Source organism: Gordionus sp. m RMFG-2023, chromosome 5 (genome assembly GCF_954871325.1).
Source record: "Gordionus sp. m RMFG-2023 chromosome 5, tfGorSpeb1-WG-v2, whole genome shotgun sequence".
Lineage (NCBI taxonomy): Eukaryota > Metazoa > Nematomorpha > Gordioida > Chordodea > Parachordodidae > Gordionus > Gordionus sp. m RMFG-2023.
This window is the reverse complement of record NC_088779.1, coordinates 15,333,279-15,405,367: the sequence shown is the minus strand read 5'-3', so window position 1 is coordinate 15,405,367 and position 72,089 is coordinate 15,333,279. Positions and strand designations below refer to the sequence as shown.

Here is a 72,089-nt window from a genome sequence, read left to right as displayed (position 1 = left end):
AATTTACCGTTCTAAATCGTAAAAATTGTGAATCTCGCTTATATCACATGTAATATTTTTGAAGTAAATTTGAAATTAATATTAATAGATACTAGAAAAGTTAACACTTGTATTTATATTGAGTTTTTAAAAAAATTATTAAAAATAAAGGAAATATTATCATTGCACGCAATTTAATCCCAAGGCGTTAAGTCTCTACGCAATAAAAGTTTTCTGTAAAATTCGAAGAACTGTAATTTAGTGATATTTATTCCAAACTGTAAAATTTGATTATACTAATTATTTAGATCCAGAATTGAAGATGACAAATCAATTTATTAAAATAATAGTTAATCAAAATCATTCTAAAATAAATAAAATATAAAATCAAAATATAAAGTAAAATTATAAAACTTTCCCTATTATTTTTTTTCATTATTACATTTACGATCTCACTTTTATACTATTAAATTTACATTCCATCAATAATTATTTCATATAATTGTCATTTTTGCTTACAATTTAAACCTTTCAATTACCTTTACAATTTAAACATTTCAATCATCTTTAAAAATTTATTAAAATTAACTGTTTATCTTTAAAATTATAATTAACTTTTCTTTTTTAATACACGTATTTGATAGTTACTTGTATAAATTCGCGAAATTGGTTTCGCGATATCTTTGCTTTATAATTTCTTCGCGATCAAAGAATTGACATATGAAAAAATTAGACATGTGCGCCGAAGCTTCAATTAACGGCGGGAATTTTTTAATTTTTTTTACCGGCGTTCGGCTGTTGTCGCGGCGAGCTATTTTTTAAAATAAATTATTTATAATTTAAAATATTGGTAATATAGTTTAATTCATTTTTTAAATTATTTTCTGTCTCACTCCTATTTATATTTGTGCATTTTCTCATTCTCAGAAATAGATTAAGGAATTGTATTTTCTGAGTTAAATAAACAATACATAATAGTCATAGGCGTAGCCGGGGGGAGGCAAGGGTAAATCCCCCCCCCCTTCAGAAATTTATTACCTTTTGTGAATATCATTTTAAGCTAATAAAAAATATCCCCCTTAGTCATCCCCCCATCCTTGACACCCAAAAATGTATGCATATATCTTAAACAATAATTTGAAAGAAAGAATGTAAAAGTTGATATTTTTTTATAAAACTATTCATCATAATTTATACATTTTTGGAAAAAACATTTATATATAAAAAAAGTGAACCAAAAATATTTTTTAAGAAATTAAATATAAGCCAAAGATAAGTCTTAAGACAAAGGTGAAATGTATTATAATTATTAATAATAGATCCATAAAAATACTAAATAATATAATGTATCAAATATAATTTTTTATAAAGTGAGTAATTTTAATTTATTTATCTTAATAAAAGTAAAATATAATTATAAAACTATTGATAAAATTAAATCATAAATTTAAAAAAAATTAAAGCACAATACAAACAGTGAAATGTCGTAGATTTACAATATATCTAGTTTTATCAATTATCATAAGATAATCAAGTAATTTTTACCAATATAGCGAATTATAAATTTTACAGAAAACTATAAAATATTGATAAGGACATCAGAAAATATCTTAAAGACATTGTGGGATGAATAATATGAAGATTAATTTTTAACATTTTTTATTTAAAATAAATAGTTGGCGTTAAATGAATGCAAATTGTTGCTATATTTATTATCAAGAGCCTTGATTAGTAAATTTTGATAAAATACTAACTATTATTTAACTGTCCAATATGTGTAAAAGTGGAATTTTACCTAGATGTACTTTTTATAAATAAATTTCTTATACTTGTTTGGAATAAATTATTACCATGCTTTTATATATGTATATACAAGTGATTTATTATATTTTATATAAACTAATAAAAATATATTTCATATTTGTTCCAAACTTATTTTTTTTTATTAAAATTAAGCTCCTATCTTGTAAAAATATTTTATTAATGTATATAGACTAAGGTAACCCGGCCGATGGTCAAGCAAAAGCGGGCCGAAGGCCCGCCCAAATTGGGGTCTGGGGGCGAAGCCCCAAGTAATTTTTTAATTCCCCCCCCCTTAGAAAAATCTTGGCTACGCCTATGATAATAGTAATTTTTTATCGATATTTATTAAAATAAAATAAATTAAAATATAAATTTGGAATGTAACAAAATATAAAATAAGAAATATAGTAAATTAGAAATCAAACTTAGTAAAATTATAATTTTCATGAATAAATAGAGAGGCGTGGCTAGCCTTAACAATCTCAGGGGGCTCAATTAGAGAAATTTTTTTTTGGGGGGGGGGGGATTTGCCCCCATACCCTTCAATTCGGGACTTCGGCCTGCTTTTTGACCGGCCTTTAGCCGGGTTTTATATTAATATATTATATTTTTTTTAAATTTGTTTACCCTGAACAATTATTCTGAATTTCATATTTTGTATTTTATGCATACAAAATAAACTGGCATAATAATTAATATAATACAAGATATTTCTAAAAATAATATTTTTTAATAAAAAATCTATTTATTATAGTATATGCTGTTATAAAATTTGCGTATAAAGAATTACAAGTGATAAAAAAGATTAATTAATTCATACATATGCCTCAATTGATAATGGTTTTTAAAAACCACATAATAATATAATTCTTAGCAACTTACATCGACAAAAGGTTATCAAACAAATATAACTCTCTGTTATCATTTTAGACAATGTTTTATAGAATGGACTAATAAGGAAAAATTTATAGGCCTAAACCAAATCAACAATTTTTGAAGAATATATAAACGACCAATCCAAATCATAAAACTATATGGAGGTTATCCTTTTAGATGACATGATGGAAGCTAGATAAGTAATCGAGAAAATTATTGTGAGATATTAAATTTCTAAAAGATTATCTTCCATTTCAAATGATATATAAACGACTACACAGTTGACCCTTCTTGTTTATCTAAAATATGCAATCATATGCTCTCAGCTGTTGTAGTAATAATGTTATATTACATAGTGAAGTGTTTTATTAAATAAAAAGTAAGTTAAAGTAAAAGTAAATTTAATACAAAATATCACGTATATATATATATCATGAATTCAATCCTTCAGGTTATATAATTTACAAACGAAAAGTTAATATTATATTCAATTTAAATTCAATTTATATTACAGTTCTCCCCACTATAAATTGAATTCATCGTGATAACGTAATGGGGGTTTCGAAACTCTTTTTTCAAGAGTTGTATTCTCATGTTCTGCCTTTTCCACTTCTTCGGTCAACGTAACGGGTATTTCCTTCTCTTGTGTATGTGCATCCCTCAATTGATCTGCATGCTTGTTTTTAACGATCCCCTCTGATTCCACATCGTACAATATTGCTTTTTTTCGTTGTAACACTTTTCCTTCATGCCACCCTGCTGTCCTTTCGTTTGCTATCCAAACTTTTTGCTGCTCTACAAACTCCCGAGGTTCAACACTTCTATCTTTGTAGTACTTTTGTTTCCATAGAGCGTTTTCCGTCCTTTCTCTCGTTGATAATTTCCACTGATCCAATGTCGTCCTAAGCGACCTTCCAAACATCATCTCGGCAGGAGATTTACCAGTAGTTGCATTGGGAGTATTACGGTGAGTAATTAAAACATTTGCTAAATTTAACTGGTCCGGAGTCCCACATCTCCTTCCAGCATAGAAACGCGTCTTTATCGTCCGTATATATCGTTCAGCCAAACCATTCGATTTGGGGCTATAAGGGGCCGATCTAAAATGTTTTATATTGTTTTTAAAAAGAAACGTTTTGAATTCAGATCCAGTAAACTGAGTACCGTTATCTGAGACAATGTAGCTAGGTAACCCAAATCTAGCGAAATAATTACGCAGATTATTTATTACACTCGCCGAATTAATATGTGTTAAAATTGCAACTTTAACCCATTTGGTAAAAGCGTCTACGCAAATTAACCAATATTTTCCAGATACGGGGCCTGTCAAATCAATGTGTAATCGTTCCCACGGTCGGGTAGGAATGTTCCAATTGTATAATGGCACTTCTTTAGCTCCGGCCTTCCTTCTTGACAACTCTTACAACATTTAACAAAGTCTTCAACATCAGTATCGAGATTTGTCCAAAACACGTAATATCTAGACAATGATTTCATCCCCACTATCCCAGGATGTCCTCGATGAATCACATATAAAACCTCATTTTTTAAAATATCTGGAATAATAATTCTATCATTATAAAATAATAATCCTTTTTCGAACGAAATATTATCTTTAATCGAAATATATTTTTTTACAATCTCCGAATAATTATTTATATTATCAATATACCAATGATTAATAATCTCTTTTAGGTTTATATCATTGCTCGTTTCACTTACAACTATACTGCGTGTGAAAGATAAATCCTCTATTAAATTAATTTTTAATCCTCTGATTTCTTCTTCGAATTTTTTTGTAACTTCATTGGTTTTGCTTTCTCTACCCCCAAACGGGACAGAGCATCGGCACATTTATTTTGATTACCTGGTCTATATATTATCTCATAATCATAATTTAATAGTTTCGTCGCCCACCGTATTAAACGGTTATTTGTTATTTTGTTAAGATCTCTTTTATCACCTAAAACATATTGTAATGGTTTATGATCAGTAACCAAGATAAAATGTCTTCCAAAAATATATTGATGAAACTTCTCGATAGCGAACATGATCGCCGAAGCCTCCCGATCAATTGTGGCATAATTCTTTTCAGCCGCCGAAAGTGTCCTCGATGCATAAGCAATCGGTTTCTCCTGGCCAGTAAGAAATCGGTGTGCAGTAACAGCTCCTAGACCATCTTCGGAAGCGTCACAAGAAATCACGACAGGGATATCGGCTGAATAAGGAATTATTGTATCTTCTTTTGACAATATATTTTTAACTTTAGTAAATATTTCATTTTCTTTAGCTGACCAAAACCAACCAACATTTTTACTCGTTAGTCGGTGTAAAGGGGCACAAATAGAATGCAAATTTTTAATAAATGCCTCATGATAATTCACTATTCCAAGAAATGAACGTAGTTCTTTAACATTGGAAGGTGTTTTAAAATTTTTTATAGCGCGTAGGGTGAATTCCGAAACTGTCAATAACATGACCTAAATAAGTGACTGACTTTTCTCCGATTTTAATTTTATCGGTCGTCGTGGTCAGTCCAGCCTTCTCAAATCTTCTTAATACTTCTTCCAAATTAACTATATGATCGGAATTATTCTCACCTGCAATAATTATGTCGTCTAAAAATACACTAACCATAGGAATTCCCTTTAATAGGTTTTTCATAAAGCGTTGGAATATTATCGGAGCGCTAGTCAAACTAAATGGAATTCTTTGGTATCGGTAATAACCGACATGTGTCGAAATTACTAAAAGGTCCCTACATTCTGGACTAACTCCGAATTGTAAAAATGCACTTAAATCTATTGTTGAAAATATTTTACTTTGAAAGTTGGTAGTAAATCGTTATCGATCGCTAGATATTTGTTGATTGTTAAACGAAAATCTCCGCATATCCGTACGGCACCGGATTTCTTTAAGATATTAACCGTTGGCGTAGCCCAAGTGATTGGAGTTATTGTTGGATCCACCTTCTCGATAACGCCTTCGTCTAAAAGTCTGTCCAACTCAGCTTCAATGGTTCGACGCAACGGAAAAGGAACTCTTCTTGCTGGTAATGCAATCGGTAACGTGTTCGGTTCTATTCGATGACTGCCTTTTGCAGTTTGATTTCACCTAATTTTTTTTTAAAAACTTGAGGGAATTTCGAAACAATCGTATTTAAAGAGGGAATATTCATATTCATATTTATTTTATTAATACGAACTTCTTCCGGTAGTTTTATATCAAATTCTCTAATGAAAGGCATCCCAAAAATAAGGGAATTCTCCCCTTTAACTACCCAAATAAGTAAAAATTTCGAAAAATTTTTTACTTTGACTTCTACGGTACATTTACCTAGTACTTCGATTTGGATATGATTATATCCCACTAATTTATAAGCCGGTGATAGTTGTGGTCTGCCAATACGATTCCAGGTGACCTCATCAATCACACTACACGCGGCACCGGTATCAAACTCCATAGCTAGCTGCAACCCATTTATCTTAGCATCGATGGTAGCTTTATTTGAAAATGACAGGCGAGGTGTCCGTGGCAGAATCATTTGTATGGCATGGGTTCTACAATCTTTCGCTATGTGGTTTGCCTTACCGCAACGAAAGCATATCACTTTCTTTTGAATAGAGTTAGGTTTGATACTAGGTCTATAATTATTATTAGGAATATAATTGTTACTAAAGTGTTTATTATTATTGAATCTATTGACGTTAGTATAATTATTATTTCTAAAATAATTATTTTTCGAACCCTGTGTTGGCTTATTTTTAATTATTTTATTAATTTCAGTCTGGGTTTCATTTTCCAACGAAGACAGCGCGATCGCTAAACGCACGGTCTCTTCAAAAGTAATATTGCCTTCTATATACTTTGACCGAAGTTCTTTGTCCAACTCAGGTAAGCCTACTCCTAGGATAAATATATCTCTTAAAAGTTCATCAAAAGGCGGTTTAAAATTACAAAGAGAACAGACAGTTTTAACCCTAATTGAAAAGTCAATAATCGTCTCATTACATCTTTTTAGCGTAAAAAAAATTTTCTTTACGAAAATGCTCGAACTATCCTTGAACACCAAATTTAAGCTTTTTATTAAAGTATCATAATTTATCATCTCTAAATTTATTGGAAAGTGAAAGTTCTTAATTTTGATAAGATTGTCTGTTCCGATATAGGCTAAAAGCAGGTCTTTTTTTGTATTTAAATCTATAATATTTCTTACTTTATAAATTAACTCCAAGTTAAATAAGTAGTCCTGAATATTTGCTTTTTCTTTGACGAATTCTGGAATATGGAATTTAATAGGAACTACTTCCATTGAGTCTTTAACTTTAATAGGGACTACTTCCATTGAATCTTCAACTTTAATAGGAGCTACTTCCATTGAGTCTTTTACTTTAAATTTAATAAATCAAATAAATCTTCTCCAAAAATATCGTCGCCAATGAAGTGTTTTATTAAATAAAAAGTAAGTTAAAGTAAAAGTAAATTTAATACAAAATATCACGTATATATATATCATGAATTCAATCCTTCAGGTTATATAATTTACAAACGAAAAGTTAATATTATATTCAATTTAAATTCAATTTATATTACACATAGCAACACAAATAATAGATGCTAGTTAATTTGCAGTAATAACCATGACACTCAAGATGTAAACTAATATCAGAATTTATTATGTTGGATAAATTGATAAAATAAAAACACTAAAAATCTTTGGAAGAAATAATTATGTAAATATATTGTAGCCTGGAGTTATTTACACGGCAATGCCATATTAGAAATGAAACATTTTCTAACTATAAAATAAGGACCAGAATGATATGATGAAACAATTAAGATTTTATATATTGTTGCACCACCTCTTGTTGGTATATTATATCTTAAAATAATAGTAGTTAGTGTAATATCAAAAATATATAAAAATTTAACTCAAAACTGTTTTTCAAAAAGATAAAAAATAGCTTTCCTAAAAATAGGTAAAAAAAGAGAAGAAAAGATATCAAGTTTATTACATCTGTTGCAGGATGAATAATAAAATGTTTAATTTTATAATTATTTTAAGTAAAAAGATGGCGTTAAATACTTGAATGCAAATTGTTACTATATTTATTATCAAAACTAATATTAACTGTAATGTGACGCCACTGAATAAATAGCATTTTATCAAGATAAGTGAGAGATATCCTTTTTAAATCGAGTATTAATCTAGCGATGAAAAATATTTTTCACCTGATTGTACTGGTTGTGTATACAAATGATCTTCATAGCTAAATTAGCAAGGCTAGGAAGTTCGTTTTTTTCCCAGAAAGTGCATCCACTGGTTTACTGTTTTAGCTGAGCAAAAAATGACACTCTTGCTCCAAATTTCTAATGTTGTTATAATCCTTTCTTGGATGGAAATGTTTGCGAGTCATTTTAATTACATAGTGGATGTTTGCCTATTATCTTCAAATTAAATCTCACTCTGTGCATTTTTATCATGCTCTAAAAGTTTTAAATCCAATTAAAAATTATTATGATGTAGTAGAAATCAAATTTAGATAATCTGAAACAATTTTTAAATTGAAATCTTGGATCAAGTGGTGTCAATATCTAATCTTTTTAAAATAATTTTCTTAATAAAAATATAATATAAAATAAATTATTTGAAATTTGGTAATTGGAAACTTATGGTCAATCTTTTTATGATATAAATCAGATTTATTGATTTGTATATGTTTCTAATTCACTACAAAATAATCCTAAATTTGTTATTGATCCTTTTTGAGAGGAAAGAAATTCCATCGATTCTCAGAATGAATTTAATAATATGTAAAGTTTTTATTCATTCGTTATTAAAAATTGTAAAGATTGTTTTCTATTTTATTTAGAACATTATTTATAGAAATCTTGTTAACACTACGGATACTTCCTAGCATAATTAATATGCTGTGCTAGTGGGTAAATTTAATTTTAAAGCCTTTCTTAATAATAAGATCTATTGGTGCAATGCAATTTATACTATCAATTTCACTAGAGATAACAAAATGTTTATCAAGGTATGGATCAGAATCATCAATGTCCAAAATATAAACTGTCTCATAAATTGTTACAGGCATTTACTATGCTCATCCTCAATTTCACATTCCAAATCATCTAATCGATATCTGAGGGCTGAAGTGATTTCTCTTTAGTCAGAATATTAATTCTTGCAATTTGAAGTCCATGCTCTAGCATAAATGATGCTCATAATCCTCCAATCTGACGATTCTTTTGACATTAGCCCCAGCATCAGTTACCATCTGTATATTTTGTTTTTTGAAGTAATTCCTCTTCTATACTATCGATTAGATAATATGGTTTAAAAAAAACCTGATTCGGGTAAAAAAAGATTTTGGTTAGCTGGCAGAAATTCTTCGATATATATTTACCAAATCTAGACGCTTGCATAATATTATTATAGATAAAATCTTAATCGGGCCGTTTTGAAAAATCGATCCAAATCAGGTATTTTAACAACTTTTACTATGCTTTTACATCACGTTTCTACTTGCCAGAGTTAAATATTTTAAATCAAAATTTTCATTTAAATGACGAAGACTAAACGTGATATATACACTTGAAGTGATCTCTCGATAAATTAAAAGTGATGGAAGAGAATTTTGATCCAGAATCAATCAGATTTAAAATATGCCCCTATATATTATAGATAAGTAAACCTCAGCAAATGTACCCCAACTAAAGGTAATCTTGTCAGGCAATTCTGACGAGGAATCAAATATCATATTTTATTTTTTTAAAACAATTTATATTTTAATAATCATTATATCTAAATTTTTTTCAACATATTTTGATTTATAAGAATTTTAAATCTTCTTTGTAAATAAATCTCTTTTAAGGAATTAGTTTGTGAATTTTATTATAATTAAACAATCTTCTATGAAATCTTTTATAATTTTTTTAATCATTTTTGTAAAATTATCTATTTCAAGTATATTAAAAGAGGTCGTTTTCTCATTTATATTTTTTAAATATTTATACTAATCTTTTTTATGTTATTTTATATAATCTTTTTAATGAATTTTAATGTGACAATTGTCATATTCCTTATTTTTTTAAATATTTTGACACAAAGGGGTAAAAATATAATTTATAATATAATGGTATTTAATTATAAATTCAATGAAGATGTTCCTTGGAAAAATAAAACATAAGATCTTTTTTGACTCTAATGAGCAATAATATGTATTTTTAACATGTTAAATTAAAATTTTAATTGAGATTAGCATATATAAAAGACAATTGTAATAATAGTTATTTTTAAAGTTTTTAAATTTTTTTTACGTAAATAGGCTAAAATAAGTTTTGCAAATGTGTTTTAACTTCAGTGTAGATGTACTCTATATAAATGACAATTGTCAAAATCATTATTTTTAAATTGAATTTTTTTGAGGTAAATTAGTAAAAATATAGATTGTAAACATGTAAAATTAAAATTTAATGAATATGTACCATAGAAAAGTGACAATTGTCATAATCGTTATTTTTAAAGTTTTTTAAATTTTTTTGACGTAAATAGGCTAATATATAAATGGCTAACATGTTTAAATAAAACTTCAGAAAACATGAAGATGTACCATAGAAAAGTGACAATTGTCATAATCGTTATTTTTATCTTATTGAAAAATTTTATAAAAAAATAAAAATAAATACATAAAAACAATAAAATATTTAACTTTAAAATTATCATAAACATAGAGTAATTAGAATATAGTATCTTTGCTAATGGCGATTATTTTAAAGACGTTTTTTAAATTGTTGAGGTCTATATTATAATAAGTCTATGATTACAACACAACACATGTTTAATTTTAAAAAAATATCCATTAAATTCGAATTTTTATTCATCTAAGAAAAAATATATTAAATTAAAAATAAATTTATTCCATGATGTTTAGACCTACTACATATGAGGAGTTTTTACAAATATATTGTTTATTTTATGTTACTATCATTGTAATAATGATATGATAAAAAATAAATAACTGAATTTCTTTAATCATATTTGGAATATTATATTTTACATAATAATATTCATTCAAAAATTACGTGATACGTGCTAAAAGCGTTTTCGCCCTCTGGTTGTGGATACAACAGAGATAAGCTAGGTTTTCCTCAAAAATCCATCAAACTGGATAGTTAATTAAGGGGAGAAAAATGAGGAGCCCTTAACACGTTTGTGGGCAAGCCGCACGTACTTGTATGCGCAACAGTCCGAGAACTGTTGCTTAAACGTCTATAGGCTAATAAACCAAAAGAAATGGGCAAAACAAAAGCCTATACCCAAGAACTGCAAAAATAATTTAATTACTTTAAGGGTGGGTGGTGGCTAATTTTAAGTTTAACATCTGATGTAAGCCTTGATAATTACTATAGATGTTAAAAGTTACTTTTGAAACATAACTAGTTACAGTTACTAGTTACATTGTCAAAAACATAACTAGTTACAGTTACTAGTTACATTTTTACAAAAGTAACTAGTTATTAGTTACAGTTATTTTCAAAAATAACTAGTTACTTACTTTATACATCCTTCATATGCGCATTATTTATTTATTGAATACATTTATTTTATATAAAAAAAATTAGGATAAACATAGTATAATCAGTTATTTAAAATAATATACAATTTATTTATATAAAAAAATATCGCAAAATTGAATATTTACATCGAATATAAAAATATATATTTGCATTGAAAAAAAAACATTTATTTTTCATAAAAATTAGAATCTAATAAATGTTTATTTACTTTTAACAACAAATTAATTTCAAAGTTATTATCTAGGAGACGTGCTCGTTTATCTCCAAAAATGAGCTTACCTAGACTGAATAAGCGTTCTACGGGAGCACTTGAAGTTAGAACAACATTATATTTAATAAAGAGTAATTTTAACTTAGGAAAATCGTTATATAAGGAAAAAGTGTTGTTATTAGATTTGATAAAGTTTTCTATAAGTTCATTATCCAGAATATTTTGGCGCTTTAGGTCAAAAAATCCAACTACATCAAGTGATGTTGGTTTTGAGCATGATTCATTCGTCTGGGATTCACTTTGAGGTATTAAGGTATTTATTAAATTTAAAATTTCCTCCTTTTTTGCTTTATTCCTTTCTTGCCTAATTCAAGGCCAGTCAGTTTTAAATAAAGGGTGAAGAATTTCAGCAATGATGTTGTCATTATCATAAAGATTATTAAACCTATGACATGATATTATTAATTTATAAATAATTATTTGATTTTAGTTACCTTTTTTCAATACTAGCTAATATAGTATCCTTTAGAGGTTGACAATATTTTAATCCCTGCACATCTGCCATACATATAAGTATTTGTGTTATTGTTGGGAACAATCAGACATTTTCACAAAATTTTAAATTAATAAATTTAATTTAAAAAATAAATTTATTTTAAATTAATTTATCACAACATATTAAAAATAAAATTAATTATTTGAATATATCTTTAAAAGTAACTAGTTACTTTTGGCAGTTACATTTCAAAAATTTTAACTAGTTACAGTTACTAGTTACAATTTTAAAAATATAACTAGTTACAGTTATTTTTTACTAGTTACAGGTAACTAGTTACTTGTAACTTGTAACTAGTTACCTTAACATCACTAATAATTACTATCAATAATTGAGAATGTGTTCATATCAATTGAGATTAGAAATTATTCATGAAAATAAGAAAAAGCTAATAATTAAAACAAATATATTCCATAAAGAACGGTTAATTTGAAACTTGACAAAATGTCAATTTACTCCAACTTAATAATATTCCAATATTTTTTACAATTGTGTTACCCTTCCATGTTTTATCGATCACATAATTTAAAATATGATTTCTAGCGGTAAATATTTATTTAGAAATATTATACATATACATAATTTAGTTTATATTGCATGTACTATATGCTTGGAGAAAAAAGAAAATCCAATCTCCTTATTATGTTAATATTTAATTTTTTACATGTACATTTTTATATAATTAGGTGGTCACACTTTTCACCTTGAATGGTATGCTTATAATTTATTCTATGTTATTTCAATTAATAAACAGCTACTTCAATTTTGTTTAATTAATTATTAAATTAATAAATTATAGCTTCAATCTTAAGATATTAATTTATACATAACTTCCTGTTATTAGCCTTAAACTATTACACTACAAGTATAGGTGTAATAAATTTATTTTGAACAATATGCATAAGTTAATACTTGACACCGAACTAGTAGTTTCAAAATTATGTACTACAATGCTTAAAGGGCTGCCAAACATTAATTCTAATTTTACCCATTATAAATTGATTAAATTTTCTATTTAGCATTCAAAAAGTCGTGAATAATTCATGTCCTAACTGTCGGCAAAATTTCCAAAATGATCACATAATAAATCTTCATATAAGCACTATTTTGGACTCTCAAGTATAAACTGTATAAATATAGATTTTAGCAGTATTTTTATTTAGATTAAAACTTACTTTATGTATCTAGTGTTATAAATAGCTTGTATAAATCTAGTATTCTAAATGGCTTGATTTAAAAAATGACTAACTCAATATTTTAGTAAAAAAAGAAAATATTACACAAGCCACTAGATTGATAGATGTCTAAGCCTTTTTGCCATCTCTGAACAAAATTTCCAGGCATATGTAATATTTTTGGCTAAAATATTAGATTAGCCCATTTTAAAATTTGTGCTGTTTAGCAACACTGAACACTATACATATAATATTTATGAAAAATTGACCATCACTTTTATTAGATTCACTTGTTCTATATTCTGTAAATTAATTAATTTCAAACTTAAAGAAGTAATTTTCTTCTAAATTTTAAGGTTATAAAGAAATTGTGAAATGCATATTTAAAATATTTTTACAATTGGATTATCCTGGAACTGTTATTAGTAGAGATATACATTAATCATTTTAATGAGCTAAATAATTTACTTTTAGTTATATGAGATTTGAAAATTTGTTTTTCAAACTATTATAAAATAAAATTTATCAAAAAATATATTGACCATTTTTTTATTCCATATCTAATTTTAAATTGAAAAGATTATAATAATATGATGATTAAGAAGTTTCTATTAAGTTATTAAAAAAATTGATATGCATATTAATATGGGTTGGGCAGTATCACAGATATTTTTTTCTAAGATACAAATTATTTAAATGTATCTGTATCTTAATCAACTTTGTATACAAAAAGATACAGATACTTTAAAAAAAATTATATTTTAATTTAAATAAAAAAATTTATAGCAATTTAACTACCATATTTTGTTTGAATCGTTTTATATCCATCTATTTTAAAATAATGAATGATTGAAGAAGAAGATAGAATATTATCTTTGTCTATGATTCTCCTATAATAAGCTCTCGATTTGCTTATTAATGGAATTATGGATTTTTTGAGGATAGGTTTTTTTTTACTTTCTTTATTTTTTCCAATTTTTCTATCATAAAAAATATATTCAAAAATAAACAAAAAAATACGAATAAAAAATATTATTTTTCCAAATTGCTTTTTTCTATCAATTATTCATTATATAATAAAAATAAATAAATTATTATAATATAACATGTATTCCCTTTTCAAGGTAGTACATGCCACAATTTTATTGTGACTATTAACAAAAATTAATCAGTTTATAAAAATCAATACATGAATCACCTATAATTTAAGAATTATTTTTAGGTTCTCTTTTCTTCATCATTTCATAAACCGCTCTGTTCGTCAATAATATCTGTTACAGCATTACCATTGAGCCAGAACTTCACATCGCTGTTCTCTTGATGTCGAATTTCCTTTTTTTTCTTGTTTTATGTTATTGTTGCTATCATCTTGATATTGTATCGATCATCTATGACGTTATCACACCTTAGGTATTCTTGGTCATACGACGATTTGATTTTTGGTTACAGGATTGTAATTAGTTGTTGATTTTCAAAATTATCCTGGTTAATGAGTCATAGCTTGATTGATCCATTGCATCATAGGTCAGTCATGATCATTCTATCTTAAGTTTGGTATTATTAATCTAGCATAATTGTAGCTAATTGTGCAGAATCATTGTAGTTGATTGAAAGAAATATTACAAAGAGTCAATCCAATGTTGTTTTTTTAATTACATCCAAAATGTAATTACTATTCATTCCTTTTAACATTATCCAAGATACACTTTTAATTATTATTATTTTTTTTTATATCAAGAACTAATCACTTTAACAACTTTACTCAAACTTAATTTATTTTTTATAAAATATAATCACAAAAATTTCAAAAATATTTTATTACACAAAAATTTTAATAAAATATATTATATAATCCCTTTTCTTTTACAAATAACTTCACAAAAATACATTATTTTCTTCATACTGTTATTTAATTCACATAGCCTTTATTTAACACATTCCAGTTGCTTTCTAGTAAAATAATTTCACATTCCTTAATTTTCCAACACTTTTGATTACTTTCACCTACTATTTTTTTTTTCTTTTACTAATTTTCAAAATTAATTACTTTTACTCAACACATTTCTCAACCTCTTTTTATCTTTTAATATCCTAATTATTTAATTAAAAACGAAACCTTCTACAATTTACCCCCAATCATAATTAATTATTATTTTTCCTTGACAGACAACATTCTTTCTTTAAAATTCCTTTTTTTTAAAAAATAACTTTTACAACACATTTTTCTTCCCAGTTTTATCAATTCCATAATTTATTGCTTCTATTCAAAATATATTTCTTAACCTCTTTTCTTATTTCACAACTTATATCCTAATTTTTATCTTTCAAAACGATACAATTTACCCAAACTTCCTATAATAATCGCTTTCACTTTCCTTAAAATTCAAAAATTTTAACCCCTTTTTTTAAACTACTACACACTCTTTTTATTTTTTTAAAATCGTTCCTATTAATTTTAAATCTTTCCTATATCTTGTTTTTATACACTATAATTAATTTCTCCTTTCTTCTCTTTTTTTAAAAATAGAATTTACTTTCACTATACAATTCATATTAACATTTAATCAACCCAGGTTTTTTTAACATATTTTATTACTTAGTTGCCTCAAATTAAACAATTACACTTTCCAACTTTCCTACAATATAACATAAAGTAATAACTTGATGAATCCACATATAATCATGAAATCCTTTGGTTTATTCCTTTCCCCTTTAATTTTCTGTTGTTTTTCACAATTTTTATTTCCCTATTTTTTCTTATTTCAACTTATTCTATGAAAGATGACAAGCACAATACATATAAATATGTTAAATAGTTATAAATATATAAAAGAAATATTTATTAAATTTAACACAATATTGCCATCCTCTGCCCCCATTGAATGATTATTCAGCTTTCCTAATATAGTCAATAGACCAAATTGTCAAAGACTGAATGACATATTATTGATTATTGATATTTACTAATTAATTTTTTGTTCTGATACTATTTTCATTATTATAATATACAATTTTTAAAAATTTATATCTCATTATCTTATAATATAACAAATTTGTTATTTTCTGCAATTTATTTTCATATTTTTTATAAATTTATATTATAGTTAAAAATAAAGCTTGATACATTTTGCTATCTATTTAATGTTTTTTAAACAAAGTACGTATCTTGTATATAAAATTTTTCTAAAGTATCTTGTATCTTAAATACAAAATTTTATAAAATAAATATATCTGTATCCCAGAGTTGTTAAACGCTACTTTAAAAGTAGCGCGCTACCGCTATTTGTTTATAAAAAAAATTTACAAACAAATTTTTTATTTTTTGCTTATAATGTTATTGTATAGTAAATATATAAAAATCAACATTTATAAATATTAAAATATAGTTAGTTTTGATTATAAAAAAAATTTATGTAATAAAAATAAATATTTATGGTAATTTATTGCATTTTAATAATAAAATCATTTCAATATTATCATCCCCAAGTCTAGAGCGACGATCAGAAAGTATAAGTTTTGCCTTATTAAATCTCTCGACACTAGAACTTGAGGGTAAGGGCGTATTTAATCTTATATTTTTAATATTAGATAGATTATCAATAATTTTATTTGCAAGTACATCGTATGTCTGACATCCTATTATCATTTTGAGGGCTAATACCACAGATCTTCTTTTTAAAGTTCTAGGGTCTAGCCAATGACCTAAATATAAATAAGTTTTTACCTTCTGTTATGTGTTCAACTACTCCCGTGGTACATATATATGATATCTCTGATAACTCTACTATTAGAGCATCTTTCATCATTTTAAAGTTATTTACTATAAGTGTCTGGTGGCATAAAATTGTTGTACCAGGGAAATAGAGTTTTAATCATCATGGTAAATGATGAATTATCAACTAAGGACATTGGCTGAAATTATAAAATCAACAATAACTTTATCAGCCAATTTCTAAGAAATATTGTCATTTGCATTATTAATTAATTTGGTTTGAATTGAATTAGTCTTTTTGGATGTAGAGTCACCTATACCAAAAATATTTAATGTTTCTCCATTTCCTTAAAACTCATGAACATCTTATAAAATAAATATTATTAGAATGTAAAAATGACAATTTACCTTTAGGTGTTTCTTGAGGTTATAGCTACTGGATTGATTTGGGGAAATATTTTTTTTTACATTTTAAACAAATAAATTTGAAACCAGTTTTGGTTATATATTTATTTTAAAAAATTTTCAAATCTAGGGAGTGGGAAATTTGTATTATAGCTATAAGAACATTTTCTTCCCTTATCTTCCATTTCATTAATATTATTGTCTGAATCACTTTCATAGATTTGGATATCCATAGGCGATGACATTTTAAATTAACACGTGATTTAGGTTTATAATACAAATGAAAATATAAATTATTATATTTTAATTTCAAAATTAAATAATAAATAATAAAAATTATAATTAATTATGATATTATATTTAAATTTTCATGTTTATACTTACCTTCATTATATTTTTTAAAAGTAGCGAAGTAGCGGCTACTTAGCTACTTTCAAAAAAAGTAGCACGCTAAAAAATTAAATAATTACAAAAAAAGTAGCCGCTATTAGCTATAGCTACCAAAAAAGTTAGCGCGGTACTTTAACAACTCTGCTGTATCCAAAGGCAATTTTCTGAAAATTTGCCCAACCCTGATATTAATTTACTTAATAAAGACATACTGATTTTTAAAGCAAAGAATTTTTCTTATATCTTTTTTTAAGACATATTTTTTGATAGCAACTTGGTTCCAACTGAGAAAACCCTTCCACAAGTAGCTAATATATAAAACCACATCGCTTGTAAGAATGAATGGTTGGCAAATTATAAATTTTAATGCAAAACATATTAATAATTATCTAAATATTTGATTAAATTATTTGTATAATTAAAACGAATTAATTATTTAAATAATTTGATCAAATAATTTTTTTATTAACAAACAGAACAAATAATTTGCAATTCATATTTATTTGATTGGATTCAAAAATAAACAGCATTATTAATAACGATGAGTAATTCCATCATAAATCTACTGAAATAACATGATTTTTGGACAATTATTTTTAAAATATATGAAACTTGGCATGAAGGTTAAATGATTGTATATTTTATATAAATCAAAATTTTAATGCTCTAGCTCTGATATATCCTAAGTTATTGACTTTCAAAATTTGGTGGGAACTTTTAACGAATTTCAAATTCAAAAAATTTTGGTCTAAAGTATACCTGTGCGTCGACGGCAATTTTATTCACGCCGGAACAGCCGCCGATTGAGATCAGCGGCGGGAGCAGGCTAGCCGCCGATTTTTCTTATGGCGGTGGCACGGCGTGTATAATATTTAGAATGTTGTTTAATTATATTTATATATTAAATTATTATTATTTAAATTTGAATATTAACATTAATATAATAAAACATGAATTGTATTCTATTGCTTTATATAATAGAATAGTGTATATCATTTACATTCATTCATACACCATATTCATTTCGGCTATATTAATTATTTTTATGGATTTGCGAGTTTTAAACCACCCTATATACAATTATGAAATAACAACTCTCTACTAATCAAAAATCAAGTTATGTGTGGAAGTACTTTGGAAATCTTATTTTGAAGAATGAGAATAAGAAAAGCATGATAATGCCTGATTATATTTATTGTGAACCTTGTTTAAAATTGGGGAAAAAAGATGAAGAAGATTCGGATAAAAATAATCCATTTTCACAGTAATTTATTTTAATTTTAGACTTATATTTATGTATAATTTATATTTTAGTTATGATATCAAATGTTATAGCAAACCTTTCTCGTCACTTAATTAATGTGCGTAAAATATCAGAAAAAACTAATAATAATAAATCCATTCAATCGCTAAAAATGTTTCTAAAGCCAACGCTAACATGTAGCAAGAATATAAAAGATAAAAAATGGCTCTTAGGTTAGTATTAATGTTTATTAATATTCATTTTAAATTTTTAACTGGTTTGTTAAATTAATTTTATTAAGCTCTATTTGTTCAAAACAACTAAATTTTTTAGTTTGTTTTGTCAGCTCTTATTTTGAGAACTTTTTAATGTACAAACTTAATATATAATATATTAAAATAATTATGTAAAACTTTAAAACAACTAAATTTTTAGTTTGTTTATTGTCAGCTCTATTTTGAGATCCAATGCATAAACTTATGTATAATTTAAATTAATAAAATAATTATGTAAAACTTTAAAACAACTAAATTTTTAGTTTGTTTATTGTCAGCTCTATTTTGAGATCTTTTTAATGTATAAACTTAATATATAATTTATTAAAATAATTATGTAAAACTTTAAAACAACTAAATTTTTAGTTTGTTTATTGTCAGCTCTATTTTGAGATCCTTTTAATGCATAATTTAAATTTATTAAAATAATTATGTAAAACTTTAAAACAACTAATTTTTTAGTTTGTTAATTGTCAGCTCTATTTTGAGATCCTTTTAATGCATAAACTTAATGTATAATTTAAATTTATTAAAATAATTATGTAAAACTTTAAAACAACTAAATTTTTAGTTTGTTTATTGTCAGCTCTATTTTGAGATCTTTTTAATGAATAAACTAAAAATATATTTTATTAAATTATGTAAAACTTTATTTTGAAAGTTCAAAACTAAATCAAATTTTTTATTTGTTTCTCTTTTTTAAATATCTTTTTTCTAATAGGGCGAAATTATGTTTTGATGTGCTGCTTAGATTTATAGCCATTTGATTCTATAAGCAATAATGGGATGACAGATTTTCTAAAGGTTTAAAATTTAAATAAAATGATTATTAAAAAATAAATTGCCTGAAAAATTGAAATATAAGATAATTGATTCCTCATCAGAATTGCCTAATAGGACAACTATTAGTCGGGGAGCACTTGATGATGTTTATTGTTCTATAAAGGCACATATTTTAAACCTGATTGATGCTGGTCCAAAATTCTGTTCCATTACTTTTGATTTATGTAGTTTTGAAAAATAACTGTAACTAATAACTAGTTATATTTTTGCCAATGTAACTAGTAACTGTAACTAGTTATGTTTCAAAAGTAACTTTAACATAACTAATTTTTTAAACCCCAATAAAAAGAAAATTAGATCGCCCTATTTTTTTTATTCCGAAAATTATAATACTAAATAAAATTTAAATTCTTATTTTCTTCATAAATTTTTTTTAACTTAAATATTTAAATATTTTGGTAATTCATGTATTTTTGTTTTACCGGAAATACAACGATATTTTAAATATTTGCATTTTAGGGAGAATTTTTGGTGCTTACAAAACGATATATAATTTGATTAAGACAAATAACTTGAGTATTTTTAGATGAACTATGAAGACCCATAACTCGGGATATATTTGAGCTAGGGAATTAAAATTTAGATTTTTCGTAAATATGCAATCTATCTAACTTTCGTATCAAGTTTTATCCATTTTTAAATAGATCATGGAATTCTATCAAAGTTGGTATTGGCCAATACCTTTTATTTTTTCCTGATACCAAATTATTCAATCCTCTATGGATTTGTTAAATAATTTTCTTGCAAAATATTTTTAAAATTTTACAAAAGAGTTTTTTTAAACCTTTTATTTTTATAAAATAATAAAAATATTTTCCACCTCTCTTTTGCTTCATTAACCTTTTTCATACTGATATTTAATTTTTATAAATGTTTTCTTCTTTATGGTTCTCTTCTCTTCTAAGAAATAAAAATTCATTTTAAATTTTATACTTGACTGCCATCTTTTTAAAAAAGGTTATGAAAAAATCAAGATAAATCTTAATTCTTAATCTTTATTTTATCATTAACGAATATAAGAGATCTGAAGGCTTGGACCAAAGTAGAGCCTCTAATATGGGCCAGGCTGTATAAATGTTAAAAATAAAAGCCCGACCTGAATTTTTTTTATCAATCTGGGTAGGGCCAAAAATAGTTTTTATATGAATCCAAGCTAGGTCAGAAATTATAAACCTGAATTTGCCTTAGTCAAATACTTTAAAACTACTAGTAATATTATATAGTAAAAAAGTATAATATATTTAAAAATTGTATTCATTTCACCTCCTATTTCCATTTTAAAACCATTTATATCTCACGTTAAAAAGAATACCTAACTAGTTTATATAAAAAAAGTAAAAGTAAATTATTCATACTAATTTTTATTTTTAGTTAACATTCAATTTTTATTAGTTCCTTTTTTTTCCTTTACTTTGCTAGGAATAAAATAGTCATTAATTTAGGAGCTGTTATATATTTATATTTTTAGTCAAAAATCACATAAATTTTAAGAAGGAATATTAAAAAATCTCTTTTATAAACCCTTATTAAAAACATTTATTTTTATATTTAAACTTTTTAACTTATTCCCGAAATACGATTGACTTTTATTAAAAGGATTTAATTTTTATATTTAATTCTAAATAACACTTAGTAAAACTAATTGGCACCCCAAAGCTTGAGGTCAGAATATATGTATTTATCTGGAAGAACGCATAGGTCGGATATTGAGCAGTCTGTTGATAGTCTTAGAAAATAATAAGACAGGCTTTTGTATCCAAGCAGAGATATTTTATCCATCTTGGTAAAGTTTCAGGCATCAATATTTTAGTAAATAAAGTAAATCTAATTAAATGGTGGATGGCCCAATAAAATTTGATTAATGATGTAAGTATTCTAAAAATAGTAAAACAACTATTTACTGCATCCTCGGCATCCGCTTCAGTCGAAACTATTCTCATCGTTTGGAGCTGTTCACGAAGCTTAGGAATCGGTTAGGTATTGAAAAGGTAGGAAAATTAGTTTTTTATTTAAACGTTCTAATTCCAATGTCGGCGATACTTGTGATTTTAATATGTAATTTTTTAATTTTTCAAACTTATATTTTATTTTTTTATTATAAAGAGATTAAAATATGTTTAAAAAGGTGTGTAGATTTTTTAAATCAGATTATTAAATAATTTTTCAATATTACAATGAGATCAGCAGTTATTTATACTATGTCAAAAGCTTTTACCCAACTAGGGATTACTAGTGTAATTTGTTATTTTAAATTAAATTTTTTTAATTTAAATATTTTGATTAAATATGATATGTAATTTAAATTTTGATTCAAATCGCTTATTTTTAAATAATTAGGGTGTTTTGCGATTAATCAATTGTATCCTTTTTATATGAGTTTTAATAGCTTGAACTTAATTTTATTTTATATTCTCAAACATCTTTCAATCTAAATACTTTTTAAAAAGGATAAATTATAGCAAAATTTAATGGTTCATTTTTTTAAACATTTCTTTTATAATTATGAATATTGTTTTTATTATAATCTATAAATATTTAAGTAATAAAATTATTTACTTTTCAATTTTCAATAAAGTTACGAATGACGTAGGGGAGACTGGGGTTAGGTAAGTCCCGGGGCTTGGTAAACCATTTAATCTCATTTTAAAATTAAATACACCAGAAGGTTAAAATTTTATTCTAATATAGTTTTTATTAGTTTACATCTATAGACAAAAAATCTTTTGAAATAATTAATTATTAAAAATTTTATTTAAGAAATAAAATTTTGATAAAATTTTCAAAAGATTTTTACATGATTGTCACAATGCGGAGATTGTCACAATGAGGCGATTTGTCATTGTGAATAAAAACCTAAACATAAAAAGAGAAAACATATATATATATATATATAAAGAAATTAATAATAATTAGGAATCACGAAATCATGAAATCAATTTATCTCTTTATTCAAAATTATAACATTATCAAATTAACAAATTTATAAAAGTAAAAATAATAAAAAAGATTAATAAAAAATAAAATACAAAAAGTTAATAATTATAAAAGATCTTTTTGTATGGTAAAAATTGGCCTTTTTATACTCTTTTCAATCTTCTTAAAACTAATATTCATAACTATTCAAATATAATATTTTTATCACGCGTTATAATAATAAATCCAAAAGAATTCTTTATGCAAATTAAGTACAACAAAATCCAAAAGAATTCTTTATGCAAATTAAGTACAACAAAATCCAAAAGAATTCTTTATGCAAATTAAATCTAACATTTACAACACCTCCCTACTAAAATTAGACCCAACATTCTGCGAATGATCTATCTTCTTTCGATCTCGACTTATTCTTCTTAATCTTTGCTGTCTTCTAAGTTCTAACGAAGGCTGACTCTTGTCTAGTATTCTTAGTTTCGAACGACCGTTTGTACCCGATTGTCGCTTGAAATTTTTGGATTCTATCTTCTGTCGCTTGTCACCCTGTGAAACGATCAGCTTTTTATCTCTGTAGGCCACTGACGAACTTGATACACCCCTGTTTTCCACTATCCACGATTGACGAACGATTATCGATGACATCCAGTTTCTTTTCCTCTCTTGTTTTTTGCTAGTCTGTCTTAATCTTTTTTACAATTTATCGTAGCTTGTTTCCTATCATTCTCTTGTAAGTTTCCTATCATTCTTTTGTAATTGATTGGTTGTTGCCTCTAATTCTTGTAATCGTATCTATCTTTTAGACTTCCGGGTCTTCTACGACAGTTTGCCCTTGCTGAGATATCGGGTAATCACATCTAATCTTCTAAAATAATCTATTTAAATAACTTCTGAAATATTTTATCACTTTTTATATTTATTCTCATATAAACTACCTAATACAATTATACTAATAAAATATATAAATATACCAACTTCATCCTAATGTCTACATTTAACTCCTCTAAACTAATCCTGCCTTTAATAAATGGCGTAAATTATACTAAATCTTACATTTATAATACGTAACAAAAATATATATAATAAATTATAAAAATATATCAAATTCTATCACCCCTCTCCCCTTAATGAAGCCTAGACCCATATTTTCATTGAAAAATTTACTTGTACTCATCCTTTAGCTATTGATCCTCTTCTTCTTTTCAGCTATGTCTATACTAAATTTATATCTAAAAATCCTATTCTAAAATATATATCAAAATCTATCTTTTAAAAAAATTATTTCCTCATGTACTCTTTGACACTCAAGTCTTTAAAAAAAACTGCTGAAATATATAAATCTCTTTTCATACATACGTTGTTGAGAAATCAATGACATCTAATCATAAAAGTTTTCATACTAACGTTTATGAACAACCCTTTAACTCTAACCACTATGATTTTCACCCCACGTCTTTGAAGAACTTATGAAATCTAATCATTATAATTTTTCGCACAACCGTTGTTGAAAACTGATATGTATATTTCTAAAGCATGTTTTTCTTTCTGTTATTATTAGAATAATGTTGCATAATTGATCTCAAATCTTATTTATGATTCAAAAAAATAAAAATCCGATCTCTAATTGAGTTCGATTGCGGCATAAATTTTCTAATGACGAAAGCCGTTTCTCTTTATGAAGATTTTTGGTTAATCTACAACCTAATATACTACATTCACATTAATCCTTAAGGCTGTTTTATCTCTCGCAGCCCTTAAAATAAAAGTTAAACGTAAATCTTCAATAAGAATTTAATCAACTATTTCCTAACAATAAAGTTATATTCTAATCTTATTCACCGAATTTTTTAGTTATTATATCTTAGCAAATTATTAGTTTAATATTAACTTTCGCAATTTATGTTTCTTTTTCTATGTCATAATTATTTCTAGTGATCAATTAATAATAATTCTAAAATCTAAAATATCATAGTCTTTATTAGTTTCAAATTCCAATGGTTTTTAGTTTACCAGTAACTTCTAAATATAAAATTCCTAATTATCACCTTTAAATAACTAAACACAATTATATCTTATCTACTATGAATGTTACCTTTGTCTTTAATTTTAGATTTTATATTCCTACATAAACCTAATCTTATCAAAATAATTTCTCTTTTTCAACCTACATTTTAAATATCATCTTGTCAAATTCATATTTTTCTTACCCCTTTTCCGTTTTGAATTTCTTTCTTTTGTATGGAGTTTGGTTGGCATTAGACTGAAAGTTGTAATGGTACTGTCGCCTCCTCTCTCCAACACCATTGTCACAATGCGGAGATTATCACAGTGAGGCGATTTGTCATTGTGAATCAAAACCTAAATATAAAAAGAGAAAACATATATATATATATATAAAGAAATTAATAATAATTAGGAATCACGAAATCAATTTATCTCTTTATTCAAAATTATAACATTATCAAATTAACAAATTTATAAAAGTAAAAATAATAAAAAAGATTAATAAAAAATAAAATACAAAAAGTTAATAATTATAAAAGATCTTTTTGTATGGTAAAAATTGGCCTTTTTATACTCTTTTCAATCTTCTTAAAACTAATATTCATAACTATTCAAATATAATATTTTTATCACGCGTTATAATAATAAATCCAAAAGAATTCTTTATGCAAATTAAGTACAACAAAATCCAAAAGAATTTTTTATGCAAATTAAATCTAACATTTACAACAATGATAGAATTTTAATTTTTATTTAAATATTTAATCATTTATATGTAAATTAATTTTTATGGCAAAGTTTAAACACTCTTCTATAATTTGGGAAAGTTTTATGAATATCTATTATGTCTATATAATATTTCAATCATGATTAGTAAATTTAGAACTAGCGGGGCTTGCTAAACCATTCATGTCAATCTATTTGAATGATTTTTTTTAGTAATTATTACATTATTCTATATGGTGCGAAAATACAAATCCAAAAAAATTAATAAGGGTCTATCATTTAATATTTATAATTATTTAGAAGTATATTAAAATTTGATGAATTAATATTATAATCTAATTAGGCTATTAAGGTATATGAAAATTGTAAATCAACAAGGATCACTAGCCAACTTACTGGTAAATTTATCTACATTATTTGTCTTATTTTTAAGAAATAATCACAATAATTTTATGTAATTTTTAAACAATAAAATCAATTTTTAGCAAAATTTAATAATAGAAATTATGTAAATATTTTTATTAAATGTAATTTGTAAAATGATCTTATATTTCAGATTGATTAAAATTATGATGAAGTATAGTATTATTGTATTAATTTTATATAATTTTAAACAATAAAATATAATTTTAGCTAAATTTAATAATAGAGATTTTGCAAATAAAAATCTAAATGGTAATGGTAAAGAGATTTTCTAAATTTTATGTTGCAAAATTTTAAATTTATAATTAAATAATTATATATTTTATTTGACATTTTTATTTTAGGTATACCTATGGCTAGGGCAACTGGATTTAATGAAGAAAATCTTCTATACTTTTTTGATTTTTATATAAGTTTATTAAATGATTTGTTAAGTAAATGTTTTACATTTAATATTTATGAATATTAGATGAACATAAATTAGAATGTATGACAATTTACAACATGGAAACTGGACTTACCACAGTACAAACCCCATCCAAGATAATTGCACAAAAGGGGCAAAAACAGGTAGGATCTATGACTTCTACAGAAAGGGGTACCTTAATAAAATTAGTTCTAGCAGTAAATGCAATTGGCCATGCAATTCCTCCAATGTTTCTTTTTCCCAGGAAAAAATATTATGATTATTTTGTTAGAGGTGGTCCATCTGGCTCTATAGGGGTAACAAATGGTTCAGGATGGATGCAAGAGGAGGAGATTTTATTATTTTTTAGAAACATTTTTCTAAACACACTCGGTGTACTCCAATGTCCAAAGTTTTATTAAACCTTGACAATCATATATCACATCACTCCTATTCAGCTGCCAAATTTTGTATAGATACGGGAATAATTCTATTATCTTTGCCACCCCACTGCACCCATAAATTACAGCCTCTTGATAGGTCTGTTTTTGGGCCTCTCAAAAAATATTACAATAATGCGCTTGATTCCTGGATGTAGTCATCCAGGAAAATTATTAACAATTTATTATATTCCATCTGTTATTAAGGATGTCCTGCCTTTAGCAGCATCATCTATAAATATAGCTAATGGTTTTAAAGCATGTGGAATATATCCACTGAATCCAGATATATTCAAGAAAGAAAATTATATTGCCTCAGTTTATGGGAATTCTATATCTGAACTACCTATAAGCCCAGTATTAGATTCAAGCTCGGTATCTTTGGTATTAAAAGATATTCTAAATATTAATAGAACCTTAGATATATGTAATGATACTCCATCTACCTCTTATGCTCATTTAGATAATATTCCTGGTCCATCTAGCAATTTATTAATAACCTTGCCTTATCCAAAAAAAAAGAGTCAAGAGAGTGAAAAGAAAAGCAGAGATATTCATATCATCTCCATATAAAAAGAAATTAATCGAGAAAGAAAAGAAATTGATGGAAAAAGAAAATATTGCCAAGAAAAAAATAGTAAAAAAAATTATTCACAAAGATATTTGTATTTGTTGTAAGCTTGAATATATAAAACATCATAATGGCGAAGAGTGGTACCAATGCAGAATGTGCCACGGATGGGCACATGGTACATGTTCAAAATTTGATAAATTTTTTATATGTTTAAATTGTTTATTAAATTAACAGAAAATAAGTTTCAATTTTTATATATAATTAGCTATAATTTTATAAGTATTTAGTATTTTGAACAATGAAACAATAAAATTATTCTATACGTATCATTATTAATAAATAAAAATGCATTTCAATTTATTATAACCTATAAAAACCAAAGGTTTGGGAAGCCCCTTGAAGTGGTTTGCCTCACCCCGCTATTGGGGCTTGTTGGGCAAATTTTCGACTTTTACAAAAAATAAAATTTCAAAAAAATGATTATATTCTTGAAATTTTTTATAAGACACCTTTATAGAGTATAGTTTTAGGTATCTAATCATATATTGCTTTTATATTATCTAAAAAAAACCAAGAAGCTATAGACTTTTTTGTAAAAAATCAGTTCAACTAACCCCAGTCTCTACTTTACAGCACTTATAAAAATTTTTATTGTATGTAGAGAATTTTTTGAGATATTATGAAATTGATAACTTAAATTTTTTTTATCATATTTAATTTATAATGAATATATAATTATTTTTTCCCATTTTGGTCGTAATTACTTTTGACTCTACCTATAGGAGACAACAACTTTTGTTTTTTATAGCGCATTATAAGGAACATTACATAATTTATAGTACTTTATATTGTCATATAAATTATTTGTTAATATTTAGCAAGATCAATTAATCAAAATATCGGCTGAAAACGAAAAATTAAGTTAAATTTTTATGAAACTATACATAATTTATATATAAAGAAGAAGAAAATAAATTAATGCTAATTAAGGAGAAAGAAGCCTATATTAAAGTAAAAACGTTAAGTCAAAGAAATATGTTGGCAAATCAAGCTATGCTATATTTGAAAGTTATTAAAAATTATTTTTTTAAATAAATAAATTATAAAGGAACAAATAAAAGGGTTTACCGAAACCAAAAAACAAATCGCCTCACTGGAACAAGAAAATTTAAACTTAAAAAGGCACAATAAATATTGGGAAAAGTAATAATATTTAGAATAGGAATGATTTTAAACATTTGATTATATACAATTATTTTTGGGCATGGATGTTTTTTCAATTGTATTTAATTTTTTATTAGTCTGTCACCTACTTTCCATTTATAAACTCTGGTGATAGACCAAAAAATCAGTCATAATGTTTAGACATTGTATTTTTTATCTAACGAATTTGAAAGCTTTACTAATGTTAAGTTATGAGAGTAAATTTATAATTTAAGCCAAATTGGAGACTTTAATAAATGGGGTCAAATTAAATTAAAGGAAGATTTATTTGTATAAAGTTATGAGAGCAAATTTATAATCTAAGCCAAATTGGAGACTTTAATAAATGGGGTCAAATAAAATTAAAGGATTTATTTGCATTAAAAGCCAAGGTCATAAGTAAAGCCATTTTTTTTAAATTAAACGAATATTACTTCTCTTCAGGGGCAAAAAAGTAGTGGTCTTATGGGTAGAACCCTGTGGAGTACTTCTATTTGCCCGATCTTCAGCCAGGTCACTTTAAAATTCTATTATAGATAATTTTTATTTTTGAATAAATTTAACCAAAACGATAGGTTGAAATTTATATAAGTTGCAACTTGGGAAAAAACTAATATTAAATGTACACCTACAAAAATACAAAACATTTGCTTTATTCGTATTTATGAATAGAATTGTATTATTCATGTTCATACAAATGAATAAATTTTATTTAATTTGAAAACTAAATAAATTATTTAAAATAAAAAAAAATACATTATTGAAATTTTTAAAAACGAAAAAATGAATTATTTAAATTTTTGAAAATGATAAGATATGGGAAAAAACGTTAAAAAATAAAAAGTTCCGCAAGGAACATGGTAAATACTTAAGAATAATTTCAAATATTTAAAAGTTATTTCGAATATTTTTATATCATATAAATACTTTCGAATAATTCCATCGAAGAAATTATCAACAGACGATAGGTAATTCCATGACAAATTACTATTGATTCGGACGACCTTTTTAAAAATGGATGAAACTTAGTTCTTAAATAGATTGCATATTTTTTACAAATTCAAATTTTGATACCCTAGTTCAAATAAGTTATTCTAAGTTTGATGAGAACTTTATCCTTTTTTAATGAATTTCAAATAATCAAAATATTTTTGCTTAAAGTTATCTATCTTTTTATAACCCTTAAAATTTTCCATAAAAATATCTTTGGCATCCTATTTAGATAAACAAAAAAAATATTCTGAAAAATGCCCCATTTAAAACGATGAAACTCATGAAATGTGTTATTACTAGTATATTTATGTTAGTGCTGTAAACGTTACTACAAAAAGAAACGCGTTACCGTTACTCGTTACATCTAAATGAAACGCGTTACCGTTACTCGTTACCATTTAACAAAATGAACGCGCGTTACCGATTTTTCAAAAAAGTAACGGCCTACTCGTTACTTAAAAAAATTAAATGTTATATATATTGCAAAAAAATATTTACTTTTTTTCCGACAATATATTATAAAATAAAACTATACAAAAAGAACATATAAGATAAGATCTTTTTATAATAAAATTTTCATATATAATTATAATATGAATAAAATTATACAAAAATAATATATTATAAGATAACATCTTTATGTAAAAATTTTTTATTAATTTTTAACAACAATTGATTTTCAAAATTTTTATTAGATAAACATGAGCGCTTAGTACTTAACACAGCTTTCGCCGTGCTAAACACACGTTCAATTGGCACAGAGGATGGGAGAGTGGTGTTATATTTAATAAACAAAAATTTCAATTCGGGGAATTTATTAAAAATATTTAAGGAAATATCTTTATTTTGAAAAAAGCTTGAAAGATCATCTTCACAGAGATCTTCATTCATTTCCTCATCAAAAAATTTTTATCATTATCTGAAAATATTCTAGTGTGTGTGTTGGATAAAGGAATCAAGCCTGTTCTTTCTTTATCAATATCTTTTCTCAAACTGGAAATAAGTTCCAGCATTCTTCCTTTATTGACCTCTAATTTTATCCAGGGCCAATCCAATTTAAATAGTGGGTGAATTATTGCCGATAGTCAGAGTTGGGCAGGTCCTCCGTAAAAGAATCTAGATACAGATTCAGATTCTTTATAAAAAAATGAATCTTAGATACAGATACTAGTATCTTGTTCAAAATATCAAAAAGATACAAGATAAAAGATACTTGTATCTTTTACTAAATTAGAGTATCTTAAATACAAGATACTTTCAAATTATCATTACCAATTAAATTAGAATAGTTTATAAAATACAATTTTTATTATTTATTTGTGAAGAGTATTACACATATAATGAATATTTGCAATAATTAATAAAATATTTATTGATGAATTAATTATAATAACCAGGGATTTTATTATTAATTTTTGTCCATTAATAGTTTAAACAGGGAAGGGAGAGTAGTATATTTAATGGGAGTTGAAAATTTTCAAATAAGAAAAAAAATTAAATCAAATGATTTATTAGGATTTGAAAATATAGCTTATATTCGGAGTATATGGCTAAATGGCATCTCTAAAAAAAATAATACTAGTTTTATATTCTATCTTTAATAAGTATTTATCATTACTTGTTTGTGATATTTATGTATTTTTTAAATTAGTTTTATTTTCTAGTATGACTTATTAATTCTTGCATTTGTAATTTCATATATATAAATATCATTTAAATCTCTTTTCAAATTTTTTAATATATTTCTTGCAAAATCATTAATTATATATAAAAAATATGAAAATAATGTACAGCATTATATTATTTAATTATTAAATATATAACAATTTTCTTTAATGCATTTTAAATTGATTAAATTTTGTAGATAATTACTGTAATATAATTTTACTTATATCATAAATAAATAAAAGTAACTAATAAAGTTAAATTCTACCTTATTATAATTATTTTATTAAGAGCTTTTTAAAATTATCTAATATTATATATCAATTGTAGCTTAAATATTTCCTCTAATAAGAACTAGCTAAAATAATTAAATATAAAATATATTAGGGATGTTCCGATATTTTTTATCGAACCGATATTTCACACATTTTAAAATATCAATTATCGGTCAATATTATAAAATTTGATCGGATATAAAAATGGCCTCTTTAACAAAAATAAAATGTTATAAAATTTAAAAAAATAGTTATATCTAAAATAATTTATTTTTATAAATAAAATCGAAATCCATTTTTATGTATATTTTTTTAATAATAATATTTAATTAATAAACATTCTACCATATTGTTATTTTTTTGCGCATTCTGTTTATAAAAGTGTGCGATAATCTCTTCAGAATCTGTTTTTAGTGAAGCTGGTGACAGTTAATATCGCCGCAAGCTGACCTCTGATAAATTGGAAATATTGGAATTACTAAAAAGAAATCTTCACTATTAATGTTAAATATTATTTTAAATATTTATTTCAAATTTCATAATATAATTGTTATTAATTAAAATGTATATAGATTAATGTTATTACTTGTTATATAAAAGTGATTTAACAATAAAAATATTTTATATACTTTTGGAATTGCAGTTGAATTGAATATAAACTATAACTGATCATTATAATATATTTAAATGACATAAGTTATGGTATAGTTAAAATATAGTTGTTATACTAATAAAAAGTATATTAAAAATTAAAACCATTGGTATCTTTACAGAATACAAAATTAGATATGATATCGGATCGGTACGGCCGATATCAATTGAATATCGGATCGGATCGACCTCCAAAAAGTGGTACGGTACACCTCTAAAAATTATATATCCAAAATGATTTTAATTTGATAATGAACCATCATCTATAAAAAAATTTAATAACAATTATCTAAGAGGGACTTAAGTATAGATATTATTATGTTAATAATTATAAAATAAAAATGTATAAATTCATCATCATCATAGATGTGTTTGAATCTATTGAAAATATGATAGTCAAAATTTAAATTATAAGCAATATCTGAACTGTATACCTTTTATCTATGGCTTCCAGGATTGAATCAATAAGCGGCTTACAATAATGGTTATAGTGGGAGTGAGATATCCCAAATGCATATTTTCTTCACTCTCTAAAATAAAAAGAGCCGTAGCTATCGGTTCCATAACCTATAAAATCATATATATACATATCATATTTTAATTAACACTAACCATACCATATCTCTGTAATCCAGATTTGTCACAAGATTCATCTAATTTTTGGTAAATCACCTAATAAGACTATTTATTAATTTTACAGAGTTATGGTAACAATTCCATCTTGTTATAACAGGTTTAATAAAATATCTTCCCATATTTTCCTTAAAAATGGCTGCACAGTTAGAAGATTGCCCATATTTATTCCACAAAAGCTTACATTTAGAAAATGTAATTTTTGAAATGGTTTTATAATGGACAGAAGTGGTTGATATGAATTAAAACTCGGCTTAAATTATTAATATTAAGAATTAAAAAATAAAAAAAAATAAAAGTAATCTTATAAACAATAAAATATGTTTTTCTTTTTATTGATATTTTTTAAGAAAAAATATAAAGTAACGTTTTGCGTTTTCATTACTCAAAAAAAGAAACGCATTACCGTTACGGGTTACCTATAGATGAAGGTAACGAATGGCGTTACTTTTTTGACATAAAAATATTAATGGAGTAAGAATTTAAATTTTATTAAGTTTTTTTAATTTTAGGAATAAAAAATAAATTAGGACGTTTGAAACGATGAAACTCTTCAAATATGTTATTACAAATTTATTTAAATATTTAATTAAAAATATTAATGGAAAAAATAAAAATTTTAATTCTATTTTGTTTACAATTTTAGGAATAAAAAAATGAATTATAGAGGGCGCTATATTTAGATAATTGTAATATATTTTCTCTTTATTGGGGTATATAAAGTATTTTTTTTAAATTTCTAGTTCTTATAATAATTAGAAATATTAATAGTTATATATAATATAAAATGTAGGGCTGTGCCGATATTAAATTGGATCGGATCGGTACCGATTTAGCGTTTTCCAAAAATATCGGATTGGGCCAATACCTGTAAATATCCAGATCCGATCCTTTTACTAAAAATTCTATTCTTAAAACTTTTGAATAATGAAACTTTGAATTATTATTACATCATATTTATTATTTTTTTAATAAATAAATAAAAAAAAGATATTTAAAAAATAATAAATTTTTCCTAGTTTCAGTGAGTTTCTATTTTACATTAATAATATTTTCTAAATAATTTTTTTATACAATGCAAATGTTAATATTTTTTTAATTAGATTTTAAAAGTTTTTTTATAAAAATAGAAAGGAACATCCAAAGTTTTATTTATTTTTAATTTTTTTATACCAATTTTATTATTTATACTGGGGGTGTACTGATATCACTTTTTGGAGGCTGATCCGATATTCCCCATATTAAATTTCCGATTACCGATCCAATATCATATTTAATTTTGTATTCTGTAAAGATACCAATGGTTTTAATTTGTAATATACTTTTTATTAGTATAATATCTATAATTTAATTATACCATAACTTATGTCATTTAAATATATAGAATGATCATTCTATTGCAATTTTAAAAGTATATAAAATATTTTTATTGTTAAATCACTTTTATATAATAAGTAATAAACAAATATATTATGAAATTTGAATAAATATTTAATATTAATATATCGAAGATTTCTTTTAGAAATACCAAAATTTCCAATTTATTAGAAATCAAATTGCGGTGATGGTAACTGTCAATATCACCAGCTTCATTAAAAACAGATTCTGAAGAGATTATCGCACACTTTTATAAAGAGAATGCGCAAAAAAATAACAATATTGCAGAATATTTATTAATTAATTATTATTATATGCATTTCGATTTTATTTATAAAAATAAATGATTTTAGATATTTAAAAAATTTATAAGATCTTATTTTTGTCAAAGACGCCATTTTAGGATCGGCAAATTTTATAATATTAACCGATAACCGTTATTTTAAAATAGGTGAAATATCGGCCCGATCCGATAAAAATATCGGTACATCCCTAATTTATACTTTAACTAAAAGAATTATTTTAAATATGGTTTCTGAATTATGGAAATATTTTGATAGAGATAAAGAGAATTTTGCAAAATGCGTTATCTGCGGAATTCTATTGGGGAGGAATAATGAAAAATTCATTTAATACAACAAATATTCGGAAACATTTAAGGCGATTCCATCAAACAGAAATCGAAAAGCTAATACATAAAGAACGAGAAATATTAGAAAAAACAAATCAAATTTTTTAAAAAAGAGCCCTGAAAGTCAGCCAACAATATCAGCCATTCCTAATAAACTAATATTTATTCTGATCCTTTGCCTGAAAATCTAGAGGCTCTTATATTTATTTAAAAAAATCTAATATATTATTATTTTATATGTTAGATATTACAATTTTATAAACCAACATAAAATGGATATATTATTATATTTATTTTAATTATAATATAATTTTTTTTAAATTATAGTTGAAATAAAAAAATTAAATTAAACGCATAATTCTTTTGCATAAAAAATATTGATTTCTTAATTACATTTGGTTCAAAGAGGGCTGGTGAAAACTCAATATAAATATCGGATCGGTTTTTAACCAATATCGGATCGGATCAGTGAAAAATATGTGGATCGGCACAGCCCTAATAAAATGCATATTTTTATTTATAAAATAAATTGTAATTAAATTTAAAAAAACTCTTTCTATAAATGATTTATTAAAGTAAATAAAATTTGAATTCTTAATTTGTCCTATTATTTTTAATTAAATATATAAATATATTGTAATAAATTTTTAATGAGTTTCATCATTTCAAATTAAGACCTTAACAAAATAATATTTTTTTATTTTATCGGAAATATAATGGCACTAAAGATATTTTTAAAATATTTATATATAATATGTTTTTGACTATAATATTTTGAGTATTGAAATTCATTAAAAGAGGATAAGGCTCTCATCGAACTTTGAAGGTATTACGAATTGTATTAAATACGTACTCTATTTAACCGACATGCCATGTTTCATCTATTTTAAAAATAGTCGTCCGAAATCACTCTATTCCAATCGATTTGGAATTACCTTAATATTATTCTTGTACGATTCAAATTTTCTATTGGACTAATATTGTTATTCGTATTCGTAAAAAAGAATCGACTTGGACATTGAATAACAAATATTTTATCTTTGGTATAATTACATGTGGAGCTCAATGATATATTCCACATATTATACATGTAAAATTCAACTTGTTGCCCTTATAAAATTAGAAATATTTGTTACATATATAAAATCAGAAAATATAAAATATTGCAAATAAGATTGTAACTATTTCTAGGGATTCCCATCTAAAAAAGGAAAAGTCTTAATCAAAAAAGGAAAAGTGTCAAACAATTAAGGAAAAGGTCCAATCAAAAAATGGAGAAGTTCCAATCTAAAGGAAAAGTGTTAATCAAATAAGGAAAAATTCTAAAGCCTTAATAAAAGTATCAGTCAAAAAAGTAAAATTCTCCCAAAAAATTACAATTTTTTTTTTTTCATTTATCCTTCTTATTTTTTTTTCTTTTTTTGCCATCTCTAGTCATTTTAATTCTTATTTTTCTTCTCATTTTTGATCATTTATTTTATCATTTTTAAAATAATTTATTTCCGTCATTTTTCTTAACCCTTATTTTATGTCATTTTTGACAATTATCTTTTCTCTATTTTTCATCCTACATAACAATTTTTTAACTTTTTAGCTACAAAATATTATTACCTCAATTCTATAAAGATTATTAGGGTAATTAGGTCCTTCATCTGAATATATTCTTTTTTGTTAGTTTAATTTTGTGACATAGAAAAATCAGGATGAATTGGGTAAATGTTATATTCATAGAATATTATAATAATTAATAAGCTCAGAGTACACTGTGAATTTTATATATTTTGAATTTAAAATTGATGGAAAATTTCAAGTTTATTGATATATTTTATCCGCCCCTTTGCCCATAATTTTTTAATATTTAATTTAGCTTATTTTATAAAAATTACAGATCCTTTGAAATTATGAAAATATCGCCAACAAAACTAAAAAAGGAATTTGATAATCATTTTAATACTATCCCTATTGAAATGGACTTAATCTCAAACTATCATGTTGCTAACATTGCCCTTATTGAAAAAATTATTAGATTGAATAGAAATCAAGATGAAAAGGTAAAATTTTAGGGTAATATTTCAATTTCAGCAAACCATTTATCGCTAATGATTATTATATTGAAACTATTTTTGCGAACCACATTAGCAAATACTATTCCTATAAGACAATATCGGGTCATCAAATAAATCACTTTATAACCCGAACATCTCATATTTTGTTAAATTTGTTATATAAGTTAATGAAGTGTTGTAATTGACGAATCCAAAATATTAGCCTCTTTAGATCCGGAGATATAGAATCTCAAAGTGGCTCTGCTACTCATTTTTCGTAAAATATGATTTTTTAAAATTGGGATAACTTTACTATTAGATACACTATATATATGGTAAATTCCATATCAAATCAACAAAAAAAGTCGATTTTCAACCCGACCTCCTTCAATTTTCATTAAATTTTGTATACTGGTAGTATATACTAAAACTAAGAAAAAAAATGAAATTTTACCTTCCAACACTGTTTACCCGCTAAGATATGGCCGTTTAAAGCCCGGATAAATGGTATATTTTTGACAAAATGCACCTCATTTAATTTCAAATATCTCGAGTAATAATTAAGTAAGAAAATAATTTAAATTTTATTTTGTAGCTTAATAAAAGTTCTTTAAAATGACATAAAAATAAATATGATGGACATTTTATTAATATCGAAAACCTGATGTATAAAACTTCTGTAGATATTTATCACACTGCTTTATATTTGTACAAAATCCTAGACTGGGATGAACATGGGTTTAGGAATTACCACTCCTTATATGCCTAAAATTGAACAAATTTAACATTAATATCATCATATTTTAATTTAATGAATAGTTATGAAATAATGTTAATTTAAAAATTATGTCTAAATGATAGGCCCTTACTTTTTTTTTATCTTTATCAAAATTTTTGAGAAGTGGCTGGAATAATCAGCTTTGTTTAACACTTTAATTACATTTTGTCTAGAAGTTACTTGATAAAATAATTCTAAACATATTTATAACTTTTTTGCCTCAAATTGCATTACATATAATACAATTAAAAATTAAAATATATCATATTAAAATCATCCAAGGAATATTAATAAATTATGACTTTTTTCGTCTAGGGGGAATAAAAGCTTGGAACTTTGCGTTCCAGAAATTCTCTTTGCTCTCAAAAAACTGCTTTCAAGATGACTTTCTATGTTCATATATTCATTATTGCTCACAAACATATAATTTACCCCTTTGATATTATTTCTTGCATAGTTAAATAAATCTATTGTTGTCAATATCGGTTTTCAAAAGCTCTTTTCATTCCTAGAACTCAAAGAATTTATGCAATTTATCATGTTAGCTTATCACAAATAATTACGAAAAAATATTCCAGTGCTGTTTAATCAAACCATACCACATTCAAAATTGAATAGGCGAAATATCAACCAATGATAAAAGTATAAAGCAAAATAGAAGATTTTTCTACGGATAACAGCAATGCAATATTTAGTGATATCCATTAAATTTAAGGAAATCAATATAACTAATCATCAATACTATAAGTAATTTTACTATTAATTCAATAAATATTGTCGAATAAATATAAACTTCGACTGACATATTTTACCAAAATTAGCTTTTTATCTATTTTAAATTCCTTGCGCTATCTACGGGATTTTTCTAAAATAATTGTAGTCAATAAATATTATATTAATATCAAAAAATGTAGATTGACTTATATAAAGTTTTTAAGCAATTTAAAATTATTAACGACATCTAGTGATAATTTTATTTTAAACATTTTTCCTACTTAACTTTTATTTACCACTCTGAAAATTTTTATATGAATAGTTCTTGGTACTCTTTACAAAATATCTAAAATTTTGGAAAAAATTTATATCTTAAGAAATTAATTACAAATTTTTAACCGCAATTTAAAAAATTATATTATTTAAAAATTAATTTTATTTAAAATACGTGCAAGAGTTTATTTAGGTCAAAATGAGTCATAATATATAATGCATCTAGTATTAAGGTTATCCCAATTTTAAAGAGCCACTTCTTTGAAACCCTACTGTTCTAGTAAAGTTAAAGGTCTAATATTTTGGATTCGACAATTACAACACTTCACTAACTTATATGCCAAATTTTTTCAAAATCTGAGATGATCAGGTTGTAAGGTGATTTTTTTTGCGAAACCTTTATTGCCAACTCTTTGGATCTAATATACAACAGCGAAATTTTTATAAAGAAACCATATCGCGAAAATGCTCCGCGAACCATATATCGCGATAATGACTAATAGTGACTTTTATTTTAAATCACTCATATGTAGGACCATATTAATTTAAATATTTCATAAAAATAGTTTGAAAATCGATTTAAAATATAGTTTTTATATTTTTATATATAATAATTCTCGAGCTTAAAGATTGGTTTAGAATTTATTATAGCTATATACTTATTAATGCTACCCTGTCCTTCCTTTAAGTCTATTTTATATGAATCTCACTTAAGAAACCAGGCTTTAAGAATATATTAAACATCTGAGCTACGCCAACATCTATCACCTGATTAGTTATTAATTTTTCAATTTTGCAAGTCACTAACCAAAAACTAGTTATATAAATATAAAACGTCACGCCGATTCAAAATCAATTATATCTAGACCTGATCAACAGCCTTATCGGCGGCTGCGTTTATTTTTTTAAAACGATCGGATGGCGGCGGCGAATCGATTTAGACGTCACACAATAATCAACGGTGGCGTTAAATTTTTTAAATTAAAATTATAAATTTATTGGAAACACTTTTAAAATAAAATTTGTGTTTTATTACACAAATTTCGAATTAAATTATAACTATAATTTAACTGTTTTATTTATTTATACATTATCATTGTATAAATATTATTTTATTTAGACCAATAGGACATAATGATGATCTTTTGGAGTTCAGAGTGAGCCAAGCTACGGAAAATACAGGCTCGTTGGGGTGCTCATAGCTGGATAACACAGGACATTTCTAGATAATATATAGAAATTTTAAGAAGATCCAATGCTCTTATCTTCCAAAAATCGAAGACATCTTTTATCTCTAATTAAAAGGCTCAAATAATGAATTATACTCTTTTTTAGACTAGTTAAATAGTCTCGTTATTCCAGATTCTTGTGATGAATTTTTGGTAGCTAATCTTAAGATAATCGAATTCCCGAGCAAATTCTGCCGCGGTTTCACATTCGGTTAATTCGTCAGTGAAGGCGACAGTGAGGTAGAATGTTGACATAAAAATTACACCGATGTAATATTTTTTTCCATTAAATATTCATTTCCTATGTTTATAGATTGAAAACGAGGATCCAATGTACTCCTAACACCTAAGTAACAAAATAAAACAAGGAGAAATGAAGAATTAAAATTAACTATATTTTAAAATACTACCAGAAGATCGGTTATTGGAAATCTTTAATTAAACTTATTAAGCATATTTTATTTATAGGATGCTATGGGAGGGATATCATATTGTTTATTAAAGGATTTTTAATTTTCACTACGATATAAAAAGGATAAATTTATAGTACATCCTATAAGGGCGGATAAAAATTCAACAATTTTTGAAGGTTTTAAGGAAATATGTAATTTGAGATCCGGTTTCTCCATTCTATTATAGAATATATTTTTGTTAATTGTCACTCACTTTCTAGAATTATTAAAATACTATATCAACGTGTGGAAACATTTAATTTTAAGGTTTTATGTTTTTTTCTAATATATTTTTGATTTGCACATCGTCATCAAACACAAAATGATCTTCGTAAAAAGGATCATTATCATTTAAAACTAAAATATCCAATTTGATTGATATCGATTATAAGTATTTATTTTCGATATCGATTATATCTTCAAAATCCGCTGCTTTGAATCTTAAGGCAACTATAATTTCTCTCACTTTTTAATGAGATTTTCTATTTTATTCATTTTTTTATTCCATTTACTTATTGTCACTAGATTATATAATCCGTGCCACAAACATGTATGCGTGCACCCCTTAGCCATTTGAATTTTCTTAAACCCGAAATTGAATTCATTTTCAACTTTATCTATCTCGGAAGGAATAGTTTCGGCGATATGTTTGAGTGATATGATGCTTAGCCATTATATAAAATGCGATATTAAAATTATTATATTCCATGAAATGTAAGGGTAATATAATTTCGCCGTCTATATTTTTCGGTCCACATATGAAAAGTTATATCACAAAATAAATCGCATTTTATAATAAGTTAAAATATATTTAATATTATCTTTCGTATTCATAAAAAGTACATAAAATAAATATTATTTTTAATAATAAAAAATATTTATCACGCCGCTCCATCGGCGGCGTCGTTTTGGAACGGCGGCGCACAGATCTAATTAGAGCAAGGGTTTTATGATTTTGCCATCTTTATTGATATTAATTTATCTTTCCTATTTATTTAGATGAAGTAAATATCTTTTCAAAAAATTTGATAAGAATCTGAATCCAATATTAAGATGAAGTTTTCCAAACTTTTGAAAGCATTAATTTGAAGCTTTAGCCAATATGTAATGCATAATTATTATATATTTTATTTTTCTGCTTTAATCCGTTTAGTATAAAATATAAATAAAAGGTTATAAGCAAAATAAAGAAATTTCCCTGATTGACATTAAAATTTACGATAGAACGAAAAACACAGAAGCAGTGAGGATTTTTACAAAATATTTTTGGATGTATCCTAATCTCACCTTTCTCATATTTCCACGATTATTGTTTCTAAAATAATTCCTCATTTCCTTACTAATTATAAATTTAAATTTATAAACGTTCATATTCCTAACCCGCAGTTGTTTGTCGTTATATTTTTATAAGCAACATTACAGTAATAATATGATTTGTTGTAACACATTTCTATATGTTTAAAAACATTCTTATATAGTTTTAGTGTTGAAAACATTTTGATATAAATTTTAAAAAAATATTAATATTTTTAAGTCTATATAAATCAGGATATTAGGTTGTGTCCAAATCTTTTAGGTAGACTAATCTTAAAATTATAAAGTATTGAAAAGTTTTTTATGTTTTAGACACAAAATTAAAAAGGAAGATGCTAATTTAATTTATATTGTTTTATTTAAAATAAATTAATAAATTTGTTTTAGCCATTGAAATAGTTCAAACATTTTTTTTTTAAATATCTAGAAACCTCATATGCTGATCTTTCTCTCGTTTTGATTGATATTTCTTTTATATATTTATTATTCTTTTCCTATTTTCGCATGTCAATTCATTGGATTCTTATTGGGGTATTGTGTATTCGTCATCAACTCCAATTATCCCCTTTTTATATTTCACATTCTCCATTTAGCTTTATTTATGGCTATATTATATTATTCTTTATACATTCGAGACTTATTTTTAGTAAAACTTTCCAATATTGAACGTCTTTCTGGTTAAATTTGTAGTTTTTCATTTGTGCTCAAATGGATTTATCTTTTATACCATATTAATTATTCTTCGGCTATTCTCGCTTTTCAATTCATCCGATTCTGATTGGATATTGGAAATATTCTGCATTCGTTTTTTTCTATAGGTTGCTTATAACCCTGCTTATTTCGTACTAGCCTTTCTTGCTTTAATTATCGCAATATTAAATTATTTTTCATCTATTCGAGCGTTATTTATATACTAATAACAACGAATGTTGTGTATCTTTAGTTAAATTTAGTGTTATTAATTCGTGCCTTGTTGGATACATCAACATTTTATTTATCTATCTCTATTCCTTCTTTTTTAATGATATATTTAGCAGATTTACCTTTCACATTCGCTTTTCATTTTGTTTTAATTATCGCGTTATTTTATAATATTTTATTTTTAATCCTTTCTCGCTATATTGAATACGCGTCATTTTTTTATTTTTATTCATTCGCTCTCAGTTGACTTGAACCCTTTTTTGTTGTATCACCACCGGGGTCATTACATTCGCTGCTCCTCCCTCGATTTTTTAACGTTATTGTTTAAAATATTTACATATTACTGCATCCATTATTGCCCCTTATCTTCAAGAAAACATGAGCAAAGAGGATAAAAAAAATAATACCTATACAACTTTTTAACTTAAATTTATTTATACTATTAAATTTAGTCAATATTTAGATGGGCTGATAAAAATAAAAATTGCTGTTTTATATTTTTTGTTTTTGAATATCAAAAATCACATTTATGCAGCTGTCAAAAAGTCATAGTATATAATAAATTCCTAAAAACCGATCCGTCATAATCCATAATGGGACTCTATAAGGGTCATTCCATATCAAATCAGTCACTTTACAACCCGACCATCTCAGATTTTGCTGAAATTTGGTATATATGTTAATAAAGTGTTGTAATTGACGAATCCAAAATATTTGCCCCTTAACTATACTAGAACCGGAGATATAGGGTCTCAAAGTAGCTCTGCGAGGTCATTTTTCGAAAAAAATGATTTTTTAAATCGGGATAACTTTAATATTAAATGTAGTATATTTATCTATCATGGCTCATTTTATAGCCCTAAGTAAACTCTTTCACATATTTTAAATGGAATTAATTTTTAATTTATAAATTTTTTTTAAATTGAGGTCAAAAATTTGTAATTAATTTTTTTAAATGTTAGTATAAGTTTTTTTTTCCCAATTTTCAGATATTTTGTAAAGAATATCAAGAACTGTTCATATAAAAATTTTCAAAGTCGTAAAAATTTTTTTTAAAAAAAACCGCTAGATGGCGTTAATAATTTTAAATAGCTTAAAATTTAATTTTTGAAAATACAAGTCAATCTACCTTTTATTTATCCTGTAATATAATATTTGTTAAATAAAATCGCATTTTGGCACAAAAATAAAATTTCCGCTAGATAGCTCAAGTATTCTAAAATGGATAAATATTCTTTAAATTAATTATCGATTTTTCGATTTATTTTCCAAATAAATTTATCAATTCCAGTTGTCTATTTTTACAAGAATTTTATCTATTTTTAAAATTAATTAATACTATTTAAATTTGAATATCATGATTTGTAAAAATCCTTTTAATATAAAAAAGCATTTATCAAAGAAGGGACTCCGTAAGGTATGTCCATGGATGTCTGAATTTTCTGATATCAACATTGGAGATTATATCTGTGTTGCGTGCCGCTTAACTTTATATAAATATAAAAAGGAGGATATTCCAATTTACGAGGAATACAACATCCCTTCAACTTCAAATGAATTTTTAAATACTACCATAGAAGCAGAAAATGATGATAACCCACAACTCTCTTCATCTCTCTTCGAATCCTTAAATTCTACATTATTAGATATTGGACAATCTCCAATTAAAAAAAGAGATTAAAAGAAAATATATATCCTAAGCAAAAGCTTGCAAGAATTTCAAAGGGAATAGGCGAAATTCTTCAACCAGCTATGGAAATAAATAATATCAACGATTTGATAATTCAAAATATGAAAAATAGTTACCCTTTCTTATCTAAATTAAATTAATAAATATTATAGAATAAATAAAAATATCTACTGACATATTTCACAAAAATGAGGTTTTTATCTATTTTAGAATACTTGCGCTATCTAGCGGAATTTTTATTTTGTGCTAAAATGCGATTTTATTTAACAAATATTATATTATAGAATATAAATAAAAGGTATATTGACTTATATTTTCAAATTAAATTTTAAGCTATTTAAAATTATTAACACCATCTAGCGGTTTTTTTATTTTTTGGTTTTTTTCCACTTAATTCTTTTTTTGCCACTCTGAAAATTTTTATATAAACAGTCCTTGATACTCTTTACAAAATATCTGAAAATTGGAAAAAAAAATTTATACTAGCATTTAAAAAAATTAATTACAAATTTTTGACCGCAATTTAAAAAAAATTTATAAATTAAAAATTAATTCCATTTAAAATATGTGGAAGTTTACTTAGGGCTATAAAATGAGCCATGATAGATAAATATACTACATTTAAAGTTATCTCAATTTTAAAAAATTATTTTTTTAGAAAAATGACCTCGCAGAGCTACTTTGAGACCCTATATCTCCGGTTCTAGTAGAGTTAAGGAGCTAATATTTTGGATTCATCAATTATAACACTTCATTAACTTATATACCAAATTTCAGCAAAATCTGAGATGTTCGGGTTGTAAAGTGATTGATTTGATATGGAATGACCCATAATAACATGGAAATAATATGTTAATTTAAAAATAAATATGATATATAGTTCTTTGCAACTAAATTATAACAAATACCAGTGGACTGAATCATTTTAACCTAATTAGTTAAGATTATCGGGATGCATTTTATCAAGCAAAATAACTTATAAAGCTGGTTAGCTTTAGAAATAATTATGTGTAATATTATAATTAAATAATTAAATTTAATGTTTTAATAATTTAAATAAAATTATGGTTACTTAATTAAATGATCAAATCATGTAGTGGATAATATTTTTATTTATAGTTTGATCTTCTGACCTATATTTAGATAAATACAGAATGATGTTATTTGCAGGAATCCGAACCATTTAATATCGGTTTAGGTTAGGACAAAATAATGGTTCACATTCGGGTAGTAAAAAATAATATGTAAAAAAATTGATTCGATTATTTTCACAGGCTCTTTTATTAGAATTATGTAAATTGAAACACATCTTTTAAAATTAGTCCCTATTCTCAAAAAAATTATATTAAGTCATATATTAAAATATCAATATTCTCTTTTGTCAAATTATATTTATAAGGAAAAGTAATAAATTTTTTGGTTTATGGTTATTTGTCACTTTTTAACAATATTTCTTGATTAATTTGAGACTAATTAAATAAAAATCAGGTCTACCCAGGATTTTGAAAGCTCCTTGCAACTATTCCCCCAGAATAGCAAAATGAGTCCAACGGGCCTATTCAAAAACGAATATTATTCGAATTGTTTAAATGAATTGAATAATATAAAATAATTCATATAAAATATTGACAGATTTTTTTATTTAAAAATCTAACAAAACAAATTATCATAATTGCGATAAGATTCTTTTTCTTTATCATTGATATGGTCCCACATTCGTGGGGTTTGTTTTGATAAGTTTCTTCCATCTTGATCGAGTAAGGGCCATGTCCGGATTTATCTTCTTAATCATCATAACTTTGTCTTCTTTTCCACGTAACACGAGGTCGTCCTCTTCCCCGGCACCTCCATGTCCAATACTTTTCGATTTACATCATTCGTCTCCCTTAGTATATGACCATACCACCTTAACCGATTTTCGTTTATCAAGTCCGCCATAGGTTGAATACCCATTTTTTCTTTGTCGAGTTTAGTATACCCCCACCGTATCATTCTCATCGTGGCTTGTAATAACTTTTCTTCCGTTGCGATAAGATTATTAATAAAATTAAAATGCATACATTTAAGATATAATCTCTAGCCAATTTTTAATGTAGAAGTTTTTCTTGTTGTTTCTGCAATTTTTGACAGCAGATTAGTTCCAACTTAGAAATCATTTCACAAGCAGTTGTTGTTAAACCTCACCTTCCAGATTGATAAGTTATTAATATAAATGACAGATAATTAAAATATATTATTTATTTTATTTGAGTCAAATAATTGGTATTCGAATAAATGAATATTTTACTATTATTCGTTACTATCTTATTCAATTCTCCTATTCATTTTTGAATAGGCCTAATTCTAACCTTGTCACATAAATTTATTCATTCCCTTAAGTTTTAAATAAACTTTTTAATGTTCTATATGATTGATCATTCTATTTTTTTAGGTTGACATTTTAAATAATAAGATAAAAAAGTTGAAAAGGCTAGTAAATATTCAGAAAACACCATGCTCATCCGATATTAATCAACAAATGGCTCGAAATAATCAATCCCCTAAATTTATACTTTCAAAAATTAAATCAACAGAAAATTATCAACCAGATTTAAAAAATAAACTTCAACAATTCGCCAAACCTAATCATGAAAATATGTGTTCTGTCATATATAATGATAATATTGATTTAGTAAATGAAAGACAAAATATGAATAAAGAAAATATACCTTTTCTTATGATTTCAAATTCAAGAAAGACGGTTAAAATGGATAAAAAATATTTTTATAGATCGAACAGTTTTAATTCTACATTTGGATTTCCACAAAAGTTATAATGGAATGCTACATATATTTAATATATTTTTTATTTTATGTAGTAAGTTGAAAATTATAAATTTAATAAAAGAAAAATTATATTGTCTATATTGGTAATGATACGTTATAAATAGATGTTTTAGAAATAGTTAGATAGTCATAATAATTTTTTATTCACCCTCTTTACATATCCAGTAGCGAACGGACCATAAAATTATGTAGGAATTTTGCCCACGACACAGTGTGATGTCAATATTTAAGGCTGCCTGAATAAAAAAAAGCCGATCAGAAATTTTTCATCAGTTAATTTGCAAAGATTTTTATCTTAACTTATTTTATTCATATTTTTACATTAAAAATTATTTTTAATTATATTTCTTTTTAGCAGACAAAATTAAATCTCATTAATTGTTATGCTTTCTTAAAGCTTTTTTGAGAATTTGTTTATATCAATTTTTTTGATTTTATCAAATTAAATAAATTGATATAAAATGTTCATGCAAAGCGAAATATATTACCAAAAAGAAAATATATATTTAAATATAACGCTATAATTCCAATTTAAAAAATCTAATTGTTATCAAAATTATTGATCTTATTGTTTTCCTTATTAATATCAAAGTAATTATAATTTTTTTAAATTAATATTCAAATATATATAGTTTAATAAGTATATAAAAATATAATAAAAAAATATTGAATTTTTGGAAGAAAAAAAATATAATATTAGTAAATCATAATTATATAAAGTCATTAATTCTTGCTATCTTTTATTGATTGTAACCCAAGTTCCTTTTAGCATTAACATTATAATTGGGAGCAAAATAGCCCAATTCTATCCTATTCCTTTTTTCAATCTGTAATTTCATTTTTATATATTTCTATCATTTTCTCCTATTTATTCTATCTTCTTATTTTTGATTAATCTAATAATAAAAAATAGAGAATGAAAGAAAAGTGGCAAGGAAAACAAAGAAAAGGAGAAGAGAAGCCTTCTTTTCAAAAGAAGAGAAAAAAATTATAAGAAAAGATGATAAAAATACATTAAAAATGACCTAAAGATATGCAGAAAGTAAGAAAGAAAATTAAAAATAAACGAAGATTTAAGGAATATGATTTATTCCTTTTTTGAATGAGAATTGTTTTTCGATTGAACCTTTTCTCGTGGAACTAAATTAAAAATAAACAAGGATTTACAATAAATGATAAGGAACCCTTTTTTTTGATTGGACCTTTTCCTGTATTTAGTATTTTTCCTTTTTGATCGAATCTTTTACGATTGACACTTCCTTTTTTGAATGGGAAACTATATGCTATATTCGCATACGAGACATTTTGATGAAATAGATATCAAAGGTATTTTTAAGACCTAGAGAAAATTTTTTAATTTAAGAATTATCCAGTGTCAAATTGCGACATTAATTGAATTCGCTTGTAATAGTAGAGTTAAATAAAAATGCCTACTATACAGAGTTGTTAAAGTAACGAGATACTTTTAGCCAGCTATCTTTTTTGGTAGCTATAGCTAATGGTTACTTTTTTTGTAATTATTTAATTTTTTAGCCCGCTACTTTTTTTAAGGTAAGTATAAACATGAAAATTTAAATATATTCTCATAATTAATTAAAAAATTATTATTATTTTGAAAGTGATTCAGACAATGATATTAATGAAATGGAAGATACTAGAGAAGAAAATGTTCTTAATAGCTATAATACAAATTTCCCATTCCCTAGATTTGAAATTTTTTTTTAAATAAATATAAAAACTAAAACTGGCTTCAAATTTATTTGTTAATGTAAAAAAAAATATTTCCTCAAATCAAACCAGTTATAACCTCAAAAAACACCAAAAGGTAAATTGTCATTTTTACATTCTAATATATTATAAGACTTTTCATACCAATAGCTTTAAGGAAATGGAGAAACATTTAAATAATTTTGGTATAGGCGCCTCTACATCCAAAAAGACTGATTCAATTCAAACCAAATTAATTTAATCCAAATGCCAATATTCTCAAAATTGGCTGTTAAAGTTATCAGCCAATGTCCTTGGTTTATAATCCATCATTTACCGTGGTGATTAAAACTATCCAATAATTTTATATCGCCAGACACTAATGAATAAAATAGCAGATAACTTTAAAGTGATGAAAGATGCTCTAGTGGAGTTATCCGAGATATCATATATATGTACCACGGCAGATAGTTGGACACAACACTAGGTAAAAACTTATAAAATGCAACAAATTACCATAAATATATATTTTTATTACATGGATTTTTTAATAATCAAAACTAACTATATTATCTAATATAATCTCCATAATCAAAACATGATCGTTTTCGTATCTTCCTAATGTATTTAAAATTTAAGGAGACTATAGTGTGATGTTATTTTTTTGCTCTTTACGAGAGTCCAACCACAAACCTCCTGTTTCATAGACGTATGTTTTAAGCATGCACCAACTTGAATATAATTAAATTTAAAATATTAATTATATATATATTAATTAATAGCTGATATTTTTAAAATTTTGCCGTTTATTACCATACTAGCTGACGGGTTGAAGGGTAATTATTTAGTTTGTTTGTATGGTACTAAATATACATTATTAATAAATTTTATACAAATATTAAAATTTAGGAGAAAAAGAGGTAAAATTGTTGCAATGTATACCGTGAGAATGTATTAGAAATATCTAAATTTAAATTTGTGATGGAAATCATATTGGATAAAATTTAAAATAGAGAAGCTTTAAGATTTTTGAATTTTAAATATGGGTTATACAATTAGCCTGAAATTTTTTTTTGCAGACATAGCCAGGCCTGATCAAAAAACCAAGTCCCATGCAACTTTCATAAAATTTTGCCATTTATTTTTATTGTAATTTAATAAAAATGTCTTAAATTTAATTTTATATTTAGAATAAAATTTAGATTTGTGATAGAAATCATATTTGGTAAAATATAAAATAGAAATTCATGAAAATTTTTTAATTTTAAATATGGGCTAGACATTGGCCTGAAAATGTTTTTTTTGCAGAAATCGCCAGGTCTGATTAAAAACCAAGCCCATACAACTTTCATAAAATTTTGCCATTTATTTCTATTGTAGTTTAATAACAATGTCTTTTAAATTTAATTTTATATTCCATTTATTTCTATTGTAATTTAATAACAATATCTTAAATTTAATTTTATATTTAGAATAAAATTTAAATTTGTGATAGAAATCATATTGGGTAACATTTAAAATAGATATGCTTAAGTTTTGGCATAAAAGTAAGGGCAATTACTATTACCATTAGTTCAATGGTGACAGTTCCATCAATATGCAAAGCTCTTAGCCCTTTATGCAACATGGCAAGATTTCCAAAAATAATAATTTCATAAATTTAATTCCCATCATATGGGTGGTGTAAATCATAGAGTTAAGATATTGTCAAAATAGAATAAATATATGTAAAAAAATTCTGGTGGCCTATTTTTAGAAATTTTATTGATGTAGCAATGAAATTCATAGAGGTTACGGAATCGAATTAATCCTGATGACAAAAAATTATTACTTACATTTCAACGGGAAATAACTAAATAAAAATTCCCTAGTAAATTTAATTAGAATAGTACAAATAAGACCCCATAGTCAATTTTCATTACTAAGTGGAATAACTGAAATTTTTTATGTATTTTAAGATTAATGATGACAAAAGACGACCGTGTAAATTTGGAAGATATGTAAACATGTCAAATATCAATTATAATATTGATCTAATAAATGTAAAATATATCAATAAATTTTGAAATTCTATATCGTATTTCGATTTTTTTTAATAATATAATATCTTATTTTTATACCCCCTGATATGCAATGGTTTACAGTACCTATTTAGGGTACTTTTTTTTAATTTTGATAAAATGCTAATCAGAATATAAAAATATCACATTAATTTTCCTCGAATTTTATAGATTTTAATTTTAAACTTGATTTTATTTTAAAAATGTCAGAATATTCTGCTACTTTATAAAATATTAGAAAACATTTTCTATTTAAATTCAAAAATATTCTCTTAAATTCTAGTAAGTCATGGTAGTTTTATTAAAGTAACAAGTTCATTTTTGCAAAAATAATTACTTTTAAAAAACTAACTAGATGTATTTATTGGAATATGCAAAAGTATCTTTTTGCAATTCGTACCTCTTAAATGTGTTAAATATTTATGTATATCTCATTCATTATCTTTATATGATTATTTCCAAAATTTAATAATACTATTAATTATATCTAATTCTTCACGTGTTGTAAAGGCGCCTGCACATTTTTATTTATTCCATTTGCACAATAAAGTTGAGAAGGTTAACCCTACAAATTGATTAAATTACTCTCTAGGCCAATATTGGGAATATATGTATCCAATAATAAGTGGAAATGTATAAAATATCTTATGTAATGAATATTTCAACGAGCTGACGATTTCCAAATTATTATATCAAATTCTGCTGGTTATTTATCCAGAGTTACTATCCTACAATTTTTCAAATCGTTTAGAATTTTTTGAAATCACCCGCTGCAAATTTTTAATTTTCATAAATATGATTTTAAGCTAATAAATATTTTCCCCCTTTGATTAGATTAATTCCGGGTCTCTGATATCGACAATGATTGGATCCCTCATATGCAAAACAAAAAAAGCTTTGATATTTTTATACGTGTTTCTATAAGAAAATCACATTTTTTATAAGTTGATAATATATTGGAATAAAAGTTTTGTTTTAATTATATTATCAATATGCTCTTTTATAATATTATGGGTATATATATTATTCCAATTTTAAAATTATATAATATAATACAAAACATACATAATTTGACACATTTTGATTTGGCACTTATGCGAAATATTTATTATGATGAGATCAGTCGATTAAAATATAGGAAAATGAATTAATTACTATTTGAATTATGGGCGAGAAACATTAGTTCTAATTTCGATTTTGACATATGTCTTTCAATAGCTTCTGATTCACAAGAGTGATGATCTAATATGTACTTTGTCATAAATCCTCTATTACAAAAATTGCAAGTATTTATGGATCTTAAAATATGTGATTGAGCCTTTTTATGTCGGTTAAGATCTGATTGAGTAACTCCGTTGTAATTGCAAATATTACAAGAAAAGCATTTTATACCTGAATTGTAAAAAAATTAGTTAAAATAAATTATATGAATAAATAATATTTATGGTTTAAAAATTAAGGAGATATTTTCACAGTCTATTTATTGAAAAGGAGGTGATCTTTATTAAATAGGATTGACCAATAAAAATGGTCACTTTTGGCGGTGAATCCTCTATAACCTTTAGATATTTTTCAATAAATAACAATTTAACCTTGATGTCGTTTCATGTGAACTTTCAATTGACTACTTGTGCGACTCCAATATCCACAAAATTGACATTTAAATGGTCTTATATCTAAAATATATTTATATACGCATATATTTTACAAAAATATATTTTCTTTTTTAATTCAAATTTAAGAAAGAAATGAGATTTGGGTTTAAGTACAGTTTATGGGCACCTACAAGACCTTGCAATGGGGGAGGGGGGGGGGTACTTAATTTCCTTTTGGATATTTTACGTAATTTGTTTGATGTTTATATTGTAATTTTAAAATTTTATAAAATATTTGATTGTTTTACCCCACCTCCTAAAAATATAACTATATGTTTAAGATATTGGTAATTTATTTTAATATCCTTGAAATTTAGCCCTCATGCCACGACCTCAATGTAACTATGCCGCTGGGCTCCCCGACCAATTTCAATATGGCTACAGCACGGCTTTTCATTTTTTTTTACATTTTTTTTTAAAAATTTAATAAGTTTTTTGCCCCACTCATTATTTAATTATTATTTTTTAATTTATTAAAATTAAAATATGAATTATAGTATGTTATCAAATCGATCACAATTTAATCAGCATATGATTTTCGCGAAATTTAATAATAAAACTAAGATTTTTTTAACCTATATTTGGGCAAAATTTCAACCCGCTAGCTGTTTTATTTTTGGACATATAAATAGTAACATAAAAATAACTTTTTTATGAGTGTCGATTTTTATTTAATTATGATCGATTAAAAAACTACCGCTTTTAAATAATGAATTTAGTATTAAAATAAAGCGCATACTTAATACAGTTAGAAAATAAATTTAAAAAATGTTTTAAATTTTTTTTTATCAAATTTCTTTCTTTCACCCAGAACAATATAAAAAATAAAATTTTAAGCGAATATTAATATCACTATTTAACACGAATAAATTTTTTTAGAGATGTGCCTTTACATCAGGTAAAATCAATGTTAACTAGTAAAATGAGCAATAGTTTTTATAATATAGAAGGTATATTTTATTTTATTCTTTAAAATGATAATAATGATCATATATTATATTTTAAAAATTTCCTATCACGACATTAAATTGCTGACCAGTGAACGAGGCTTTGGTGCGTGGGTTATTGGGCCAGGCTCTGCAGAATCTCATCAAAAAAATAGAGGAGACCAAGGCTAGTAGGTGCAAGGGCTTGTCGGTTAAGCAGATTTTATTTAAAAACCAGACATGGTTGGAAATTCAAATTTAATTATGTATTATATATTTAAATCAATTCGATATGAGCAATAGAAAAGCGAAATAATAAAAAAATTATTAAAAATTTTACACATTTTTTATATTTCAAATAATGTCATATTTTGTTATTTTTTATATGAATTAATTTTATTTAAATGATATATTTATATCTATATAACCCGAGAAAGTAATCGAATAATAATATTAATTATCCTATGGTATACTTAATATAATAATATCTACAAGCCTCGGGTTTAGGGTTTGTTAGTGCAAAAATTCATTTTTACTAAAATCAATCTTGAGAAAAACGGATAAATATTTAAAAATTTTATCAATTTATAAGGTTGGGTAGGTGTTTGGGTTATCTCATGGTATTTTGTAAATTCAAATACGACAATTATTTTCGAATCTATGTTTTTGACAAAAATTGCTCCAACTAGCCCTGGTCTCCTCTATGTTATAGTTTTTTTTTTAAATTGTAATTTCTTTCTATTATCAACAAAGTAGTTATTTCTTAAGCAGGGATTACATTTTATAGGGTTAGGCTAGGTTAAAAAATTAATGGAAAATTTTATATTAATTAAAGTCTTGGTTTTGTGCCCTAAATAATTCTTAAATGTAATTGAATAATAAAAATATTTAGATAATCTATTCAATTTATAAAATTTTTGATATGAATTGGTCCATTAAGATTTTATAAAGGTTATCGCAAATATTTTTTAAAAAAATATATTTTTTAAATTTTATTTCCGAAATTTTGCAAAATTATTTCCTTTAATTTCCCGGCGTGCAGATCTTTAATACTTGAACTTCTAAATTAATACTTTTTCTTTCATTCTTTCATTAAAAAATAACGAAATCGGTTAATAACCTATGCAATATTTTTATGTTAAATTTGTGCAACCCGGCTCAAAGTCTAACCCGCATCCCAAAGCTTCGACTACATGCCAAATATTGAAAACATTGTGATAGGAACTTAAATATAAAATATTGCCCATTTTTTAAACTAGTTTTTATCTATGATCTAAATGCTAATAAACATTTGTATTCATGTTGTATGGTTATAGTAATGTTTGTTTAAAATTTTATTAAAATCGGAGCGATTTTTTTTTCAATATGAGGTTTTTAAATATTTTTCTTAGAGCCAAAAATTTTTTTTTTTAAAATATCAAGTTTACATTTTATTCCAATACTAAATTATTATTAACAATTGTTTTTAAAATCAATATTAATTAAATAAAATACACATAAAAAGGGTCATTTTTCACACTTCCACTCCTGATTTCCAAAAATGTAGCAGCTAATCTGAAATTTTCCCAAATATGAGTTTCACAAACCTAAGTTTGTATACGAATTTATTAGAAATTCAGAGGGTCGTCTAAAAATCATCTTATGCAATATTATTTTAATAAACTCACGAATGCATTAATCCAGTCTATATGTAGCAATGAAATAACGCTTTCTAATAATAATCAAACTAGTTGGTTATGGGCGTTGTTTTATTTTTTTATTATATTTATTTATCAGGGTTGGTCTGGATATTTATATTATATATAATTTAAGGTCTATACCCACCCCGAGTACCCAACCTAATTGAGATTATCCGGATTGGGCTAGCTTTTCAAGGCTACAGATTATAAATATTTTAGAAATTCAATTATGATGTGGCTGGCCATGAAATTTTTTGAGTGCTCAGTAAAAATTAACGAGATAAAAACATTTAATTTTTTATTGTGAATTTTATTTAAAAAAAATTTTAATTTAGAAAATAAAATACAATATATACGATATTAAAGTGGAATATATTTTTAAAAAAACATAAGAATATAATTTTTTTTATATAAATTAAAAAGAACTTAAAAAATAGTAATACATATTATACCCTAGAGAGAGGTTAATGCATAGGAAAATGGAACTGTAGATTTCGAAAGAAATCTGCTGACGAAGGAGGAATTCTTTAGGGTTGCCTGTAATATCAATATGTCTCCCTTTTTGTCTATGGTTTTGACAAAATTAAATACCATCCAAACATGCCTAAGGTGTTAGTAACTATTACTATGAACACTGTGTTTATGAGACCAGCATATTTGTTTTTTTTTGAGGCCTCTGCCTTTTCGATGGCTGAAAATAAGAGGTTAGTCTTCCCTGCAAAAGTGATAAAAGTGTAGTCCCAGGTTAGTGGGAGACCGTGGGTATACCATGTAGGGGTAATAAATATTTTGAGGGCAGCTATAAAATTTTGTTAATAGATTTATAGCGGGTGAAGTTAACATTCGATACTATGATGCAAATGGAGGAGACAACTACATTTCAGCCAAGGCGAAGAGCTATGGGTATGCGTAGTCGTTCACCAGTTATGAGGAGACGGAGATTATGATTTGGGAGGGCTTCCAGCTATTCATAGCAAAAATTTCAAAAAAATAAATGTAAAGCAAAATTATTATTTATAAAATTTCAATCGTGTTCATTTTTTTGTAGTATAAATATTTTTTGCTTTTGCTTTCCTGTTCTCAAAAAAAAATATCTTGCTCCAGTTAGGGCTTGATATATTTACCAAAACTAGATATGGGTTAAGGACTGGTGTGTTTTAAGCTTAAAATATATATGAGATTATTAGGGTTGATAAATTTTGTCGAAACTGAGTACCGGTTATGTGGGCTATTGTTAGTATAAGATGATAGGATTATTATATTACTGAAGCAAAGCTAAGAACTAGTTAGTAAACATTTAAATGTAAAGTATAATTTAAGATTTACCGTGGGTGCATCTCATTTTCTTCTTGAAAAAATTAATTGGAGGTTTTCTTTTGTAATTTTTAATTGTATTTGTCTCAAAATTTAAGTCCAAAGATTTTCCAATATTCATCGATATGCTTTTAGGACAAATAAAATGATTACAAATTAATTTAAACTATAAATTAAAGGTGATAAAGTGTATGAAGATATATAAGGGAAAAAAAAGAATATGATTTATCGAAAGCTACAAAACCGATTTTTAATGCCTTCAAAAGTTGATTTTTAACATATCCAAGGAGAACCTAGCTGGGTTTCATTAGAGGATGGAAAGTTAAGATGATCAATTTATATCCTCAAATTGTTTTATTTAACCTTCAAGATATAGTTTGAATATTTATAAATTTATTTATTTTAAAGTTACCGTTTTTTCTTTAGAAGGGTCTATCTCAATAAGTATATTTCACTGCATGGGCGGACCAATGCCACCCCTGCAAAGCTCTAACCTAACTTTGGGCTCTGGTCAAACTCTTACATCAAATGCTTTTTTATCGGGCCTGGACCGCACTATAAGAGCTAGGCATACTCGAGGCCATATCCGAAATTAATTATTAGAAATATGCTCAAGTAAGTAATGATTAAAAATTAAAAAAAATTTCTAAAATAGAATTCTATAATATGAAAATAATTTATATTATTTAGCTAATTAAATTTTTATCTGTTATGACATGTTTTTGACGTAAAAATTACAATATTTTCACTTAACATTAGGATTATTATCACACTATTCAATTAAATAAAAATACCTAAATCTTGGACAACTAATAAAATGGCCAGAATGGTTCTCTTTATTTAAGAGAAGAAATCCATCTCTAAGATCTTCTGAGGCTATTAGTTTAGCTTAAACTGCTTGTTTTAATCAAGGAGCTGTTCTAAATTTTAATCTATAAGTAACTAATCAGCATGAATTAAGACCTGCAGAGCAAGGCATTCTTGTAACAATGTCGCTGGCTGTTAGCGCATTCCCCCATGTTTATTTTTCTCGGTAAAAAAATTTATAATCATTTTATTAGAGACGGTCCTCAGGGATGTATTGGCGCATCCAACGGATCTGGGTGTATGCAAGAGGATAAATTTATATTTTTAAGTCACATTATTTAATACCAGATGTAGCCAGAAATATAAAATTTGCTAATTTTGGATAATCACATATCCCATCAATCTTATCATGCTCTTCAATATTATATAGGTAATGGATATAATATTTCTCTTCCTCCACACTGTACTCATAAATTCCAACTCTTAGACAGACATACCCCTATAATGAAAATATTCGGAGGAGGATTTTATTCCTTCATCAAATCATGATAGATCGTTTATATTATGAGAAAGTCCTGAACATCCTCTTCCAAAAATGATATTCCTAAATCACCCAGGTCCATCATTTATCCCGGTTCCAATTTTATAATCATAATTCACAAAATAAAGGAACAAGGAAAATAAAGGCTGAGATTTGTACCTCATCCCCATATAAATAGCAGCTTCTATTAAAACGAAAGAATAAAAAATATAAAAAAATACATTGTTAAAAAATTGATAAAAGATGTTTGTTTTATATATGTAAACAGGACTATAAAACTTTTCATAATTTTGAAGATTGGTTTCAATGCATGTAAAGGTTGGGCTGAGGTGCCAAAAAAGATTGTTATTTTATATGTTATAATTGTAAGAATATTATATAAATAAAGTATTATAGTTATATATGAAAATCTGAAGATAATTTTTTCTGTCTCATATGAAGCCTAATAAGCCACGATTAGATTAGCCCCATCCATGATCCGACTAACCACTGGTTCGGGGCTACTAGGTTTAAAAAATGACTTTTACCAATATTTGGAGAAAAAAAAACTAAATATTTAAAAAATATAACAATATTTATTTATAGTTAAGTGTTTAAGGTATCAATTGGTATTTTGAAAGATCATTATTTTCGGGGCTATGATGATTTTGAAAAATATTTTACCTACTAGCCCTGGTCTCTCTATCGATAACATAATAAGAATTATATTTTATTTTAAAATAATTGATTTAAAATATTTGAGGTTTTTTAAAACAAAGGGTGGAATGGTCTTCTAAAATTAATATTTTAACCCTGATATTTTTGACCAAAAGTGTAGTAAGAACCCAATAATAATCAGCTATAGGTAATAGTAACTTCTCCTGTATATAGTGATTTCTTATTGTAAACAGATTTAGTTTGCATTTATATTTTATGCTCTGTATCTGGTATTTATTTATTCTTGTACATATAAAAAACGCCGATAAAATGAGCAATAAAAAAAATGTAAATGCAATATTTTATCGCTGGGAATTTTTGAACGCTTAATATTTATGGGTTATCCGGTCACCAACAGTCAATTTAATGCAACATTTAAAATCAACATCTAACTTGAGTAATGAGATAAAATGATTATCACAGCCTTGAAACCCAATATAGGAACTGTTTTATCCGGGCCTAAACATCTTAATGAGATAAATAATTTGAAGGCAACAAGACCATCCCCTTGCCCAAAAATATTTTTTACGGGTTTTATACCAAGAGTTTACTCGCCCATTTTAAGAAATTTAACCTGCTACCCATTTCATATACTCATCATTTGCTTAAAAGTGTTACCTTGTTTACTTATTTTAAAATATTTATATTTATACTTAAACTTATAAATTATGTTTAATAAATATAGGCCGACCCTGCCTATTTCGCCATTAAAATATTTTAAACTCATCTGTGCCTACTGTAAAAATATTTTTTACCCACCAAACTATTGCTTAATTTTTTAGCACCTTGCCCTTACTTTTTAGCCGGCATTGTAGTCTTTTCAACTTCTATCCCTCTTAGTCAGTCTAAGGCCGCCGCCTTTTTTTAAACAATTCTCAAAATTTTTAGGGGCTGGAGCTCTTGTGCGTTCCTCTTTAATGACGCTATGGATTCTAAGTATGGTTAATCACGTTCCGTCAAATATTATCCCTTCAAGCGCATTCTAAGTTGTCTTTGGAAGTGTCCTTTCAAATTATGGCGTTCCCCGCCTTCTGCTAAATATGCACTCTTTGAACGCGTTTTGTCTCATGAGTAACATTTTAGGGGGCGTTATTAAATGATGAATTGGGCATTTGACTTTCACTACAATATAAACAAGGAAGTATAATCAAGAATGAATTTTGGGTGGATGAAATGGCCAGAGATTTGGACTTAGTTACTATATAGAAGTATAAAATTTTTCATAGTGAAAAATATTATCAGATTGGGGAAGTGAATGTAAGGGAAAATTGCCCATTGTAACTACGTTATTAGATACGGGGCAATGATTACCATATGAGTTTAATGGAGAGTAAAAAACTATGGCCTATAAGAAAAATATATCTAGATAGATGAATACATCAGTTTGATGGATCCTAGATTCACATCTGAAGAAGAATTTGGGTAGAAGTGAGAAATTGGGATATCTGACAAAGATTAGAATTTTTTATTTATTTTTAGCTCTGGTGGTAACTCCTTCACTATCTATCTCCATTACTCTTGCTATTTATTTTTATCTAATTTATATTGTGATCGATTAGTATCAAATCGAAAAATATCCCAATCTTGATCCCACCGGAGTATCAATCTCAATGAATCTCCCACCGGAGTATCGTTATCAAGTCCATTGTAACTTGGTAGACATTGAGCTTGAAGGCCAAGAAATTGTTATTATCTGACCCATGAGTTCAGCTGGCCGTCTTATTTGGTTTATTGGACAAGTATCCTAGCACCCAGCTGTCCAAGCCTGTCGGTGACCGGAGTCGCTTCTCAGCTCAGAAATTTATCATATCATATGTCTATACCCATCCGTCATCAAAGAAAAACTTGAAAATTTTTAGTTCCTTACCAGGATTGAACCTGGGACCTACGGTTTCCAAGCATATATCATACACCACTGGGCCACCCCGGAAATATAGACAAAGATTAGAAATATGTGAATTAAAGAGAGAGACAGATAATATATGCATCATACACCACTGGGCCACCCCGGAAATATAGACAAAGATTAGAAATATGTGAATTAAAGAGAGAGACAGATAATATAATGGGATGGTATTGGTCTAAATTATTAAGCCCAGAAATAAATTGGTGGGGGATATTTCCCAAAAGGGATGATAGAGAAAAAGAAATAAAAATGAATAAATTAGAAAGATGCTCAGAGAGAAGTATACTGCCTGTAGAAGGGGCAAATATTTTTAAACAAGAGGGAATTGGTGAAGAATATATTCCCGTGTATAGTACTGAATAAAAGAAGATGAAAGTCAGGGAATTAGAAAGGGAAATCGGTGAAATTGGATTTCCATTTAGGGGTAAATTGCCAATGAAAGAGGAATAACAAAGAAGGATCATTCAGAAGAACAAAGAATTAGGGCTTTTAAAGGATTTTGAAGTAGAAATAAGGTTAAAAAAAGATTTTGAACCAAAGTATTGTCCAGTGAGAAGAGTACCATATGAATAGAGATATAGGAATTATTAGACAAGTATAGTGAGTGGACTACTCCGCTCCAATAAAGAAACCTAACGGAGATGTGAGATTATGCGCCTATTTTAGAATAATTTTGAATCCTTTGATAATGGAGGTTAAATATCCATTATATGGAATTGAAGAAATTCTAGCGGTATTGAAAGAGGGAAAATATTTTCAAATTAGATTTTTCAAACGGATACTTTACAATTGCCGGTTAGTTTTCAGGCCAGCAGGTAATTAACTTTATCCACGCAAAAGGGGTTGCGTTTTTAAGATTACCGTTTGGTTTAAGTATTTGCTCCGGTATTTCAAAGAACAATGGCTGGAATATTTCAAGGAATAGAAGGAGCATTTTGTAATAAAGATGTTGTATTGGTAATAGGAAAAAATATTAAAGAACATGATGAGAGATTAGAAGTGTTAAAAAGAATAAAAGAGAAGGGTCTGAGAGCAAGTAAAAAGAGGAGTATAGTTTGAGTGAAAAAGGTTGAATATTTAGGACATAAAATAAGAGGAGATGAGGTAGAACCGTTAAATACAATATAAAAAGTATGAAGCAGCCTTTGAACAAAAAGGAAATGCAATCCTTTTTTGTGTATGATAAATTATTATCATAGATTTATAAATTCGTTTGCAGAATTAGTTTCCATTATATCAGTTGGCAAAAAAAGATGTAAGATTTGAATGGAGAATGGAGCAAGATATAAAGAATTGATAGAAGAAAGACAAATTTTAAATTGTTTTGAGAGAGAAAAGGAAGTGATATAAGTAGTGATTGCTTCAATGAAAGGAATTGGAGGAGCTTTATTACAGTTAGTGGATAATTATGAGATACCATTAATATATTTTTCGAGGAAATAAGACGAGCAGATTAGTAATAGAGAAGAAGCGTTAGATGTAATTTTTGGACTAATAAAGTGCAGAAAATATGTTTGGGTAGAAGGTTTACGATATAGACAGACTATAAGCCATTAATATAAGCCATTATAATAAGGTTATTTAAAAAGGAACACATGATGCTATCAACAAGGTTACAAAAATGAAAAATAATGGTAGGGGGGTGTAGAAGTTACGTATAGGAAGGACAGAGAGAATAATCTACCACTCTTCTCTTCCCAAAGATTAGTATTATGGATGGGTAGATACGGATTAATAGAAATAGGCTCAGCATTTATAAGTGAAAAGTTTAGTAAATTTTGAAACGTTTAGGTTTTAGACACATTTTATCACCACCATACTCCAAGTTCCAATGGACAGGTGACGGATGATAGGGTTTGGAAATCGTGGTTAAAGAAGTCAAGAGAAGAAGGGGGAGAAGTATGGATTTTGTGGTTGTATAATATTAATAGTATAAATGATGCAGGCAGAACATTGTCCGAAATGTTTTAAGGGAGAACAAGATTATTTTTAGATACATTAAAGAAGACTGATATGGAACGGATAGAAAGAACGTAGGGTTTATCAATACGCGAAAGGTCTAGCGGTATGGGTAAGAATGTTTACAGGATTAAATAGATGGATAAAAGAAATAATAGATAAAGTGACAGGAATTGGATTTAGTATTGGTTAATTATTATATCTAGGCATGAGGAGAAATTAAGGAGAAGAGGATAAGAAAGGAAGAAGTTAATTAAGCGGTTAGACCAATGGCGAATTATGAAAATTAAAATTAATATTCAAATTCGAAGGAATTTTGTGAATATAAATATAAGTATAATCGTAAGAGTCAATATGAAATTTAATTATTTGATTTAGGAGAATTCGACAGAATAGAATAATTGAATTGATAGCTGGATAAATAAGATAATTCGCGAATAATTCAAAGAAGGATTCAAATTGAACAAGAAAATAAAGTAGGAGAGGTGCAATAGGAATATTCTTTCATAGAAGAATGACTCGAATATTGAAATTATTCTAATTGGAAAAGAAGGAAAGAAAGTAAGAGATGGGGAGAGATAAAAATTCAAAGGAAAGAAGAGGAGAATAGAGGAGGGTAAAAGAATTATCAATGGAATAGGAAGGGAGAAAACATACATAGGAATATATAAGAATTAATAGAAAAAAGAAAACATTAATAAAACTTATATATTATAACTAATTGCATTTAAACGGGACATAGATATAATTGTAACAGTAATCACATATAATTGAACGTAACAACAATACACATAAAAAAGATGATAATTGTAACATGAATTACATATAAACTTAACGGTACATATTTATAAAATTAATCACACACAAAAAAGAAAAAAAAATGTTAGAAAACGTAAAGGAGGATAGGAATAGAATAGATGACCATGGAGGAGTAATGGATTTGATGGTCGAAATTGTATGAAGGATGAGAGGAATCGTAGCATTGGTGTACGAGTACATCATATACAGAGTATTGAAAAAATAACAACCTGGAGAAGAGTGATTTTAAAAAAGCTTGGATTTGGGTAGTGGGGAATTCAATATTGAGAGGTAGAAGGAGAGTTGAGGGGAGCTGATAAAATTAACACAAAGGTTTCACAAGTTAGAGATTGTTGACGATGAGAAAATACGTGAGGTGACGATTAGAAAAAGAGAAAAATAAAGGACTTTGGAAAAAGAAATAATAGCACTTTCATTCATTGATTATTAATTTTTGTTTTTAATTTGAATATATTATTTTGTTTTTGGAAATATGGAATAGGAAATTTTATAGAATTATCAGATAATAAAATAATTATATATATTTATTTGATAATTGTATGATATAGTAAATATTAATAAAAATAATATTACAAATATAGTAATTACATATTCAAAACAAATGTATATAAAGAGAGACCGGGGTTATATTGTCCATAAAAAGTTGAAGCGTAAAAAATAGATGAAGAATTTTCCAATATGTTTAAAAGTAAGAAATTTATATATTAGAAAAAAATCTTCTAGTTTTTTATAAATATAAATTTTAATAAATGAAAACGAATTATAAAAAACACCCGTGGTACCTATTACCCTTTAGCATTGCATATCATAGCTTCTTTATTTTTAGATTTTTTTAAATTTTTTATATAAGAATGTTATTTCTAAGTAAAAAAAGAAATTAAATTGTCAAACATTTTAAATTTACCAGGTTCATCTAATTTATAAAGAACTTTTTGTGTTGTTACACGGCCCAATTTGGGTCGATTTTTTAAAACGGTCCGATATACTGTTATATTCATTACAAAAAATAAGTCAATCATCTTCTTATTGTCATTAGTGACATTAGACAAATTAGTGGCTTCTAATGTTCTTAGTTTTTTATTCAAAATAATCCCTGCTAAAATGGCCCATTCGTATTTCGCAAAACCTGACCCAGGTCTTCACATTTAATTAAAATTTAAATTCAAGATATTAAATTACCATAAATATTGTCAATATTTTTATACATGATCAAATAACTTTAATACTTAGGTAGAATTAATATTTGGATTGAATAACTTTTATAAAAAAATTTGCTTATAAAAATTAAAAAGTTTTTTGACGTGTTAAAATTTGCATTTGCATTTAAAACTTTTCATGAACATATTTCTCGAAATTTTTTTAGAACCATTGAAGCATCTTATAATAAACATTTATTTTTTAAATTTCAAATATTAATAATTATTCATTTTAAAATTATTTGCCAAGAAATTACCACCGGGATAATACTATCCCCGGTCTTCCCTGCAATTATTATTTTTAGGTGATCCACAATTTCATAAACTTATGTAAATAATTTACAAGCAATTGCATAACTCCATATATATAAAGAGAATACATTTCGAAATACTATTTTATTAATGATCTAGAAATTAAAGATAAAACATCAAATAGAATGCTATTATTGATTGGCAAAACTTTTATCTGTTTTAGATTATAATAAAATGCATTGAATATGGAAAATCAGTTTCAAAGATTCTAATTATATTGTAATTTAGCCAGTCCTCTATAATAAATTTGATTGGAGGTCCTCTTCCCTCTTAAAGATATATGGTAGTAAATGGTATCTACCGTTCCCTCTCCGATGTTGTGGATTCTATTTATTCTATCAAACATCAAATACATTTTTTTTAAAACAATTATAATGGTAATTTATAACAACTTTACTTTAATTGAGATTGAACTGAATTGCAATGAATTTCCTTTAAATTGTTTTTCTCTATAATATTATATTTTATCGATATGAGTTTTAAATGAAAATTGTTACCTGCTATGTTACTATATTCATTATCCAATTTAATTTTTTTTTTTTTATTATGTAAGAATGAATTCTTAATAAGGTTATATCCTTTGAATTTTGCTTTTATTGACTTGATTTTACTCCCTTTATTCTTATATTTATTGGAAAATCCAGTTATATCATGATTGTCAATTAATTGACTTTCATTATTAAAATATATGGATGATATAAATTTGTTCCAAATCAGATATTTAAAATTTTGATTATCAGTATTGGTACAAAATACATATCTCATTATTTCAGAATTTAGATGCATCATCAGAGTTTGAAAATCCAGATTATTTTTTATTTCAAAATATGCTTTAATCATGTAATAGTAACTATACCATTTAAAATAATTATATGAAGTGATGTCAGGTATTAATCCTTTATTTGTATTTTCAAAAGAATTGTATACTTCAGAATTAATCAAATCATGGGTATCAAATATTTGAGAATATGTTAAATAATACTTAAATTTCTCTTCTAATATATCGTTAAAATTAAATAGATTATCGTGACTTGACACATAAGTTAAAGTTGAATTATAGTGTAGATTTGGTTGATAATGAATATGGGCTCTTATATTTTTGGTGATATCATTAAATACCTTTAATTGGTTAGAGGAGATTTCGGTATTACCATTAATATTATCTAAATACACTAATCGTTTATCATCATAATCAAAAAAATTGTTATATAGAGAATTCAATATAATATTTTTTGTATTTTTCCCCAATTGATCATAATTGCTAATCGCAATATCTAGGTCATATGAAGAATTATTTTTATGTGTGTTCAAAAAATTATTATCAAATACATCTGATTTTAGGGTTTCCATTACAGGAGGTGGCAAAAAAGGGAAACATAAAGATGGATATGTGCATGATAAAAATGATTCATATTTTAAATAATTTATAACCAATCGTTATTCTTGAAATTTATTTAAATTCTTTGTGTCATGTCTTCCTCATATTTTTGAATAAGCAAGATTCACTAATTGTTGACAATAAAATTTATTAAAGTATACCATTCATATTATCATAAAAATAAAAATTTATTTTATTCCTAATATAAAATTATGATATAACATAAAATTTAACAAATGCAATAATGAGCATAGGATTTCTCTTAAAAAGTATGCCTATAAAAGGCAAAGTGCCATAATCAAAAATATCAATTTGTTTAAAAAAAAGATTTTTTTCGTAACATTCAAAAAAGTTTTATTTTAGCTAGGATTATCAGACGTCCTCTCATAAGATGTCCTAAATTATAACCGGTATCTATTATTTTACTTTAATTTCTCCTCTTTTTTAAAAATAAATTTTTTTACATATTCTTACAGGAAGAAAATTTTTTTAAAATTACATCATAAGTTTTGTTAATTTTTTTGTCATGTTTTTATTTTTCATGAATTTTTTATATGTATCCTCGTCATATACTTTTCTGAATTTTTTGAGCTTGATTAACAATATCACTCAAAAATACGATAGCTTTTTATTTCCTTATATCCAACGATTTCTTAAAATGTACAAAGCTTTAAAATCGTACTTTTTTTCAATTAACAATTCACTAATTATTAGAATTTTTTGAAATGATTTAAAAAAGGCATATCTGTGGCTTGTCCATTCCTTGATGTATATGTTTGTGAAAAAATTAAATCAGTTGTGAAATAAAATAAACAGTTAAATGTTAAATCAATTAAAAATATTAAAAAATTTGTTAACTGAAAGAATGAATGAAATATTACATTAAAAGTAAAAGCAATATTTGAAATAAATATTAAAAAAGGCATATCTGTGGCTTGTCCATTCCTTGATGTATATGTTTGTGAAAAAATTAAATCAGTTGTGAAATAAAATAAACAGTTAAATGTTAAATCATTTAAAAATATTAAAAAATTTGTTAACTGAAAGAATGAATGAAATATTGCATTAAAAGTAAAAGCAATATTTGAAATAAAGAATAAAAATGTAAAAAGAATCTAAGTAGAGAATTGGAATGTTTCCAATGGATGGAAATAAAAATGCCAAGTAGTCAGATTTAGAAAAATCTACATTTTTTGAAAAATGGTGCGTTGAATTACAAAACTTCCTCTTGGCCGAGAATGGGTTAAATATTTCTATGATATTTTAGTACATGAATATAGTGAACTGATTATAGCAAGCTACAATTTTCTTATATCAGCTCATAATGCTAACTTTGAAAGAATTTTTTTTATAATCACAAATGAGAGGAATAGTGGAATTTAAATTTATAAAAGCAATATACAAGTAATACCATTATAAATTTTTTTGTCCAGATTTCTATAATTTTTTTAGAGAAAAGGCTAAATATATTATGAAAAATATGGAATAAAAAATTATCAATTGCAAGATTTATGAATTTAATTCGATTTTATTTATTTAATGTTATTTATGTTAAAAGGAATGAATAATGATTACATTTTGGAATTGGTTTAATATTTGAAATTTAGGATTACGATTGATAGGGAAAGTGTATATGGGATAATGTTGAAAGAATAATGATTACATTTTGGATATAATTTAAAAAAAAACATTGGATCAATTCTTCGTAATATTTAATCAACTAGAATGATTCTGCGCAATTAACTACAATAATGCTGGATTAATAATACCAAGCTTAAGATAGAATTATAATGACTGACCAATGATGCAATGGATAAATCAAGCATGACAACTATTACGTATGGTTAAGGAAAAAATGGGTAGCAAAAGCTCAATGAAAGTTATATATGGCCAAGAAAAAATATGCAACTACCTGGAATAGAAAAAAGAAAATTTATTGAAAATAATTAGGAATAATTTTTATATTTCTTTTTGATCATTTATTAGAATTTATGTAGACATTTACTTAGATTATATATATGTCGTATTGGGATATGAAATCATGTGGGATTCGAAATCACAACTTGGGGATTTCAGATCTTAAATTCCATGAAAAAAAATAATAAAATAATATAATTACTTTTTATTAGTGATCTGCATCGGGCCTAATTTTTCAGGCCCGGCCTAAAATTTTTTTTAAAGGTTTTGCCGGCCCGGCCCGAACCTGAAATTTTTTAAAAAAGATTGCCGGCCCGGCCAGAAATTATTTAAAAATATAAATTATTTTTTATAATTACTCAAAATAAAAGACATATGTTATATGGCGTTTAGTTTCAATAAATAAAATAAAAATTTTTTATTTTACATAAAAAATTCAATATAAAATTGATAAATTTAAAAAAATTCCCAAGATCCGACCTGACCCGGCCCGAATTTTTTTTAAAAATATTAGACCCGGCCCGAATTATTTTAAATAGAATTGGGCCTGAGCCAGGCCCGAAGCCCGTTCGGGCCTGGCCGGACTCGGGCCAGGTACCAGCAGGGCTTAACTTTGCAGATCTCTACTTTTTATTCTCTTTTTGCCGTCTGGCTGTCACCATATAATTAAAAGGCCAAAATAAGGGATTTAAAAAGAAAATTTTAAAAAAGTAAAAGAAAAAATTAATAAGGTTAAATTTTTGTTTTTATAAATATATATTAAATATTAAATATTTTCACATGAATATAATTTTAAAAAAATCCGAATTTAAAAAAAATTATATTGCAACAATTCTTCAATGCTATATGACATTTCGTTGAAATTTAAGGTTCTTCTTGAAACATTAAAACACCTTTTATTCATGCAACCCATTTTGCAATTGCATAACGATGGTTTCCCATAGTTTGTGACATTCTGGAATCTCCTAAATATTTTAGCAATTTAAACAATTAATTAATATATTTTATATACATGAATTAATTTGAGGAGTATATGTGGTTACTTTAATGATATATCTTTGTTGGGAACTTTAAAATCTTTTAATTTTATAGTATTAGACAAGAAGCAATAAATGGTGCTGAAATTCTTCCAGCACACTTTCTTAACCATATTTTGTTCAATTTTTAATATTTTCCCTTCTAAATTTTAAGGAATAAAATAATTCAGAGACATGCAGATGTACCATTTGCAAGGTCCGACCCGGATTTTTTGTAATGGCGATTTAAAATATTTGGTTTTAAAATATACGGTCTAGCCTGGATATTATATTAAAAAAATTAAAATACGACATGAGTATACCCGGACCAGATCTCTGAAATAACTGATATGAATTATCAATAAATTTAATTTTAATATAAATTAGTAATTATTGGGCGAGATTTTTTCATAGAATTTCTAAATTATTTCATTTTGAAATGAAAATTTATTTTTAATATGAATTAAGAATTTTATTGGGCTGGATTTTTTTTCATGGAATATCCATTATTACAATTTGAAAATTTATATTAATACGATTATTTTATTTTTAATATTAGTTTAAAATTTTTTTTAATGCCTTAAATTTGTTTACCCAAAACAGTTACAGAATATAATTTATATAAAACCATATTAAAAACACCCAAATACAAATCTATTCAAAATATACGGAAGGAAATATAGATAATATTTTTAACGATTCCACACCTTTTTTTATTGTGTACCAATGAGGAAAATTACGTGAAAGCTATATACATTGCTACTAAAATCAAAGGTTTCATCAAAAATTCGAGCTTTCGAATTGTCCATAATATTACTAATAGTCCTTGAAAAATGTTGGCCATAAAATTACATGGAAAAATAGTTGCTACCAATAATATTGGGAATAGTATTTCTTTTAAAAAGGACCCCTTATTTTATTTATATTTAAATGATCTTGGGCGTCAAAACAAAATTTTTTCTCAAATAATTTACAAAATAACTTTATCTTAGGTCATCACTTGATATTACCTATCCATAGGACAGATAGAACAAATATCTGTCCTAAAAATTTAGAAGGGAAAGTATTAATTGAACAAAATAAAATATGGGTAGGGTGAGCTGGAATAATTTCAGCACCATTTATTGCCTCTAGTCTATATAAAACTATAAAATTAAATGATGTCGAAGTTCCTAAAAAAGATTTATCAATCATAGGTAATTTAAGCTATTTTCATATTAACCACATATACATACTCCTCAAATCAATTCATGTACATAAAATATATTAATTTTTTATCTAAACTGCTAAAAATATTTAGGCGCTTCCCCGAATGTCACAAAATATTCCATTTTGCAATTACAAGGTGCGAGTGTTTCAAGAACATCATCAAATGTTCAACGAAATGTCATATTGCATTGAATAATTGCTGCAATAAATAATTTTTAATTCGGATTTTTTTAAAAATATATCATGTGAAAATATTTATGATTTTATATTAATTTACAAGAAAATGCCTTTTAACCTTATTTCTTTATTCATTATATGCCTTAATTTTATACTATTTACTTTTTTAAACATTCTCTTTTCCTTTTTGATTATTTATATAATATATTTATTTTAACAAAATATCTCTAAAAAATAAAATTTTCTGGTACCAGCCAGGCAGCAAAAAAGGAAGAAAAAAATATTATTTAATTGTTTTAAGAAAATATATTCCGAATCCCTATGTGTTTTAAATATTTTTTAAAAAAATGATTCCGAATAAAACGTGGGGATTCAAGATCTCGAATCCCACATGATTCTATATCCCAATACGACATATATATGCGTAAATGTTCTTTACCCATTGATTTCTCATGATAATTGACATTTATGAACGTTTCTCAATTGATTTCGAATAAGAGATATATATAACATTTTTTTTATCTTTGTTCTTTTATTTAGAATTGTATCATGTGACATTCTTATATTGATAAATTTATTAAATAATAGAAATCGTGGAATTATCATTATAGAATCATTTATTTTTAGAGAGTTTTATATAAATGCAATATATTAAATGACTGATTAAAAATCAATTCAATTTTTAAATTCATTTTAATGCCTTATTTAAAATGCATAAAAAAAATATGTCATCTTAAATGTAAAAAATAAATTATATCTTTTTTTTTCAATTTCAACCTTATTTTCTTTATCCTTTTTCCTTTTTAGTAACCAAAGTTTAAAAAAAACTTGTACATTTTCAAAAATGCCACCCTAAAAATTTGAATATAATATTTATCGATTAAAGTCAATAATATTATCTAATTTCATTTGCGTGCTCAGGTAATAGGCTCTAAAGTATCTAGATACATAAATATTGTATCTTATAGATACATTTATAAGCATTTTTTGTAAAAATATTTAATCCTATTTATTAAATTTATTAAAATTCTCTCAGAGTATATTTGTTTAAAATTAAAACAAAGCAAATTTTATTTTCAACGGATGCTCCAAAGAAAAATCAAAAGAATTAATATGATTTTCTTAAACAATAAATTTAGAGACTCATCAGTTTAATTGTTTAAAAAAAATGAATATGGGGATTTTACTATTTGAATTGAATATTATCCTAATATAAAAATGTTATTAAAATACAACACTACCTTTTGGTGCTCCAGAGGAATGATTTTTTAATATGGTTAAAAAAGAGTTTATATATAAACGGGGGTGTCTTTCTGATGAAAACTAACTTTGTGAATGTTTTTATTATTGAAAAATAATATTCTATAATTATTTTATTATTACCTTACTTGATTATAAAAAAATTAAATCTTAAATGCATCTTGAAAAAAATATTTTATATATAGATACATTTTTTAAGAGTATATCAGTGTCTAGATACCCTTTTAGATCATTATCTAGATACATATGAAAAGAATCACAACTTTGGAAGCTTAAAGGCCAAATTTTTACCAGGATCATGAAACAAAATTCTCTAGATCTTTATTTCACT

General features: G+C 25.4%; 2 protein-coding genes across 2 annotated transcripts; one reads left to right on the top strand and one right to left on the bottom strand.

Annotated features, from left to right (window-relative positions):
• The first annotated feature begins 12,506 nt into the window (after positions 1-12,506).
• Positions 12,507-47,214, top strand: LOC135930201 (E3 ubiquitin-protein ligase TRIM21-like). The gene is made up of 9 exons (XM_065466982.1): positions 12,507-12,556; positions 12,599-12,655; positions 12,698-12,722; positions 13,031-13,130; positions 28,434-28,476; positions 28,517-28,623; positions 28,664-28,758; positions 36,872-37,034; positions 46,831-47,214. The coding sequence occupies exons 1-9, from the start codon at positions 12,544-12,546 to the stop codon at positions 47,212-47,214; spliced, it is 987 nt and encodes a 328-aa protein (XP_065323054.1). The 5' UTR covers positions 12,507-12,543.
• A 4,905-nt stretch (positions 47,215-52,119) lies between these two features.
• Positions 52,120-65,305, bottom strand: LOC135930041 (zinc finger protein 64-like). Its single transcript, XM_065466817.1, has 5 exons — positions 65,299-65,305; positions 65,199-65,250; positions 56,578-56,693; positions 52,584-52,667; positions 52,120-52,383 (listed from the first exon to the last, which is right to left on the bottom strand). The coding sequence occupies exons 3-5, from the start codon at positions 56,684-56,686 to the stop codon at positions 52,139-52,141; spliced, it is 438 nt and encodes a 145-aa protein (XP_065322889.1). The 5' UTR covers positions 56,687-56,693; positions 65,199-65,250; positions 65,299-65,305; the 3' UTR covers positions 52,120-52,138.
• Positions 65,306-72,089: the final 6,784 nt, after the last annotated feature.

Bases quoted from the DNA above. Each gene is read 5' to 3' on its own strand.
- LOC135930201 (XM_065466982.1), top strand. The intron at 12,656-12,697 runs GTTAATATTTAA...TTATATAATTAG, and splicing joins AAATCCAATCTCCTTATTAT to GTGGTCACACTTTTCACCTT. The intron at 12,723-13,030 runs GTATGCTTATAA...TTTTCTATTTAG, and splicing joins CACACTTTTCACCTTGAATG to CATTCAAAAAGTCGTGAATA.
- LOC135930041 (XM_065466817.1), bottom strand. From the start codon at position 56,686: ATGAATATTGGAAAATCTTTGGACTTAAATTTTGAGACAAATACAATT. The intron at 52,668-56,577 runs GTAAATCTTAAA...AATATATTTTAG, and splicing joins GAAAATGAGATGCACCCACG to ATATAAGACCATTTAAATGT. The intron at 52,384-52,583 runs GTTAAATTGTTA...TTTACAATTCAG, and splicing joins TCACATGAAACGACATCAAG to GTATAAAATGCTTTTCTTGT.